The 51,934-nt window shown below is 48.5% G+C and overlaps 3 protein-coding genes across 8 annotated transcripts; 1 reads left to right on the plus strand and 2 right to left on the minus strand.

Moving 5' to 3' along the window:
- The first annotated feature begins 1,686 nt into the window (after positions 1-1,686).
- DNAJB2 (DnaJ heat shock protein family (Hsp40) member B2) lies at positions 1,687-9,027 on the plus strand. Of its 4 annotated transcripts, XM_074364343.1 has the most exons (10): positions 1,687-2,263; positions 2,929-3,038; positions 4,102-4,155; positions 4,339-4,461; positions 5,222-5,314; positions 5,555-5,657; positions 5,851-5,921; positions 6,738-6,944; positions 7,829-7,857; positions 8,066-9,027. In XM_074364343.1, the coding sequence occupies exons 1-9, from the start codon at positions 2,199-2,201 to the stop codon at positions 7,849-7,851; spliced, it is 849 nt and encodes a 282-aa protein (XP_074220444.1). In that variant the 5' UTR covers positions 1,687-2,198; the 3' UTR covers positions 7,852-7,857; positions 8,066-9,027. The 4 variants fall into 4 exon arrangements, with proteins under 4 accessions (XP_074220444.1, XP_074220443.1, XP_074220442.1 ...); XM_074364342.1 differs by having other exon boundaries at positions 7,829-9,027; XM_045512082.2 differs by lacking the exon at positions 7,829-7,857 and having other exon boundaries at positions 1,689-2,263.
- A 1,661-nt stretch (positions 9,028-10,688) lies between these two features.
- PTPRN (protein tyrosine phosphatase receptor type N) lies at positions 10,689-29,027 on the minus strand. 2 transcript variants are annotated; one of them, XM_045512086.2, is made up of 23 exons: positions 28,795-29,027; positions 27,287-27,337; positions 26,936-27,049; positions 23,970-24,066; positions 22,825-23,086; positions 22,384-22,738; positions 21,823-21,957; positions 21,190-21,224; positions 20,235-20,509; positions 19,932-20,018; positions 19,531-19,610; positions 19,297-19,361; positions 18,438-18,656; positions 17,798-17,998; positions 17,550-17,697; positions 17,333-17,406; positions 17,028-17,105; positions 16,797-16,916; positions 15,619-15,785; positions 12,531-12,584; positions 11,811-11,875; positions 11,525-11,598; positions 10,689-11,328 (listed from the first exon to the last, which is right to left on the minus strand). In XM_045512086.2, exons 1-23 carry the CDS (start codon positions 28,907-28,909, stop codon positions 11,257-11,259), a joined length of 2,943 nt encoding a protein of 980 aa, XP_045368042.1. In that variant the 5' UTR covers positions 28,910-29,027; the 3' UTR covers positions 10,689-11,256. The 2 variants fall into 2 exon arrangements, with proteins under 2 accessions (XP_045368042.1, XP_010947123.1); XM_010948821.3 differs by having other exon boundaries at positions 21,823-21,954; positions 28,795-29,025.
- A 7,234-nt stretch (positions 29,028-36,261) lies between these two features.
- Positions 36,262-41,946, minus strand: RESP18 (regulated endocrine specific protein 18). Of its 2 annotated transcripts, XM_074363235.1 has the most exons (7): positions 41,867-41,946; positions 41,512-41,647; positions 39,676-39,780; positions 38,483-38,615; positions 38,216-38,255; positions 38,007-38,096; positions 36,262-36,411 (listed from the first exon to the last, which is right to left on the minus strand). In XM_074363235.1, exons 2-7 carry the CDS (start codon positions 41,615-41,617, stop codon positions 36,361-36,363), a joined length of 525 nt encoding a protein of 174 aa, XP_074219336.1. In that variant the 5' UTR covers positions 41,618-41,647; positions 41,867-41,946; the 3' UTR covers positions 36,262-36,360. The 2 variants fall into 2 exon arrangements, with proteins under 2 accessions (XP_074219336.1, XP_010947124.1); XM_010948822.3 differs by lacking the exon at positions 41,867-41,946 and having other exon boundaries at positions 41,512-41,743.
- Between the last annotated feature and the right edge of the window lie 9,988 nt (positions 41,947-51,934).

The following is a 51,934-nucleotide window of genomic DNA, read 5'->3' on the forward strand; positions in this document are numbered from 1 at the left end:
AGCATACAGAATCAATATGAGGGCTGTCAAGCAAGGCTCCACAAACAGGTAGATACCAAGAGAAGCTGGGCAACCAGCACCACAGCCAAGGTCAGGGCCTAAAAAACCCCTGTCCCCTCCACCCACTGCAGTGGGGCCTCTTCCCACCCAGGCACTGAGGCTGACATTTCCTCCTCCAGACAGTAGAGGCCGCTGCTGGCTCTGCTGCCACCACTGCAGAAATGAATTCTCAACTGCCCCAGCTTCTCTCTGACTTGCTCCAGATTCAAAATCCCAGTTGGAGCTTTCAGCTGGCAGAATGTCCGGCTTTTGCCTGCCCCCCCTTAGAGCTAGGAAGTCTGGGAAAGTGAGGGTTGGGTTTTGTGGCAGGTAATGGCCTGCCTCCCATCAAAGCCTACGCAATGGGAATTTGCCAGATGTAGGTAGGTAAGAGGCTCCTAGACTGCAAGCAGCTAGGAAAACTGGACAAACTCATACCACGCTCTTGCCTCATGTCTGTCTCAAGCCTTTCCTTTTGGTGAAGCATTTCTGGGTCACCCAGCCTGAAACACTCTGCTGTATTTTCATAATCGTTATTGCTTGGGGAAGTCATGATGCCAGAGAGGATTTGTACTAAGACCTACTATGTAGCACACCTCATTTGATTTTCAAACAGCCTTAGGCATTACCTGTATTTAGGGAGGAAAAACTGAGTCCTCAGAGGTTTTCCTGTCACACAGTAGTACCAGGTTGCAAACCCAGGTCTGTCTGTTTCCAAAGCCTTGGGGTTTCCCAGTGTGCTATACTGATGGGCTGGTATCTTACCAAGTTGCAGCTCTGTGAAGGCAGGGATTGGGCCATAGTCTTCTTTTTACATCCTGGCAGCATCTACAATATAGAAGATGCTCAGCTAATGCTTATGGATTGGCCCAGATATCAAGCAGGAAACAGTTCTGGAAAGTTCTCTAAATTTCCCATGAGGCCTGAACCCAGGGATCACTTTGAGGTGGAAGAGGTTAACTCAGAATCAGTTTAGAAAGAAAAACGTCAAATCTGGGGAATTTCCTATTCCTTTTTGGTTTTGTTTTGTTTTTCCTTTTTCCCTTTAACCCCAAATCCCCAAAATGTGTCAAAACTGTTAACAACATGTTGCCATCTGTTCATTATTTAATCATACAATAGATATTTTTGAAACCCACTACTGTCTTAATATTCTAGTGAAAAAAAAGACATAATCTCTGTCCTACAGAATTTACATCCTAGTGGTGGAGGTGAATGTCAATCAAATAATCAAACAAATAAATGGTAATTTGTTGCTCTGACAAGTGTGAGGAAGGATGCCTCGAGATGCTATGAGAGGCTGGTCGGACCTACTTAGGAAAGTCTGGGCAGCTTCTTTTGAGGACCTGGAGCTGGAGCAGGGATCTGAAGAAGAGAGGAGGGTTTGGACCCAGAGGGGAGTCTGTGAGTCCGTGAGGTTGTGATTGTCTTCGGGTGAGTAACCATCGGTCATGGAGCCTGTCTATAGGAAAGCCACAGAGGAGCCAGGGATCGGGTGGCTTGTTTGTCGGCGAGTGCATCACGCTTGGATGGAGCCTGCTGCTGTCTCCCAGGTCCCATCTGGGGATGACGTTGTGCTGGTGCAAGCCCAAAATAGCCGGCTCCGCCCCCATCTCCCGGCAGCCCCTGCAGCAGCACCCCCCACCCCCCACCCCCAGGTGACAGGCTGAGCCGGCCTCCTCTGGGTCTCTAGTAGTTTCCGTGTCGCTGACGCATGCTTGCGCGCACAGCTGGGCCGGCCGCGTCCTACGCAGCAGCCGCGAGCCGGGCAGCCGGTGCCAGACGGTTCCCGGCGGGGGGCAGGGGCGGGGCGCTGCAGGAGGCCAGGGACTCCAGGCGGAGGAGGTGCGGGCAGGGGCCCCCGAACAGACTGGGGAGCCCTGGACCGGGCCGCTGGAGTTTAAGGGCTGCAATAGGGCGCTCCGGCCCTGCGCCCCGAGATAGCCCGAGGCACTGGCCTGCACGGGCCGATAAGGCTGCCTGAGGGAGCCTAGTCACCGGCAGCCAGCAGAGCCCAGCGGGCTCCGCTGCCCCGTGGGAGAGACCCCCTCCGCCCCGGGGGGCTCCAGCCCCAGGGAGGAGCTCGCAGCTCTTTCGGCCTGACTCTTCCTTCTCTACTGCAGCCCTAAGGAGACCCACCTGAAGACTAACGAGTTGCCATGGCATCCTACTACGAGATCCTAGACGTGCCGCGAAGTGCGACTGCTGATGACATCAAAAAGGCGTAAGTGCCTCCGCTGTGCATCAGAAAGCCACTCACCCTCCCTCACTCCCCTCCAACCACCTTGGGGCCCTTCAGAGACAATGCCAAGGGAACTAGGTCATTAGAAAGATTGGGGACCTCCCTCAGAAGAGTGACCCCTGTAGGGAGAAAGGAGACCCCTGGATAAGTAGGAGAAAGTCTATAGCTTGAAGTTCTGCTGGGAGCTGCACTGTCAGTTCTTTTCCGGTGTACCCTCCTATCCCCTCCCCTCTCCTTCACTCCTACTCCAACCCCCAGCCTCTAGGTGTAGGCTTTCTCAGGATGCAGTGCAAAGATTCTCAAGCACTGTGACCAGGAGGGACCAGTGCCTTAGTATCCTCCATGGCCACATGTACCCCCATCTTTTGCAGCCCCAGCCCCCGTGAGCCCTAGGGAGGGGTTAAGTCTGGGGCTTTCTCACCCTCACCTTATAATCTAAGCATGTATTCCCAGCACTTGCTGCAGAGGGGAGAGATAGGGACTCTATTAAAACATTGCTGCAGAGGCAGCCCTAGCAGCTGGGATGGATGGAGATCTGAGTGGTTAAAGAGGTATGTTGGGCTAACAGAAAATAGGTTGTTCTGTTCTCTGGTAGGAAGTGCCTGTGTTTGTCCCCTGACCTTTTCCTCTGAACCCACTTCCTGCAGGTATCGGAGGAAGGCTCTACAGTGGCACCCAGACAAGAATCCAGATAATAAAGAGTTTGCTGAGAAGAAGTTCAAAGAGGTGGCCGAGGCATATGAAGTGCTGTCTGACAGTAAGGGACAGAGTCAGGGTCAGGGCAGGCCATCTGTCACCCCTACTTCATGACCCATCACACTCCTTCCCAAAGCCATGCTGCCACCACCTCAGTCTCCTCCTTTTCTAACCTGACATTTAAGTGCCCCCCTCTCACAGTGACTCTGGGATTGTTTTTTCCTTTTGCTTCAATTCAGAGGAGCACCTACTGTGTGCTGAGTACCTTTTTATTCTGATCCCTGATCCCCTGTCTCAATGTCTGCTCCCCTGGGTCTGGTAGTTGCAGCATGGGTCCTGACATGGGGAAGGAAGCAGGGAAGGTAACCAAGGTGTGCCAAGTCTCTTCAGTGTCAGACATTGGTGGGTGTAACCTTCATGAATCCTTACAGCCATTCTGCCAGGAAGGATTTATCACCCCCATTTTTCAGGCAAGGAGACTAAGGCTGAGTGAGGTGAAGTAATTTGCTCAGGGAATATGACTTCAGGTTTTTCGTTCATTCATCCAAAAAATATTCACTCAGTGTTATGGTGCTGAGCCGTCGTTGGGTACTGAGGAACAATGGAGGACAAACAGGCACTGTCCTGGTCCTGGTAGGTTTATTGCTGTCTGATCAGGGAAGACTCACGTTAACCAAGTAATGCATAGACAAGAGTATTCCAAAGGAACGAATGTAGCAGGGTGACATGATAAGGATAGTGAATAACCATTTTTTGTTAGGTAGTCATGGAAATTCTCTCTGTGACATTTAAGGTAGGCTCTGCTTAATAATAACATAGTATGAATTAACTAATATTTATTAAATGCTTACTATGTATTGGACACAGTGCTAAGCCGTTTAGGTGGATTATCTCATTTAATCCTTGCAACTGTGAGATGGATGCTGTTACTGTGTCCATTTTACAGATGAGAAGAAGCCACTATGGGAAGGACTGAGCTGCTGCTAAAACCTATAGCTTGTGTCCTCTGTGCACACTGCTACCCCCCAAGTGTCAATCTCTGGATAGTCCTCTGAGGGTCCTAGCCTGGCAGGGGAGGCTGTCATCCGAGAAGGAGGGAGAAATGACCTGGTCTCTCTTTCCAGAGCATAAGCGGGAGATCTACGACCGCTATGGCCGGGAAGGGCTGACTGGGGCAGGTAGGTGGAGCAGCGGGGCCCAGGGATGGAAGTGGGTCAGGGAGGAGGGGGAGGGCAGAGTCTTGCAATGGATGCGCACTCTCGCTCTTGAGTCTCCTGGACTCTCTGTGCCTTAGGTGGGATCCCCTGGCTCAGGACGAGGTACACACTGTAAGCACCCTCCTTATCCTGCCTCTCTTCCAGGAACTGGCCCATCTCGGGCCGAAGCTGGCGGTGGTGCGCCTGGCTTCACCTTCACCTTCCGCAGCCCTGAGGAGGTCTTCCGGGAGTTCTTTGGGAGTGTAGACCCTTTTGCGGAGCTCTTTGGTGAGTGGACTCAGGAGGCCTGTGACAAGCTTGACTTTTCTCCCTCCAGGCCCACTCTCCCTCAGCTGGGATGCCCTTAGGTGGGAGGCCGAGAAGGAAGCCGAATTTCAGGGACAGAGGATTTTGTGGGGGTGGATCCAGTGAGCGCTGGGACAGAACCTTCCACATGCCAGAACCCGCGTGACCCTGTCGTGACACTTTGGAGACTCGCCTTATTAAATGATAACAACAATAATTCATTGTTAGACCTCCATAGTGACAGCCAGGGAAGCAAGATGCAGAGCATCATGGGACAGCAATAATGCCATTACAAACAATGGATACCACTTTTTAGAATGATTAGTATGAACCCTGTAGGGTAGATAATTTTATCCCTATTTACAGATGAGAAAATTGAAACATGTTCAAATAACTTGCTTAGCGTCACAGAGCAAATGGCTGAGCCGGGACTCATAGCCGTGTTTGGCTGACATCACACCAGGCTTATCTGCCTAACTGAAGGAGCTACTTGTCCTCCCTCCCTCTTGCCGTTCCCCTTTCCTTCCTTTATTCTTTATGGTGGACAGAACTGAACAGGGAACTTTTTCATATATGATACTACAAAGGAATTTAGTTTGTCACTCAGTCCAAGCAAAAAAGAAAAAAATCAGAAATGGACCCAGTTGCTTAGCATCTTCTATTTCGAGACTTAAAAGCAGGGATCCGACATTCTAGGGTTGGCTTTTCACCAGGTGATGGTTCATCTGCTTACTCCTTGCAGATGACCTGGGCCCCTTCTCAGAGCTTCAGAACCGGGGTGCCCGACACTCAGGCCCTTTTTTCGCCTTCTCTTCCTCCTTCCCTGGGCACTCTGGTAAGTGCTGTCCCTTCCCGTATTTACAAGCATTCGGAGACGTGGAGCCCTTTGCCTCAGCTTGTTGCATTCCCAAGCCTTCCCTCCTGTGTACCAGAAGCCCTGCCTCCGAGCAGCTCTGTGAGGAGACCCCACAGAGGTTCCTGGCCCACTGTGACTCCCACCTGGCCTGCTGGGTACAGCCTCCATCTAACGTCCTCTCCCCCTCCCCCTCCACCTCCTCCTTTGTCCCGATGCCAGATTTCTCCTCCTCGTCTTTCTCCTTCAGTCCTGGGGCTGGTGCTTTTCGCTCTGTTTCTACATCTACCACCTTTGTCCAAGGACACCGCATCACAACACGCAGGTGAGAGCTCCTGGGGCCATACTAGGTGGAGGTGTGTGGGGGTGAAGGTATAGGGGGCACTGAGTACGACTAGAGAGGCAGGTCTTCGAGAGCAGAGCCCAGTCCATCGTGTCTAGTGCAGTGTCCCAGAGCCTGGACAGGCACCCACAAGACTGAGGCATGCCCACTGAATGAACCATGCTGTCTCCCACAGAATCATGGAGAACGGGCAGGAGCGGGTGGAAGTGGAAGAGGACGGGCAGCTGAAGTCTGTCACAATCAATGGTGAGGAGTGGCTCTGCCACCCAGTCCCTGGCAGGAAGCCCCTGCCCCAGACCCCAAAATCCCTTCCCCAAACTGTTCCTCTCTGAACTCCCCTGGGGCAGGGAGGGCATGATGGCCACAGGCCAGGCTGGCAGGGTCGGAGGTGGGGATCCCGGGGAAGGGGGCTGGGACAGAGGGTTGCAGAGTCTCAGAGGGCCAGCTAATCACCATCGTCACGAGTAGGGTGCCCAGAGTTCTAAGAGCACTTGACTGTTTTGAAAGCACTTGCACATTCCACAGTCCCTGTATTCTTAAAACAGCTAGGGGCTGGCAGGGAGGGGAGCGAAGCAGGGCAGTTGGTATTTGCCCTTTTTCTTGTTTGAAGAGACAGCCTCAGTACAGCTAAATGGCCCTAACGCCTAAGTAGCCCCAGGCGCAGGGCTTTGTCCTACTTAGTAAAGGGTAAAGCCAGGAATGAAACTCGGGACATGAGATCCCTGGAGCTGAACTCATCTTCCCTCAACACCATGCGGTATAGGACAATCACCATGGCTACCATTTCATGACTGCCAACTCTGGGAGGTGTGTGTTAAGGGATTTTCATGGGCTATCTTATTTAATGATTCGAAGACTTTGAGAATGTAGGCACTTTCATCATTCCCATTTTACAGATGAGGAAAGGGATCCTTAGGGAGGTTAAGTAACTTGCCCAAAGCACTTGCAAGCTAGTTCCAAAGGAGGGGCTGTAAGGTGTCAGAGTCGCTGCTACGTAAGGCAGCCTGGCAGGATTCCCAGGGCCTGGGTCAGAGGGCCGCATAACAACCGTGACTCCTGCAGGTATCCCAGACGACCTGGCACTGGGCTTGGAGCTGAGCCGTCGGGAGCAGCAACAGTCTGTCGCATCCAGGTCTGGGGCCACGCAGGTCCGGCAGACCCCTGCCTCACGTTCCCCCGACAGCGACCTCTCTGAGGATGATGAGGACCTGCAGCTTGCCATGGCTTACAGCCTATCAGAGATGGAGGCAGCTGGGAAGAAACCAGCAGGTGGGCGGGGGGCACAGCGACGACGGCAGGGGCAGCCTAAGGCCCAGAACCAAGATCCGGGCACAGTGGGGACCCCTGAGGGTGCAAGGGGTGACACAGCCAAACCCAGCCCATCTCCAGAGGAGAAGGCCTCTCACTGCCTCATCCTCTGATCACCAGGCCCAATCCACCCTGATTCAGGGTGACCAGGGGTCCTGCTCACTATCAGGCGAGCAGAGAGGGGCGTGACCTGAGTTACAGGCGCCTCCCCGCACCTCTGCCTCCACGCTCCCTCCCAGGTCCACACACCTCCAGTGTGGACTTGGGATTTGCTGTGCTCAGCCCATGGCTGATAGGTCCCTGGTGAAGCCCAGGGTGGAGGGTGGGGGGGTCACAGGGCAGCCAGAGGGCCTGAGGAGTCAGGATGCGCTTACTCTTATTAGAAGGGGAGTTTCTAAGGGGCATTAGTGGCTTGGGTCAGGCTTTTTGTGCCTTGGTCTTCTGCCATCTATGTTGCTGATGATATTAAGGAAGGAGGACTTGGCCTGAGGTTCTCTGAGCCAGAGTTGGCAGCTACAACTCCCCTTGTCCGGCTGCAGACACCCCCACCCTGGTTTCTGCGCAGTGTTGAGCTCTGACGTGTCTGTCGCTTCCCTCCTGGTGCTGCTTCTCCCTTGCACTCTTCTCTCTGCAATTCCCCGCGGGCCACATCGCTTGCTTTCACTGCCGTCTGGCTGGGACTCCCTTCTTCCTTCCCCCAGAGGCCTCTTTGTGGCAAGGAAGATGCTGTGGCCGGTAGGGCCATAAGGTCTTCCGGGGAGGCTAGCTGGGTGGGGCGGGAGCCTCTCAGCCATCCAGATTCGGAACCGGAGCCCACTCCTCCTCCCTTCCTCTTGCTGCCTCAGCCTGCCCCAGGCCTTGGGACTAGCCAGAGGTGAGGCTGGCTAACCCTGAAGAGGGGGGATAAGGCCAGGGTGCCCCAGGAGGGAGGCCCAGGAGGGGACCATACCCTGTCCTCCTGCACCATGCATCAGGGCTCAGGGAGAGGCCACAGGGCTAGCCCAGGTCTGCATGCTCAGCTCCATCCTCCACGGCTTGCTGCTGACCCTTTCTCCTGTCACCCGCCCCTGCTCTCTCCCCAGATGTGTTCTGAGCTGGATGTCCTGGACCCAGAGTCGCTGCACAGTTCCAACAGGACAGCGCCCAACCCTGTGTACTGGGAGGGGACCCTCCATTCCTCTCCCTCACCCGTGCTGAGCGTAGAGCCGGGCCTGGGTGGTGGGTGGGGAGCCGGGTGGGAGGTAGTCTTAGCCTGTAAACGCTTCCCTGGGTGTTTGGTGCTGTCGCTTAGGGACTACAAGTCCCAGAATGCAACGCACCCTGCCTCCTATCTGATAGATCCTGCTTGGGGGAAGTGGTATGTGGTTACAGAGCTGTGCATCTTGGGACATGTAGTTCCTGCCCTGGTCAGCCTCTCACTCACTGTGAGATGGGGAGATCTTGTCATTTGATTTGTCCCTGGCAGGGGTGGCAAGAATGTGGATGAAGGGGTAATGGTCCGAGCTTTGCTTCCCTGACACCTCTTGCTAGTGCCGGGGTTAGAGTGTACAAATCAAGGCCCTGCAGCATCTGGGAGAGGCTCTTTTCCTGTGGGCAGTCTTGTGGTCCAAGATTGAGCCAGGCAGATCAACTAAGCCGGGTGTGGTCTCAGAAGGCTAGTGGGTATGGGCTGGCAGAGATCTTGGAAGGGAAGGCTTCCCTAGCCCTCCAGTGTTTGTGTGTCTGTGTCTGTGTGTGTGTGTGTGTGTGTACGCACGCGCACGTGTGGCTGGAACTAGCGTGTGATGGGTGCTCCAGGCATGTTGCTGCTTGTATGGCTTCTTTGGCCTCTGACCCTGCTGCCTATTCTTTCTCTCCAACACCACAGAAGCTGCCTCTCCTCCTCCCTGCGTGGGGAGCCTGGTGGCCAGGGAGGGGAGTGGTGGAGCCAGGGTGTTGCCAGCCTCAGTGTCGTTGAGTCCCAGAGACCTCTCAAAGCCAGCTGGGCTGAGCTCAGACCAAGAGGGAAACACTGGAAGTCAATAAAGCTGAATTTTGAAAGCTGGGCGGTGTGCCATGTTCCTGTGTTCTTCCTTTCCAGGATGGTCCAGGAGGGACCCCAAGGGACCAGTGGGTGACACACCTCCCTTTACTGCCCAGACATCCAAAGGTTGCAAGCCTTCCCAGCTGACAGCAGACCAAGCGGTCCTCCCTCAGTATGTCCCTCAAAATGCTCATGTTCTTTTGCCCTCACCTCCTGGGCCCCACAGCTGGCTTTCTTCAGGCGGCTGTTGTTCCCCTTATGCAGGGACCCACCACCCAGTACTCTGCAGCACAGCTTGGACCAGGCTGAGTTACGACTTGACTGAAAGCATCGGGACAACAAAAAGCTGGGAACACATAGTGAAAACCTATAAAAACCTCCCAAGGCCTGAAGACTCAGCCCTTTCACAAGTTTCCTTCGCTTAAGGCAGTGGCCAGTGTCAGAGGCCTGCCTCTCCCACATGGAGTCATACCTGTCTGCCCTACACAGGGTCCAGGCTCCAAACTCATCAAGGCCCAGGGAGAGGCAGCCAGGTACCTCCCCGTCTTCTCTCTCCAGACCCCCGCAGAGATGGCCTCCCAGCCATGGACAGGCATGTTTCCATGGTCGAGCAGGGCAGGTGGCTCCCTGCCGACTCTCTCTTGCAGTCTGGCACTGGCCTTCAGAACCGCCAAAGAACCTAATATTGTATTTTTCTCAAAGCAGCATGCCCTGAAGGAGGAATTTCCAGCCTCTATCTTGAGAGAATCTGCTGGAAGTTTGTAAAATGGCTGTTCGGACCACTTCTGGCCTCTGAGATGACAGCATTGGTGCTGAGCATCTGCAGAGCACAGGTGAGGCTTGGAGGCCTGAAGCCTGCTCACTGGTCTTTTGGCTCCCCGCACAGGACAGGTGGTACTTGCCCATTTTTCATGTGAGGGGACTGAGCCTTGGCAAGGTTAAGTGGTCCTAACCCCCAAGTAGCTCCAGGCCTAAGACTCCTTCTGCCTCATTTCTCCATCTACCACCTTTGTCCAAGGATACCTCCTGCCTCGAAGATGAGAGCTCCTTTAGGGCCATACAGGGTGGAGAGTTCTAGGGGATGGGAGAGAAAGGAAGACAGTGCCCCTTGCCCCCAGGTGAATGACTGTAGTGACATCTCACAGGCTTGGTCTGTGAGTCTTTATCAGAGTTTAGCTACTTTTGCTTACGATGTGGCAGGCACTTTGCCTGCATCACCTCCTTCAGTCCTAACCTCAGTCCTGCACCACGTTCCTGAGGCCCAAGGACACAAAGCAGCTGCGAAAGAACTGACAGGCAGGGTGGTCAAGAGGTTAAGCATACCTGAGTTCGAATCCTAACTCCAACACTTACTAGTCGTACTGGTGGTATCTCAGGCAAGTTCTGTGCTGCAGTCTGTAAAATGGGGTTAATAACTAACTGGTAGCATCGTCATGAAAATTAAACAAGTTCATGTCTGTAGAACACCCTGGAGACTGCCAGACACACAGGGAGCACAGCATAAAAAGCTACTGCCTAATTGTTATTAGCTACCATTCTAACCTTGGAGAGCCTGAGTCCGCAGCCTGGCTCTCCGATCACCCTCTCTGCATCTCCTGAGAAATGCAGCAGGGCCCGGCTCCGGACCGAGCCCAGGGCTGGAGTCTGGAAGCAGAGCAGACAGAACTGCATAGGAGTCTGAGTTGCAGCTGCACACACGACACACTAACTTTATTCACATTGATACAAAAGTAGATTTTTCTAGAAATGTTCTCTTGTGCCAGAGGGGGAGAGTTGAGTGGCATGTGGTGGAAGGGTGGGGTGGGGAGGAAGGGACAGGAAGGGTAGGGGCCAGAGTGTGGGTTGGGGAGGCAGGACAGCGGGGGCTGGGAAAGCAGGAAGAGCGGGGCATAGAGCCCCCCTGCCCTGTTCCATCCACACTGGAGGATGGGGGCTGTCCACAGACATATTCGGAGCATCCAGAGTGGTGGGAAATGGGGGCCAGGGAACTCAGGCAGGAGGAGGCTCTGGGTGGAATTGCTGCCCATGACTTTCCTCTCCTCCTGGCCGGCTGCCAGCTCCCCCATGCCAGAAGCTGGGCAAGTCTGCCCCTTCCTGCTTCCCCTTCCTTACACACTCCTCTTGGAAGAACTGGACATGCCCAAGAGGGACCGAGGTGAGGGGTAGGGAGAGGAGTGAGTACATAGACAGATGCTCACACAGGCAAAGAGGGGGCAGAGGCTGGCTGCCCGGCGAGGAGCTCCAGGGGTCTCACTGGGGCAGGGCCTTGAGGATGGCATTCACCTCCTCCGCCACAGCTGTCAGAGCAAATTCAAACTGGTCCTGGGGAGGGGCAGGGGGAAGAGGGTCACGGGGAGGCCTGGCCTCTGCTCCTGCCCCAGGGAGGCTTTTGGGAGGCCACTTGCAGGAGGGGGGAGCCCTGCTGGGGGAGGTATGGAGGCAGGCAGGAGAGGCAGGCTGCTGCTGGGTTCCCTGGGGAAGTGTGGTGGCTGGGGTGGGGACAGGGAGGAACAGTCACCTTAGAACGGACAAGGCCAGGCCGTTGGTCGCGGACGTGCTCCAGGGTGGCAGCGATGTCAATCTCCTTTACTCCTGGGGTTTGGGGTGGGGCACAGGGCTGCTCAAAGGGTGTCCAGAGGAGGGTAGAACCCAGAAAGCCTTGGGGATCCTGGGGTGGGAGGCTTGGAGGATTGGACAACACCTGGCGGTGTGACAACCTGCCCTCCATGAACTCTTGTGACCCCGAGGGCTGGGGAGACTTTAATCGGGGGCTGGGCTCCAGGCACAGTGGGGTAGTTCCTCACCTTTCGCCATGCGGTTCAGTACCATGTCAATGAGGATGTAGGTGCCAGTCCTCCCCGCACCATCACTGAAACAGACGGGGACAGGCTGAGCTTGGGACCCAGCAGAAAGGAGGGGGGGTGGAGGAGACATGGAGGCTTGGGGTTGGGGGGACACTGGCAGAGCCTTTAGGGTTAGCCTAGGGGTGGGGCATGAGTGAGCCGAGGATGAAAGAACCATCATAGCTCCTGGGTCCTGGGAATTGGGCCTCAAGTGGGGAGCCTGTGACCCATGGGGTGTCTCTTGGGCAGTAGCCAACCGTAAAGGAGAGCCCTGGGTCCACCCAGAGGGGGAGGCAGCAGGAGAGAATAGGAATAGCTTTTTCCAACCTCTGGCCAGGCTTTTATTCAGCAAACTTTTTATGTAAATGGCAAGATGGGAAATATTTTCACATATAGTCTCTGTCACACGTTGCTTTTTCTTCAACTATTTAAAAATGTAAACATCATTCTTAGCTCATGGACCATTAAAAAAACAAAAACCACATGGTGTGCTGAATTTGGCCCATGGGCTGTAGTTTGCTGGCATCAAGGGGACGGGCAGGCAGTGTGCATGGGAGATGCGCACAGGCAGTAGGACCAGAAAGCGGGCGGGTAGCAGAAATGCCCCACCTCAGGACCCCCTGGCCTGAGCTGTCCTGTCACCTCCATCCCCACCCCAGCCCCCAGCCCCTCTGCACGCACCTGCAGTGCACAATGATGGGGCAGGAGCGGCCCCGGTAGCACTTGTTCACTTTCCTGCAACAAGAAATGGGTATGAGGCCAGGGATCACCAGGAGAGGGAAAGGGGAACTGAAACGCACACCTGTGGGCCTTTCTTTCTTCCTTTTCTCCCCACATGCCCAGGGCAGAGGAAGGAAGAGGGCTGGAGAGAGGAGTCAGGGCTGGAGGCAAAGAACCAGAGATGGTAGGGGTGGCATTGGGCTGGCCTTGTCACTTATGAGCTATGTGCCCAAACTGTGCACCTGGAACAAATGATTTAACCTCTTTGAGCCTCAGTTTTCCTACCTGTAAAATGGGGATGATAAGAATAGTAATCTCCTTCTTAGGGTTCTTACTGTGATTCCATGAGATAATCCATTTAAAGAACTTGTGAAAGATCTGGCATACAGTAGATGCTCATTAACAGTAGTACTATTAAGAACACATAATAATATTAACAGCCACCTCTGCCAAAAGTCCAGGGAGGATAGGCTTTCTGGTGACTTCAAGGGTGTCAGTCTTGCCACATCCATGCTCTGCCCCTACAGCTCCTCAAGCCATTCCTCTTGCCACTCAGGCTCCTGACCAGCAGTGAGGTCAGGCAGCCCCAGCACAACTTTCCTCCGGCCAAGGAAGGACAACCCCTCAGCTTTGAATAGTATACTGCTGCTGTCTCCCTGGGTAAGTCTTACCTCAGCACAGGTGCTCTGTGGCTGGGTCATACTCAGACTTGGGTTCCACCTGGACCTCAGACTTTGCTGCCCTGACCACAGATCAGCAAGGAGCATGGGGTTTCTCCCCCTCTCAGTGACCCAGTCTAATCTGCCCTTTGTGCCTTATGATGTTCCTGCTTTGAGAGGCACTTGCAGAATCCTGATACCCTGCAATGGGCAAGGATGAGGGAGGACCATCTTAGGGGTTATTAGAGTGTTTCAGGGGAAACTTGTAACTTGGTGGTCCTCCGGTCTGGTTCCCCCAGACCTGCAGGGGCCAGGTGACTCTGAATGGTTTTACAGACCACATGATTTTTCTAGCACATTGGCTAGTATATCAGGGCTGGAGTTGAATAGAAGTCACACGGTAGTTCCCAATCATTTAATAATAATAATAATGATAAACAGTATTTAGAATTAATAGAGCCCTTGCTATGTGCTTAAACTAGATTTTATAGACTTTATCCTATTGGCTTTTGTAACAACCCCCTAAAGTCTCTGGGTCATCATCCTCATTTCACAGGTAAGGAAACAGATGGAAGTCAAGGAACTTGCTCGGAGTCACTTTTTAGGACATAAAATGTTATTTTGCCTTCTCTTAAGTAGACCTTCACCAAACTGTATTTATTAAGCAGCAATTAATTTTTCTGGGTGTCTAATGTCAACTGAGTTTACATAATTTCAGCCTAAAGCAAAGAAATATAACTTGTTAGCTTACCTGTGCAGCCTGAAAACAGGTCCATGCACTACTTCTATAAGGTTTTTTTTAATGTGGAGAACAAAAAATAGCTATGATACCCCTGGTGTTACTTTTGAGAAGCCTGTGCCTCAGGCCCCAGGGACCCCTGTTTGATACCATTGTCCTGAGGCTCAGAAACTATCCCCAGGTCCCCCCCAGCTCTGCTTCTCTGCTCTCTCCCCAGCGCCTAGAGACCTCAGGCCAGCTTGGCAAGGAGCAGAGAAGCAGCAGAAGGCCACAGTGTGGGGGAGGCCCCGGCTTGTGGCAGCAGGCTTCTCAGCCACCTGTCTGGGGAGGGGGAAGGCAGAGATGCCAGAGGCCTGATGCCAGAGGCCTGGCCTGGTCCTGTTTCAGTGTTAGGATAAGGTACGTCCCTTAGTTAACTTCCTGTCTCAGCCCCCACCTAGTTCCACTGAGTCCCCAAGAAACCAGAGATCCTCCCACACTCCCTTTGATAGTATTTGTCCCTTCCCTGAGTCCCCCCAGCTCCCAGCAATCCCAGCAGCCTTGAGGGTGGTCCCTGGGCCCACACGTCCTCATTGTCCCGTCCATGCAGCGGCCACACCTGCCAATGATCACTTTTGTGACTATGCAACTGGAGTGAGAATACTAGCTGCAGATCACAAAAATGACACTGGCAGCTGTGAGAGAGAGAGAGAGAGAGAGGAAGGAGGGGACAGAGAAGGGAGACAGAGGGAGGGGGAGACAGAGACATGCAGAGAGACAGAGTGGGAGACAGAGACAAGGAGAAGCAGAAGGAAACAGGCAGAGATGGGAGGGAGGTGGAGAAAAAGGAAGCAGGAGCTGGAACAGGGAGAGGTGCAGAGAAGGGGAGATGTGGATGGAGGGGAAGAGTGAGATGAGTGATAGAGAAAGAGGTGAGGGGGAGAGGGAGGGTGGGGCAGAGAGAAGAGGGCAGGGAGGGAAAAAGAAGGAAAGACAGAAGGAGAGAAATAAAAAAAAGAGGCAAAGAGAGAGGGCTAAAGAAGGGGAGATGACAGGAGGGAGTGAGAGATGGTGAGGGGACAGCAGACACAGAGACTGCTGGAGGCCTGGGAGCACAAGACAGGAGGAAACAGACAGGAGGGGCCAAGTAGCAGGAGAGAAGGAGTGAGGGAGGGAGCTAGAAGTCAAGTGAGCCCTTCTTGGAGGGAAGGAGGTTATGAAGAAAGCTGGACCTGGAGAGGCAGGGAGAAAAAGAGGGCAAGAGAGAGGAAGGAGACAGCAGGCCAGCAGAGACAGAGCAGAAATGGAGCTGGACCACATTGGCAGAGGGATGGGCACAGCAAGACAGAGCGTCAGTCCTGGTTTGGGTGGGCAGCGGTATCTGGAAGGTTCCGCTAGGAGGTCAGAGCCAATCCTGGTTTGGGGGCATCTGGAAGGGGCACCGGATGATCAGAGGCCAAGGCTCCAGGACAGGCTAAAGGGCCCGCCTCACATGACCCGGGGCCCCAGGAGGAGATGATGGGCTGAGGGATCGTGGCACAGCCCAGCTCCCGGCCCGCTACTCCTGTGCTGCTCTCTCCCTGGCTCCTCGAGCCTCCTTTGGGGCCGCCCACCCCCCAGGCGGCGCCAGGCCGTTGCCCTCCAGCTCTTTGCAGGCGCCCGGGGTGCTCACCTGCGGAAGTCCAGGAGGGGCCGGGTGGAGGCCGGGGTGCCCTCTGCCGGCCAGCTGAGGAAGTGGAACTGCGTGAGCGTGCGCGTCTCCTGGGTCTGCACGTTCTTCAGGTAGAAGCTCCGCACCAGGAAGTCCTCGCACCAGATGTGCTCTGACACCAAGTTTACCTGCGAAACAAGGGGCACGGGCCTGAGCGCGGCCGGGCCTCCGCGTCTGCGTGCACGCTCCTCCGCCTCTCCAAATCCTCCCAGCCTCCCGGGCCAAATTCTCAGTCCTCCAGGAGGCTTACCCAGCAGCCTGCCCCACTCTCCCAGCTGTCCCCAAGAACCCTAGCTGTCTGTGTCGACTGCTCAGGACAATTGGTGGCTTTTCCATCTAGATACAGCTATTGTAAGCCTTTTTCTTGCTTGCTTGCTTGCTTGCTTCTTGAAGTTGGAGTTTCTCCTTCCTCTTCTGCACAGAGTCTAGCAAAGTGTCTGTGCTACACATACCATAAACTTTGGTAAAATTCTGTAATTTATTTGATTCCTTTAACCACAAGCAAGACCAATTTTTAAAACTTCAAAAAAAAAAAAAAAAAAAGACTGTTGAGTGCTCATCTGATGGTGAAAAACAGCCATCCAGTGCTCATCTGGTGATGAGAAGCTTCTGTTGTGCTCTTGTCTCTTGTTTTACAGTGGGGGTCACCTCCCATTTGTCAGGAATGTTGTTCCTTCCCCTGCTTTGCGTCTGCGCAGTTCTCCCCTACCTATCTTCTCTCCTAATGAAACAGTTTGTTTCTTTTACCTAAGCAACATATGTGACTGATGGCATTTCTTTCTTTGCTTTGGCCTCCAGGAAACTCAGGTCTCAGTTAGGCTCAATAAAAGTAGGACTCAGTCTTGGTCTTTGAGTATCCTTATCTTCCCAGTCTCATCTACTGTACTCTTGACTCTTGGCTTCTTACCTCAGTTTCGATGGTTTTACAGTTTCACAAATGAATCTTTCATCATAGATTAGGTCCCTACAAATGCTTTTTGGCCCGACTGGGCACACACACATATATATGCATGCATGTATGTGAATATACATGTGGGCTCACATGCATGTTTATATACACATATATTCACACATGTATGAGTGGTGCACCATCCACCTTTCCCACTCCCATTGTCTCCTGGCTGTGGGGTCTTGCTGACCTCATACACATGGTAGAGAGAGGAGCCTTCATCTGGCCAATAGCGGTCACACTGCTTGACACCATCCTCCACCAGCGGAGTCAGCATGACGATGACAGTGCAGCCACTCTCCCACACCATCTAGGGACAGAGACCCAGGTAAGCTCCATTTTAACCTTCCCAGGACCTGGCTGTTCCTGGCTATCTAGAAGAGACCCTGGTCCCTGGAGAAGGCCTCCTCCAAAAGCCCACCTGCCAGAAGTCTGCGATGGTATGTGACAGCGGGCCCTGTGTGGCTATGTAGGCTGGCATCCGTGGGTCGTGCTCAATCTAGGGGCAGGAAAGACACATCATGAGCCAGAATGGGAAATGCTGCTATGGGGAGGCTTGGTCAAAGGGAGTGGGCCAGGGTCTGGCGTAGCCTGAGAACCCCTGTTTTCATGCTAGGATATCAGACCCACAGTTCCAGGGCCTCAGGTAGGGTGGTCGTCACCACCAGGAAATGGAGTCTATGGGGGCAGGATGAAAATGGGGAAGAGGCTGGGGGGGGCACTCACAATGGGGCTAGCATTGATGTAGTCACTCCGAGAAGGGCTGCTTTCCGCCTTCAGCTTGATGCGCGCGTGGTCATCTGCACAGACCCCATATCCCATCCCAGAGGCCCCTCCAGTCATTGGAGTCCTGGCACCTCTGCTGCTCAGCCTGAGCCAGGAGCCCAGCCCCTCCCTCAAGCCCTCCAGGGCTGGGCCAGGTGGGCCAGAAGGACTCACTCACAGGGCAGGAAGTCAGGGTGGCGGTTCTTTTTGATGTTGCCCTCCCCCTGGGCGGTAGCACAGGTGTTGGGCTCCGCCTGGTAGGCACACAGGGCCTGCCACTCCTTGGCCAAGCGGTCCCGGTTGCGCAGGTGGTCCTCCATGTATGCCTGCAGGGGCACCGCAGCCTGGCTCTGGCCCCTACTGCCAGCCCGGCCCCTCCCACCATCCTGTTCTCTCACCCCCTCTGGACCCACAGCCTGTCCTGACCAGAATCATGTGTCCTGTGGAGATGTCCATGTTTGCCTGGGCAGGCTCCTCACACCAGGACGGTGTGCTGCTGTGGGAGCTGGGGCTGGCCTGGGCCGCGTCGCTGAACTGCGAGGACACGCTGCTCACCCGAGAAGGCTCCGGTGGACCCTCTGCTCGGCTGAACAAGGACTTTGTGGCCATATGCTGGCGGCACAGGTCCTGCAGAGGAAGAATCAGGCAGGGTCCAAGGTCCCCTGAAGACTTTTCAACAAGAGTCCTGGGCTTAATTCAACAGAGTCCCTAGGCTTGTCCTTGATTGATTTTGAATGAAACATATCTCCTCTGAGGTAGGGTCTTCTGCCCTGGCTCTCATCTTTTTGGGGGCTGTTCTGCTTGGGTGGTGCCTACATCGACCTCAGATATTACAGAGTAGAATCCTAGACCCCAGAATTGTAGCACTGGGAAGAACTATCTGCTTCCAACTCCATCTATTCCAAATGCCCCCACAACCCTCACCATGGCTTCTCCAGCCTCTACCTGGACATTCCCAGGGATGGGTGCTCATTCCTTTCCAACTCCCAAACCTCATCCCATGTGAGACCCAGATTCCCAAGCCCCTTCCATTCCCTCTTACCAACAAGCTTCTGGGGCTTCATACCTGGTACTCAAAAGTTGTGTCACCATGGGCCCCCTCGGGTCCCAGAGCGGCCAGGCGCTCCTTGTCCTGCCGTCGCGCATGCTGCCGCATACACAGGGCCACTGCCAGAGCCACAAGCAGCCCGGCCACACCCGCCAGGGCCACCAGAGTAAGCAGCACAGAGCGCATGGGAGAGGTGCTGTGGGCCGGTCGAGGAAGGACAGCAGCCGCCTCCTCCCTCTGTGGGAACAAGGCTTGAATCAAGGGGGGGGAGGTAGTGGCAGGGAGAGACTTAGGAGCTGCTCTTTACCCCTGTTCCATATCACACTCCCTGCTAGGACATCTCCTGGGGCAAAGCTGGGAGGGCATGGCCATGGTCGTACAGGCAGAGGGACTCAGATAGACCCAAGACCCTGCTTCTCAGTCCTCACTGGACCACCTCAACCACACTGCACTGCCAGAGACTTAGTGGGTGACCCTCCCTAGGAGTTTTTGTATTTAAAAAATGGATGTAGAGAAGTACAAAGAGACCCAAAGGATCAAATAGTAGAATGTGAAGCATCAGTGTTGGATGCAGAATAGAAACATATTTTGAGTTTAATGCCCTTCCTGTGTTAGGTTTTCCCTTGGAATTTGAGGCTTGGCTCTAGAACATCTGCGGAGCCCCCATGGCCATCTTGGGCAGTTCTTCCAAGCAAGGGCTGGTTCTGCAGGAACCCCTGAGGCCATCTGCTGGTCAGAAAGAAAACTGCATGGGGGAGGGCAGCTTTGGCAAAGCCAGATGTATTTCAGCTCCTGTTCTCCTGTTAAGTTTGCCTTCATCTCTTATAGGCAATGTCAGCCCTCTGGGGCTCTGACTGATTCTCCAGTTAGCACATACCTGTCCCACTCCTGTCTGCAAGATCTGGAGCCCTGTCTGTGCTTCCAGTTCAGACTTCACCAGCCCTGCAAGGAAGACAGAGATAAGATTCTCCCCAGCCACATGTGGTCTCCACCACATGTCATGCTACACCAGGTGGCAGGCAGGGCCCATGTGGGCTGGGAATGTTTCAAGGGGAGCATCAGACACAGGTCTGGGTATGTCCTACTAGGGCTGGGGCCAGGAAGTATTTACCAGCTTGCTGGGTCACATCAGCCAAAGACAGGTTCTGTTCATTGTGCCGGATGCGGAAGGTAAGGGCTGGTCCCACAACACTGCCGAACAGGAGGTATGTTACCACCTGACCCACCACAGACCCCAAATCTAGAGGGTCTGCTCTGGCCCTCTCCCCATTAGAGACCAGGGCTGAAACCAATCAGAGATGCCATACAGGGATGCTTGAGGCTGGAGAGCTACTGGATTGAGCCAACAGCAGGGGTAGGTGTGGTTGTACCTTCAATGAAGCTGGAAACATCTTTGACCCAACCTTGATTCCTTACCCAGAGCTTGTCTTCCCTCCTACCCTGAGCCCCTCCAGCCATCTCCCTCTTCAAGCCGCCTTCTAGACCCCTGCTGCCCCAGCCCACCAGCCCCACCTGATGTTGATAAAGCTCCCCGAGGACATGTGCACATGCTCAGCCAGGATCTCCAGCAGCTTTACTCCTGCAGCCAGACTCAGGGGCCTGGAGGTGGGGAGCAGGGAGAGGAAGAAAAGTGATGACCCTCTTGGCCACTTTCTTGAAACAACCTCCAGGAGTGCAGAGCCACCTCCAAGGATGCAGAGCAGCCCACCCCACCTCCTGTTGGTTCACATCTGGACTTCTGCCCTCTGCTTCCAGCCAGAAAGGCCAGCCCAACCCCCAAAGGACTGGGAGGTTGCCCCAGGCTGGAGCCCTTACTTCTGGTCAGTGACAATGTAGCCGTATTCCTCTGCTGATGGCTGAGTGGAGGGCTGCCCTGCTGCTGTGGGCTGGCTCTGGCCCAGTGGACTTTTCTTCTCCAGTAGGACATGTGTGGCAGGCGGGTCTGCAGCTTTTGGAGTCCCAGAGGATCCAGAGCTCAGTTCCTGCTGGGCTTTATTGGAGGTGGGGCCGGCAGTGGGGGATCCAGGCAGGGAAGGGGTGGAGGGTGGAGGCTCCAGTGCGTCTACACCCTGCACCTGCTCCTCCATTGTCTGTTTAGAAGAGAGGATAGAGGTGTGGTCTCTGGACAGTGGAGGGGCTTAGGGGAGGGGGGTCCACACCCTGGACTGTTGTCTCCCACCATGGTGCTTAGGACTTGTTCCTCTTACTATCCCTAGGCCCAGGTCAGTGTTGGGTACAGAGAGGGCATCCAGGAAAGTGAGCCCAGTGGATGAATGAATGAATGAATGAATGAGTGATTATTCATGATCAGTAATCATCCACAGGATGGGGATGGAGTGAGGAGAAATTCCAGAGCAGGGAATGTGGGGGGTGAGGATAGAAGATGAACAGGCAAGCTATGGTTTGCAGACTTTTGTTGAGCCACAAAATCTTAGAATTCCAACACGTGAAACAGAGCGCCTCAAGCAGCAGGGCATCAGGAGCCTGCCTGCTTGCAACTCCCCCTTCCCCTAGGGATCCTCAGAGCATGGTCTAAAATGACTGTCGTAAAAAAAGCAGTCAATCAAGAATTCTGGCTTCTCATTCCCGCTCTGCCTTCAACTTGAGGTGAGACCTTAGACAACACCTTGCAGCTTCTGGGCCATGGTTCCCTCCAAAATGGGGGCTTGGAGCATACAGATTCTGGGTCCTGATCATGAGGTTTAGCTTTCAGCCAAGGGGGTTTGCTGCTGTGGGGCACATATGGGTCAAGGAGGTGCCGCAAACTCACTTTCTTGATGTCAGCTCCAACGTTTACAACCCCTCCTGCAGAGACAGGAAAAACAAGACTCTGGGCAAAGGGCCAAGGCCAAGGTCCACATAGTGCAGGTGGGAGAAAAGGCCTGTTACATCATTTGTGGCCTTTTTCCTCACAGTCAGTGACCAAGACCCTGTCGTTGGTCTCATCCTAAGCACAGCCTCATGCCTGTGTGCTTCTGCCTTCTAATTCATTGTTTTATCAATTCCTCCCTCTGTTATTGGCCACACTTCTCAAAGCTATTCTTTGTTCAGTCCTCCCTCTTCCCATCAATTATTGGCTTCTCCTTTGCATTGGCCATGCCCCTCCTTAGCTCCTCATTATCTCCCACCCAGCCTTCTCCCTGCTCCTGATCTTGGCTCATACCCACTGTTGGCTTCTTTTTCTATTACTTCCATCTTCCAGTCCTTTACTGCTCTAATTCCTCAGCTCACCACCCCAAACTCTGCTCCCTGCCCTTGGGACAAGGATGACCCTGTGCCTCAAAAGAACTCCCTCCCCTGACCTTGGCCCTTCCCCTCTAGGCTGCTTCCTTTGTTCTAGAGAAGTGAGGTTAGAGGCTTCCATGGGGTTGGTCGTTGCTGGTCACTCTGCCTGGACACTCACCCAGATTTCGTCCTGCACTCTTAGGCAGCAGCTGCAGCAGGGTCGAGAGGGTGGAGAGCTGCTCAGGGGTCAGCTGACGCAGCTCCACCCCGTAGCCCGCCAGCACAGCCGCCAGTCTCTGCAGAGTCACATCTGCTGGGAACCAGACACAGAGCTTAGGCCTGGTATGGAGATGAACTTGGGGGGGTGCATTTGGGAGTGAGGGGGCCAGCACATGTGAGAGTTTCTTCTCAAACACCAGGACACTGATGCCCTCCCCTTCCCATCTTTGTCTATACTTAGGAGGAAAGAACTTCCTGGTGCCAAGACCAAGCTTCAGGCTCAGGAAGGACTTCTTGATTCCCCAGCTGAAGAAGAGTCATGTCAGCTTCACCCCTCACCGTATCCCCACTGCCTACCTAGTGCCTGGCATAGTTCAGGTTGTCAGCAGACATTAGTTAAATGCACGAATGACTTTAAGGACAAATTAACAAATGCATGGATAGTCAGGAAGGACCCCCACTTCGCACCCCGCAGGAAGCAGCCCCAGAGGCAGGGAGTGGATGCTGAGCACTCTGTTACCTGGCTGCTCTGCTCGGGAAGGAGGCTTCTCCCTGTGGCCCTCTAGTCCTTCCTCCTCATAGCCCTCTGAGGAGTCCTCTGCCCGGCTGCTGCCCCCTTGCTCTGGCAGCCTTGGTGCCCTGGCCCTGCTGGGCACTTGTGGCTCCTGGGCCAGGTATAGTAGCCTTGACTCCTGGAAAAGCTGAGCAGGTGGAGGCCCTGGAGGGTCCCCATAGGAGAGGCCAGGGTGAGCCCCGAACATGCCTTTGGAGGCAGTTCTGCTGAAGAGGGCAGAGGGTTCAGCCTTGGACAGGGGGCCAACACTGACCATCCCTGAGGAGCTCTCTGAGCCCCGGGAGCCGTCGCGGGAGCCAAACTGTGGGAAACCAGAGACTGGGATAAGAGCGGATGTCAGGGACAGAGGACACGGGGGTTGAGGTGGGGCCAGTGTCTCGGGCTCACCTGATGGAATAGGTAGGGCTGCAGCAGGGCAGGTTCATAACTCAGGGCAGGGTGTGGGGGCTGTGGGGGCAGCAGCAGATGCTCCAAGAGAGGGGGCAGCAGCTCAGCCTGCAGAGGGGACAGGGAGGAGCCCGCCCCAGCTCCGCCCCCACCTACTGGAGGTCGAGGAAGCCGGTGCTGGGGAGCAGGAGCGGAGCCAGTGGGGACGCCCTGTAAAAGCAGCTCCCCAGTGGGACCAGGTCTCCTGGGCACCAAGCCAGATCTGGGGAGGAAAGCAAAGTGTGTGTGTGTGTGTTTGTGTATGTGTGTGTGTTGGTTGTGTGGGGCAGAGCCTACGAGACAGAGAGAAGGGGCCAGGCAGGCTTAGCTTAGGGTGAGCCTGACTTTGTAAGAGATGAGGTAGCCTCAGGAAAGGAGGGAGTAGCATGGGGAAGGCCAGAGGGCCAAGCCTGGGGCAGAGGTCATTGCCTCCCTGGTAAGCATGCCTGGGTCCCTGAAACACAGTGGCAGAATTGATGAAGCGTGAGGCTATGGGACAGAGAAAGGGAGAACAGTAGCAGGGAAAGGCAGCCAGGAACCTCTCTAGACCAACTCTGGCTGCAGCTTGCCTCACTGTCCCGGTGTGCATGTCCCCGCACCTGGGTCTCCAAGTACACGTTCAAACATTCAGTACTGTGCCCCCTCACTCTGCTCCCCCGGCCCCACTGTGCCTTCTTTATTTGGTATTATCATTTGAGCCCCAAGCCCTCATTTACTTTCCTCTGCTTTACAGGGTCTGAATGATGCCTTCAGAGACCCTAACCACAAAAAAGATGATGGTACCTCCTACCATATACAATTCCACATAGTAATCAAACTGAACATTAAACAACTTAGGTCCAGCAAAATTCTAATTTGTTTCATGATGACTACTTTGATGCTTCTTTTAAAATTCCAAATGTCCAAATATTTCAAAACATCTTTTAATGTCCCTGTTTAGCTGGGTCCCCGGGGATGAACTCAGCTTATGTTGGGCATGTGAACATGTCAGATGACCACTCCAGAACCTCTTTTACCCATGCCCCAGCCTGCTTCGTGCCCACTTCCCTCTGTCCATAAGACCCAGCAGCCTTGTCATGCTAGAGCTGATGAGAAAGGATGCCTACCTGTCCCTTGGATGGGGCTCTGGGGGGCGAAGCCTGGGAATGCGCTCCATCTCCTGGGAGATCACATACTGGGTGAGGTCATCGTGCCAGGACAGTCCTGCCAGGGAGCAGGATAGGGTGAGATGGTTGGCTTGGGACAGTCTGAGAGCCCAGTAACAGGGAACAGTGCAGATAAAAACTACACCCCCTACCTTGCAGTGTACTGAATTTGGCAGAGCAGAAGAGCAGTGGAGGGAGTTTGGAGACTCAGTGGGTGATCTGAGCTGTCCTTTTCCCACCCTCAGGTATAGATTTGGGAGTGAGACTTGGTTTAAATTCTCTGCCACTTACTAATTGTGTGACCTTGGCTGAACCTGTCTGAGCCTCAGTTCTTTCATCTGAAAAATGGGGGTTTATAACCTGCTAAGATTGTTGTGATAAATAACACAACATTAAATAGTTACAATAGTACCTGATACATAGTGCGCTTTCCATAACTGCTATTATTATCATCATCATAATTATTATTCATCTTCTTCTTTTTTTTGGCCCTGAACCTTTGTTTTCTTTATATGTAAAATAAGAATAATACATACTTTATGGATCTGTAGTAAAGATTAAATGCAATCAGGGAAATCAAAGTGCTTGGAAAACTCCAGGGCACTATACACCTGTTTTAAACATTCGTCATCACCATCTTATGCTGAGGCAGATCTGTTTGGCTGCTTCCCTCAATGCAACTCTGCTCTCAGGAAAGGTCAGTCACCTATTCTAAAGGAATAATCTCCCACTCTCCACACCCACTCCCCCATTCCTTTTCCCCTGCTTCTGGGTTAATAATCTGTACTGTTCTTAATTCACACCCTGGGGTCTACTAGCATCCATACCAGCCTTTTTGCCTATTAGCATTAGATGAAATCTCTGTGTTCCTATATAAGGCCAGTTCCTCCACTTGAGTACTAGATTTCATCCGTACCACCTACTCAGGAAAATCTTCCCCCTAATCCTCCCCTTTTTCCTACATCATCATTTTCTCCTGTTCTCTACTGAATTATTCCCATTAGCACACAAACATGATGCAATGTCTTCCATCTTATAAAAATTCTGCTTGATCCTACATTCCCCTCCATCTGTCACCCTGTCTTTGCTTTTCTTTGCAGCAAGACTCTTTGAAAGTGTTACCTATACTGGCTATATCCAATTCCTCTCCTCCCATTCTCCTTTAATCCACCCTATCCAGGATTTTATTTCCAACTATTCTACTAAAACTGCTTTCATCAAGATCACCAGGGGCTTCTGTATATCTAGATTCAGTGGTCAATTCTCAGATGTCATCTGATTTAACCTACCACCATCATTTGATCACTCTTTCCTCCTTGATACACTTTCTCTTGGCTTCCAGGACACCAGACAGTCTTGTTTTTCCTCCTACCTCGCTGGCTCCTCCTTCTCAGTGTCCCTTGATAGTTCTACTCCTTCTCCTCATCCTCTTAATATTAGAATTCTCTAGGGGTCTTCTTCATAAACACTCAATCCTTTGATTATTTCATCCATCTCAAGGTTTTAATTACCATCTATATATCAAAGAATTCCAAATTTATATCTCCACTCCAGACCTTTCTCTTTCTAAACCCAAGATTATGTACTCAACTTCCCACTCTATTTGAATGGCTATCTTAAACTCAGAACATTCAAAACTGAACACCCCTTACCCCCAGTTGATCCTTCAACATAGTTAATGACATGTCCATCAACTCAGTTGTTCAGGCGATAAAACCTGAGTGTCATCCTTGACTCCTCCCTTTCTTTCATAGCTGTATCCAATATTTCATGAAATCATGCTCACTACCTTAAAAATATAGGCAGAATCCTGTCATTTCTCATTACCTCCCTGCAACCACCCTCATCCACACCTATTCTTCACTTATATGAGTTATTGTGGTAGCTTTTAATGTTTAGTGCTCTGTTTCTACCCTTGACTCCATACACTCTGTTCTTAACACAGCAGCAAGAGTAATCCTTTTAAAGTAGAAGTGAGATCATGCACCCTTATGCTCAAACCTTGTGATGGTTTCCTCTTTTACTCAGAGTAATGCCAATGTCCATGCATTCTCTTATAAAATCCTAGAGGAAAATCATTCTCCTTCACCTACCTGACTGCATCTTCTACTCTGCTTCTCCATCACTCCTCTACAGCCACACTGTAAAGGTGTTCTCCATGGTGTTCCTCAAAGTCATGTTCCTACTTTAGGGAGCATGTTCTAGCTCTCTGGACACCTTAAACACTCTTCCCCTAGATAACCTTCTGGAAAACACCCTCACCTCCTTGATGTCTTTATTTAAATTTCATAGTCCCAATAAGTTCCATCTTGACCACTCAATTTAATCCTGCAGCTTCCTACCTCACTATTTCTGATTCCTTTATCTTACTGTAGTATTTGTTTTTTTCATGATACTTATTACCTTTTAATACACTATATATTTTCTAATTTATATAATGTATTCCCTCCCTTCACCCCCGAATGTAAACCCCAATAGGCAGACATCTTTGTCTGTTTTACTCCTTGATACATCCCAAGCACCTAAAACTATGTTGGCCACACAGAAGTACCCAATAAATACTGGTTGAATGAGTGAATTGGATGCATGGGCTGTTCTGGCTGAGGACTCCAGAACTCATGGTTCTGGAGCACTCAGTCAGTTCTAGAGATTAGGCTGGTCCTAAAGAGATGGATGCTGGTCTGTTACAGTGGCTTCTTCTAAAAACCTCCTTTGGATTCCTCCAGAGAGTCTACATGGGAAAAGCCTATCTCTACCGCTCCACCCCCACTCCTGTCTCCTCCAGCAAGGCCTGGGAAGGTGAGGCACTAGAGTGGGTGTAATAGGAATGCTCCATGAGAGAAATCTTTGAGTCAGGTGGCCCCTCACTTCCCCACCCTTATCTAATGAAGTTTCAGTTTCTCTCCTCCAGTGCACCTAGACCTCACCTTGGGACATGAGCTGTCGGAGCACACCTTGTAAGCGTTGAAGAACTGGGGAGGTGACTTGCAGAAGGGGCCGGGCTTGCCCCACTCCCACTTGGCACTGTCCAAACAAGCCATCTAAGAGCAAAAAAGTCGTGTCACAAGGGGCTTCCAAGAGGCCTTCCAAAGCCCATGTTGCAAATAGACAGCACTCTGTCTAACTCCTCTCTTGGCTTCAGAGAGCTCTGCTCCTCCAGGCCAGTCCCTTTTCTCCTCAAACCCAATTCCCCTTCTCCCTTCCAGGCCTCCCACTCCCCACTTCTTTCTTATTGTGTACCCCCCCCCCATCTTGTACATCCTGTGTCTGGGCCTTACCCTGAATACAGACTTCCAGGTGAGAGCAGAGTCTGCGGTCAAACAGACAGCCTGTGGAGGACAGGTGAGCATAGGCTCAGACACACACACACACAGAATGGTCAGATGGATGAACAGGCTAGGAAAGGGGGAAGCAGAGGGGATTCATTCTTTCATTCTAAGGAAGACTTTAAGCTGGGAGAAGAGGTGAGAAGAGGCCTAGAATTCTTAAGAGAAGAAAGCACAGGACCTGGCTTTGGATTTTAAAGATCTGCAAGTCTGGATTCTTCCCCTAAAAGCTTCAGTTGCTTAACTAAGTAACGAGGAGAAGAAGCCCTCCAGGTGCATGGGGGTAGTGAAAGTGGAGAATCATATATTCTACTCTCATAGAATTACTGCGGGAGAGCTTTTGGCCAAATTCTGAGAAAAAAAGGGACTTTCCTTCCCAAATCACCAAAAGCATCTTATGATGGCCCGGGACTCGGAAGAGATGGAAACCTTAGCACACTTCCCCTTCTAGGGGAAAGGGGTAAGGGTGGGGTAAGGCAGTGCTCCCCACACTGTCCCTGCGGTCCGTGGCCCCAGTGCCGCTGGCGCTGTTCGCGGTACTGAAGCTCTGAGCTTGGTGCCGCTGAGGGCTTGCCTGGAAGCAGTTATGGGGGGAGGGAAGGGTGACAGGGTGAGGAGTCGCCAAGGGACCTGACCTCTGCGCCATTCCAGTCTTCATCTTCCACCTTACCAACTCGCAGCGCCACAGGAAGTACCTTGTATTGGCCTCCAAGCCGGGTGGGGAAGGAGAGCGCCAGACGGCGAGGCTGCGCCCCTTCCCCCACACGCCCCCCGCTCCCACCCTCCCCCTGCCCGTGAGTCAGCGCTGACTGTCTCTGTCCGCTAAGATGTGAGTCAGCACCAGGCCTGGCTGTGGGGAGGGGGACGGGAGAGGACCCTTCCCTCTTCACTCTCTTCTGCCCCCTCCCCCAGCTGTACCCCTCTTATCGGAGATCAGATTATAGCTATCGGCCTCTCTAGGCTTGAAGAGAAACCCTGGATCCTCCCTCGGCCTGATCTTCTCCTGAAAGCTGGGACCCCAAAGCTCACGGCCCCGACTTCTACTGCCCGGAGATCAGGGTTCCCTCTCCCTCCCTCCACCCCTCCATCCTTCAGCGCCAATCGCCACTTTTTGGCGCCTTGGAGCGACTGGCTTCTCCCGTGGTATTGTATCCTGTCTCTATAGGTCCCTCTGTCCATATGCACCCCCATTCCTTCTCCCAAAACCGCAATCTTCCCCTGAGCCCGCTTCTCTTAGGTCCCGCCCCCGTGTTCCCAGCCCCACCTCCAGGCCTACGCCCCTTTCCTCTAAGACGCCCTCTCGTCTTCCTCATCTCACAGTGCCTCCCCTACCCTACTCCACACATACATTCTACCTAAGATTCCTACCTTCCTGGCACTTCCCCTCCACATCCCCCACTGAGTTTTGCTCCCGGCACCATCCTCCCCTCCCCTCCCCCTCACCCCCGTTCCTTTCTGACCGTGGGCACTAATGGCGTTGCAGCCTCCCGGGCGGCTGCCCAGCAGCAGCAGGCAGAGGAGCACCCGGAGACCCCCAGATCCCCCGGGACCTCCAGGCCGCCGCGGGCGCCGCATCTTTCCAGGCTCCGGGCTCTCGCTCCGCTGCCAGAGCCGCAGCGACGTCGGCCGGAGCCTGCCAAAGGGGCCGAGGCGGGGCCTGCCACTCCCCACCCACCGAGGCGGGGTCTACACGCCCCTCTCGCAGCAGCTCCGCCAACCCCGGGTGTGTGGTGACGACACCTCCACCCCCAGCACTTGCGCTGATTTGCGTCATACGTGGCGTAAGAGCACTGTCTTAGCCGCGGTCCTACCCACCCCAGCCTCCTACACCAAACAGTAGGCGCCTCACTAGAATTCCCACTTGACCTTACCTTGACGTATGCTACTCCCCAAGGACTACTACCTCCATCACTCAGGCGCACGGTTGGCGAAAAGGGTGACAGTTGGGTGGGGGCCAGGAAAGAAATGAGCCGGATAGTAAAAATTTTAAGAGAAGAGCTTAAAAATGAATAGAATATGTACTATTTCGCATCTCAATGGTATCGATGTCCTGTAAAGAGCCGCAATGGTTACGTGTTTGTGTGTTCGGATTACAGTTCCAGCAATGCCACCTTCCAAGTGTATAACTTTGGGCAAGTTGCTTAACCTCTCTGAGCCCAAATTTCCTGATGTGTAAAATGAAGGTGCCAATACTACCTACCTCACAAGGTGGTTGTGAAGATTACGGGAGTCAAACTCATGAAGCTCACTTAGAACAACCATTGCATTGGCATATACTAAACAGTTGATACTTACTCGCCTATGTGATTAGCCTCGACTCTCCTTTCCTTCGCCTTCTTCCACCTCGAGTCTATCAACAACCTCATGGTTTCTACCTACAAAATATTATCTCCCATCAGTCCACTTCTCTCCACACTCGCTATCCTATGCAAACCACTGTGCTCTTACATGATGACTATTGCAGTAATCAACCAACTAGCCTTTTGCTTCCATTTTTGTCACCCAATAAACTCGGGAATGAAATTTCTAAAGTTCAAAACTTACCACTTTACTCTTGCTTTTCAGTAAAAAATTTCCAAAATCCAAAAAAAAAAAAAAAAAGAAAAGAAAAAGAAAATAGTAGTGCCTAGTAAATCCTCATACACTCATCATTTAGACTTAACAGTTATTGTTTTGCCATATTTGCATCTTTTTAGTATTTAAAAGTAAATAATAGACATTATATTTTCCTTCTAAATATTTCAATATGCATCTCCAAGAGACAAGGATATTTCCCACATAACCAAAATGCCATTGACACCTAACAAAATTTACAGTAATTCCTGAATATCGTTTAATGTTCAGTCCTATTCAGAGATCTCAAATTTTTTCCCAAACTGCCCCTTTTCCAGCTGTTTTTTTTTTCAAAATAGGAGTCAATCAAAGATCACCATTGCATTTAGTTATGTTTCTTAATTCTCTTTAAATTAGCCTAAAGAGTGCTCATCCCCCCCTAAACTCCCACCTCCATTTTTGACATCTTCTTGCAGAAGAGACCAGGTCAGTTTTTGTTTACAACTCTCCACCTTCTGAATTTGTCTGACTATTTGCTTATGATATGTTTCCCTGTATTTCCCCTGTATATAGCCTGTATTTCCACCGTATATATCCTGTATATCCCCTGTATTTCCTGAAAAAAAAAATGGAAGTTTTATTTAAAGTCTTGATTGGATCAGGTAAAAAAAAATTTAAAGCAAAAATTTTACAGGTGATACCGTATACCTCCAATTGCATGGTTTCAGGAAGTGCATGATGTCTGGCTATCCCACTATTTAGTGATGCTGAAATTGATCACTGGTTTAAGGCAGAGACAGCCAGGGGTCTATCATAATGTGATGTTTTCCTCTTGTGACCGTAAGTATGTAATCCATGGAAGATATTTTAGCATTCTGAGAATATCTAGTTCCCCAATAACTTTTCACATATTAGTACGCCATTCATTGATGATCCTTGACTAAAATGGTGATTTTTCTAATTCTATCATTCCTTTAACATTTGTTAGCTGATATTATTTCATAAAGAAGAGCACTCTCTCACCAACTGGGCTTAGTTACTTTGAAATACAATTCCAACTGGAAAGGTAGCATACATTCTTCGTTTTTTCTCTTTAACTATTAACTTACAGATTAATGAGTCAGTGTAATAGTTACCTCCAAGAATGGCAAGTAAGTTTTTTTTTTAAATTTTTTATGACTTTCTGAGCATTGCTATGAAAGTATGATTATTATATATTCAATGTGTATCGGGCAATCACAGTAATTATTCTTTTGATATTCAGATTATCCTGAAGTAACTGAAAGCTCCTTTAAACTGGCTCTTGTTTCTTTTTGAAATACCCTATTAATTACCAAAAGCTCCCTTGCTTTCTATCATTTCAATATGTACCAGGTTAATCTTTTTTATTCCTTGCCTTAGTCATGGAAGCAGCCATTCCTCCAAAGAGACTTGGTAGCTTTTAGTAAGAACTGCTTTTAGAGACCGTAATAAGGGTTTTAGGGGTGATAATGGCTATAGAGGTGATTGATGGTGCCTCCAGGTCCTTTCAGTGCACAGAGCTAGGACATTAAGATACACACACTCTCATGCTGATATTTCCAGTTAAAATTTAGCTGTAACTTTTACTGAACTCTTAATTTTATACTTGTATCTCTTTACTACACTGAAAAATTTGGTTTCTAATAACATTAACACCACTTACATGTTTAATCCTACAATATGCATACAATAATTTACAAATAATAATTCAAATATTATTCTACTATATACTGTTCTACTAATAAAATAAATGTGAATACGTTTAAGACTTTGCATAGTTTATTTTGTCCTTATAACCCCTAAGGGTTATACCATATACCATATATATACCATGTACCCCTAAGGGTATACCATCAAAATACTGTGTCTAAAGTCATTTGAAATAATTCTTTTGTTTGTGTAGTCATTTTTACCAATTCAATATATAATTTGGTTTGTTAATTTTTAATATTAGAATTTGCTTTTTATTTTTATATACTTTCATTTCTTGAATATGTAAAATGTTGTTCAAAATTCAAACCTATATAATAAGGCGTACTCAGGAAAGTCTTCTCTGCACCTTCCACAATTCTCCCTGCCATCTTTATCACTTCACCCTATTTATTTCCTTTTTTAAAACTTTGTAAATTGTGTAATATGAAAAGCAGAAAATACATAAAACAAAAATGAATAGCTCAATAAATTATCACCAAATGAACACCCATGTAACCCAGGTCCAGAAATTGAACATTTCTAACATCCTGGAAGCATTATTGTGTCCCCCAGTCATAACCTCTTCCCAAAGGTAACCATTATCCATTCTCTACTTGACAATGTTTCCTTGCTTTTCTTTATGATTTTATAACCTAAGGATGCATGCATAGGTTATAATACTGTAAAGAAAAACTAATAAACATGGATTTTAGATTATCCCCAGTCTTGGGTTATCGTGAATGGTGTGATTGTATATATATACACACACACACATATATATGTATATGTATACGTATATATACACACACACGTATATAAATATATACATATATACTCTTGTACATGTTTCCTGTTGCACATGGGTGCCAGGGGAAGCAGACAGCTTGTACCTTCTCACAGGGAAGAAGCTGGGGAAATAGGTAGTCTCTCTTCATTCTCCTCATTCCCTCCCTCTGATCTGCTTCTAAGTATTACCTTTGTCCTAAACCAACCAGAATCCAGAGGAATAGGGAGCTCATTGAAGTAGTCCACACAGGTCAGCCTCTTGGGACAGAAAACTTGGTAAAAATTGGTGGAGAGTAGAATCTAGGGGCAAACTTAAGTTATTGCTCATCTGATCCCCTTCTCCCTCCTTTTTATTTTTTATTTTTTGAGAGATTATCTGTCAGTATAATTGTTATTCCTTTGTAGATAACTTGCCTTTATCCACAGTTTCACTAGGCTGTGACTAGGGAAGAATTTCTTTTTATTTATTCTCTTTGATATTCAGAGGGCTTCTTGACTACGTGGGCTCATGCCTTTCATCAGTTTTGAAACATTCTCAGACATTATCTCTTTAAATATTGACTCTGTCCCATTTACTTGCTCCTTTCTTTCTGGGATTCCAAGTAAATTTGTGTTAAACTTTCTTGTGGTACCTTCTATGATTCTACCTTATCTTTTGACCTATATTCCAGTTTACTAACTTTTTATTAATCTGTGTACAGTCTATTGTCTTGAACTTGGCCTGAAACAGATGGCCAATCTGAGTAAATAAGAAGAGTTTAACAAAGTAACTATTTATAAAGGTGTGGACAGGTAAAGGAATATAGACTTTGTCAAGTCACAGCTGTTAGGGAGGGAGCCAGAGGAATACTCATCTTGGCCTCTCTCCCTTTTTGGCCTCTAAACTCTTGCAAATACCTACTATTGTCTAAATTTAACTGGAAGTCAGTGAGCAAAGGTCTCTGGTTTATGCAATCCAAAGACATCAACTTGGAGACATAGAGCAGGATGAAGAATGATGCAGCATAAATATGGGTGGGAAAATGGGGACCATCTACCTTAATTCTAGCTTCCACTCTTGTGTTTTGTTTGAATGAAAACTTTGTACCCTTATGACAAGTGATGCACACATCCCTTAATTCAGACATACTCTCATATGAAATCTAAAGCATTGTCAATATCAGTGCTCCTGATATAAAGTAGCAGGGAAAAGAAATGAGAGGGGGAAAAAAGTAACTTTCATGTCAAGTTACTTTAAACACAGCTGCTACAATCCCTAGTGAATCTGCTTCTCTGATTGAACCCTGACTGATAAGAATTTGGTACTGATAGTGATTCCAAAGAAACAGAATCTTAAGGATGTGTTCTCTGATGGTTTTCTGATCTATTAGATTTAAAAGCATTAATGACTGTTTCCAGTGGTAAAGGGGATACTAGCAGTCCATGACATGCAGTGGCAAGATAGTTCCTCACATTACTGCCTGTAGATACCTATAATCAAGTGCCTATAGAAGGCAAGAATTTAGATGACCAAAAGTTTATTGCTGTAGAATATTTTAGGGAAATAAGGAGTGTTGTGGTGTGGGTTGGTTGCTTCTACATGTTCTGGAGACTTGAGGACAAAAAAATTATTAGCTCGGCTTAAATTTCTAGCTCAAATTTCTTATAAGGAACCTGAAAGTTTCTATCTATATCTGCCCTGAAAGAAATCAGCTCTCTGTGACCTCAGCTCTCTGATGCACTCAAGAAAAGTTATGATTCTGCAGTTGAACCAGCTATTTTCTTGTTGTTAGAATGGGAGTGTTTATCTTTTGGGCTTCCTACATCCCAGGCAGATGCGGAACTCTTTCATTTTGAAGGATAATTTTGCCAGTTATAGAATTCTAGAATGACAGTTATTTTCTTTCAACACATTTAAAATGTTATTTCTCTATCTTCTGGCTTCTTTTGTTGCTGTTGTGGAGTTAACTATGAGGCTAAATGTTGCTCCCTTGAAAATAATCTTCTCCACACATTCATAACTGCTTATAAGATTTTTCTCTTTGGCTTTGTTTTCCTGAAATGTCATTTTTCTGTTAGTTTTAGTTTTAGTTTTTTTTTTTTTTTTTTAATATTTTGCTTGAGACTTGGTAATCTTGAATCTGTTCATTGATATCTTTCAACAGTTTTGGAAATTTTCCGGCTACAGTCTCTTTAAATACTGCTTATGCCCTATTCTCTCTCTTCTTTCTAGGATGCCAATTCAATAAATGATGAATCTACTCACTATATCCTTTTGGTTTCTTACCCTTTTCCCTTTATTTTCCATCCTTTGCCTCTTTGTGTTTTTTGGAGGGAAGGGCTAAGTTTCTTCTGACCTGTCTTCTGGTACACCAATTCTGTTTCAGCTGTCTCTAATCTGCTATTAAACCTATTCAATTAAATTTTTGGTTCTCACATTTTTAAGTTGTAGAATTTCTATTAATTCTTTTTCTTTTCAAAGAACCAATTTTGAGTTTTATTAATTTCTATCTTTTCCTATTTTCAATTTTATTGATTTCTGCTCTAATTTTTATTGTTTATTTTCTTCTGCTTGCTTTAATCTTAAATTGCTCTCCTTTCTCTAGTTTCCTAAAGTGTGAACTTAGTTTATTGATTTTAGGTCATTCTTATTTTCTAATGTATGCATTCATTGCTATAAATTTCCTTCTAAGCACTGCTTTCACTGCATGCCACAAATTGTATTTTCATTTTTGTTTACTTCAAAATATTTTAAAATTTCTCTTGCAATTTCTTCTTTGGCCCATGGGTTATTTAGAAAGGTGTTGTTTTCCATATATTTGGGGATTTTTCCAGCTATCTTTCTGTTATTGATTTCTAGTTTAACTTCATTATGGTCTATGAAGAATCACACAGAATGTGTGATTTCTCTTCTTTTAAATTTGTTGGGGTGTGTTTTATGATTGTCTATCTTGATGAATGTTCCATGTGAGCTTGAGAAGAATTTGTATTCCGCTGTTGTTGGACGGTATATTCTAACCATCAATTAGATCAGATTGAATGATTGTTCTGTTAAGGTCATCTATATCCTTTCTGATCTTCTGTCTGCTTGATCTATCAATTACTGACAGAGGAGTGCTGAAGTCTCCAATTACAAAGGTGAATTTTTCTATTTCTCCTGTCAGTTCTATCAGTTTTTGCCTCATGCATTTTGACATAGTTGATAAGTAGAGAGGGCAAGAACAGCAGCATGACAAAGAATCTTGCCATCAAGAACTAGTCACTTAATTTCTCTGGGTTGTTTAAATGGATGAGGTGTGTGGCCAAGTCCCAATTTCTTAGAGAAACAAAATCTAGATATTTGCCCATTTTCATGTACCTGTGAATGTCCAATGAGTATGAGAGTGTCTTGGGAAGTATAAAGCTCTGCGGATAGGACATTCTGGTATTTGGTTGATCACGAGTGATCAGATTACCCACTCCTTTTAAAAATTTCAAGCTACCAGGAGCAAACTAGCAAGAGTCAGCAAAACATTTAATGTGTGTACACTTTGATCACAGCACTTTTACGTTGATTCTTGGAAGCACAAAGAATGGGAGAGCCTTGGCAGGGGCTGTAATGCTGGAGGTGGAGACCCTCATAGAACAGCACCATCCAAGCAAGTCTGACATGGAAGGATGGGTGGGCAACTGGATCATAGAGCATCACCAGATGTGGGCAGAGAAGGCTAGGTGTGGTCCCACCCTCACTTTCCCTACTTCAGGAAGGAAAACAGGACAGAAAGCAGCCTTTGAGCAGCACCAAGGCACTTTGTTCTTCTCACCCCACCCCCTGTTCAGGTCCTGCCTCTCTCACTTAGAGGACTCTAGCCAGGTCCAAACCCCGCCCATCCTGCCTCGGGGCAAGTCACAGAGAGTTTGCATGAAAGTCACTTTAATGTTGGAGATTCATCCTGGAACTACCTCCCTGGAGGGCAATGGGGAGGGCACTGGGGCAAAGAGGCTTGCACGAGGTCTCAGTCAGCGACAAGGTTGTGGCCTACAGCAGAGGGTGACTCAAAGAAGCCCTAAAACAAGAAACAAAGGATTGGAATCAGTATGTGGGAAGGTGGCCCCTCCCTCACCTACACTTTCCAAACTGCTTCAGTAGCAGCCTGATTTAAGTAAGCCCACAGTAACTCAGTCCATCGATTGAGTGCTTGTCCCCTTGCTCCCACATGGAATTCATAGGGTTCTCATCCTGTGATTTTCCCTTGGGCTCAGGCTGGAGAAGAATGGCAGTATCTTTTTTGTTTTCTTGAAAGCACCACACCAACAAGTCTCTCAAAAGTGGTCTTTACTTAGCTCTGCGTGCTCAGACCCAGCAGCCGATCCAGGCTTAGGAAGCCCAGCTGCCATCTTATGGGAGTGAGAACAGGTTTCCTAGGAGAGCATAAGGGGCTGGAAGCTCCCAGAGATGCAGGATGCCTCTGGATGGAGTGCACGGCCAGCTGGAGGTGCCGACTCCACTGCCACCATTCCAGTCCAAGCCACCTCAGTCTCCCTTGTACCAGGATGATCAGCTCCTTATAGGCCTCTTAGTTTTCACTCTTACTTTTCTCACAATCCATCCCCCAATATCACTAGAGTGGTCTTTTCAAATCATATCACATTATGATATCCCTTGCCTCAAAATTTCCCAGTCGACTTGCCACCACACTTGGAATAAAATCCAAACCTTCCACCACGATCTATGAGTCCTTGTGTGGTCAACCCCAGTCCTACATTCTCTTACCTAAATCTCTACCCCTGAATTTTCCATCTGTCCCTCAGACATACTATGGTATCTTTGTCTCAGGGCATTTGTCAGTATGGTGCTCTCTGCCTTGGATGCCCTTCCTTCATATTGTCCTCTGGCTGGCACCTTCTTGTAATTTAGGCCTTAGTCCAAAAAAAGACTTGTCCATGTTGAAGAGTCTGGTATGTGGGACAGCCCAACCCCTACTGCAGTCCCTGAGAGGAAGGGCAGAGGCTTTGCAGGGGAAAGGGCTGAGAATCAGGAGACCTGGGTCCAGTCTTTGCTCTGCCATGAACCTGCTATGAAGCCTTGAGTAAGCTGCTTGACCAGCCTGGGCCCCAATGTCTTATCTATAAAGATAGATGGGAGGGCTATATGAGTGTTTTCAGTTGAATTCTGAAGTGTTCAAGCATCCCAAAGAGATAATGCAGAACCTTGGGATGCTCACTCAGGCCACAGAGTAGAGCAAGGCGGGGAGGTGCTGAATGCAAAGGCCTCTGGGCTACCTCTTCCATTCATCCAAAGGAACTTCACTATCACTTGCTATATACAGAAGAGTGCATGGAGAAAAGAGGAACCTTTTACTTAATTGTGAAAACCCTTCAATTTTGTATGCCTATTTTAAACTCAATTCTTTTTCATGATACTATAGATCATTTCACCCTTAGAGGCTCTCAGCACCTGCATCATGCCTCTCAACCTCTTATTTGGACACCCAAAGGTGGTCTGAGAGACAGGAAAATCAGGATACCATTCAATTGGGAAAGATATTTTCTTCAGCTTTTTTGTTCACATCCCAATACCCACTCCCTCCTTCACACCTGCCTCCCTCATTTAAAGAAGTCTTTGGTGATTCTAGCCTCCCAAGAAAAAGTGAGCCCTCACCTTGACAGGGTTGGCCACCTCTTGTTTCAAGGCCTTTGAAACCACTCTGGAGGTAAAGCACTGATCTTTGTTCACCTTGGCCATTGGGCTCTGTGAAGAAGGAAGCCAGGAATCAAGAAGGAGACAGAAAAAGGTGGTAGAGCCCCTGAGGAAAAGAGACGGGACCCAAAGTCAGGGATTCACATCTTGAGAAGACACATGGGTCTCACCTTGGGGAATAAGAGTCGAAGTTTCTCCTCTTGCTTGCCCCTAAAAGACATGGGGATGATAAATGGGACCTAGGCTTGTTAGCACCCACCTCCTCTCCCTTTGCAGACATTACTAATGGCTCATGGAATTGTTTCCTGCAGATCACAGACAGGACCTCTGAATCATTCTCATAGTGCTCCTGGCAGCTCTTACCTGCATTAATGCCAGCTCCCTCCTTGCTCTGTCTGTCAGCCAGACAGCATGGACTGACCATAGGCCTCACATACCTCATCCCAGTGGTTTTGGTGGGAAAGGCTGCCTGCCCAACCCTCACACATGGATCCTGGGGATGGAGTTTGCTAATGTGTCCCATCTTCTGGATCATCACATTCTGGGTCATGTCATCCTTCCAGAACAAACCTGCAGGGTGAAAGGATGTGGTGAATTAACACCGGGGATGTTCTAACTGGCCCACTCCAGGGACCAGAGTGAGATCAACACTCCCCCTCTCCCTCAGGTAGATAAAAGATCACAATTTGTGGAGAGAATTAAATGAGATGACATATAAAAGTTGCATAGCACAGTTCCTGGCATGTAGTAAATGCTCAGTTAGGATTAAGACTATACTCTTTTTGCTGATTCATTTGATGCTATTGTGAGGATTAAATGAGATTAGGGATATAAAAATTGCTGAGAAAACTAAGACAGTGATTTCCAAACTTTAGGGTGCATCAGAATCTCCCACAAAGCTTGTTAAAACACAGATTGTTGTTCCTCACTCCTAGAGTTTCTGATTCAAGAGGTCTGAGATGACGCTCAAGAACTAGCATTTCTAACAAGTCTCCTGGTGATGCTGCTACTGGTCCAGGGATGCACTTTGAGAACCACTGCTCTAAGGCATTATAAACATGATAGACATTCGTAGTGGTAGTAGTACAAAGAACTCAAGCTGCATTTCCTATCTGACTCTTCTCTCATTCATGCAACTCTGCTATAAGGAAGGGTTGGCCATCTGTCTTCAAGAGGCTCCTCACTCCCTTCATTCCTTCCTTCTATTTGTCATATAATCTGCTCTGCTTCCTACTCAGAAGCTGAAGTGTGTGTGTGTGTGTGTGTGTGTGTGTGTGTGTGTGTGTGTGTGTGTGTGTTCTGGCTGAGAATTTAAGGATTCCTGTCTCTGTAAAAACTCAGATAGCGCCTGTGGTTGGGGCTAGTCTCAAGGAGTTGGATGCTGACATCTTCCAAGGGCTTCTTCTAGAAGCCTCTACTGGGCTCTTCCAGGATGTTCAAGGGCAAACAGCCTGTCCTTCCAGCTCCACACTTACTCTGGTCTCACCCGGTCCTCCAGGAGGTAAGCATGACAGAAAAGTTTCAAGTAGAGATATCTGGGGAAGAAAACCTGTTCTCAGATAAAAAGCCCCTCATTATTACCTATCCTTGTATCTGACCAGGTCCCAGACTCTCTTCACCTTTTACTCACCTTGAGGCACAATCTGCTGGAAGAAAACTTGCAAGTGTTGGAAGACTGGGGTAGTAAATCCTTGGAGGGACCAGAGCTGCCCCACTCCCACTTGGCTCTGACCATCTAAGAGCAAAATAGTGGTGTGAGAAAGGAGCCTGGCCAGAAGACTTACAAACCCCAGTTGAAGGAAAGCAGCTTCCTCCCACTAACATCCCTGGGTTCACTGGTCTCTGTCCCCCTCACCAGACCCCCTCCTCATTTCAAGTCCTCCTTCTTTTCATATTTCCCTACCCATCACCACTTTCCCTGTTCTTCAGCCCCTGCATCTCATTCACCTTTGGTACCAACTTCCAGTAAGAACCAAGCTTACAGGCAAAGAACATCCTGTGGAGGTTAAGATAAGCAGAGACTCAGAAAGCTACACACATGAAATGGATAATCAGGTGAACAGGCAGGGCATGGAAAACAGGCAAATTGCATTCAGGGAAGTCTTTGAAGCCTGGAGGGGATTACAGAGGAGGCCTGGAATCCTTAAAGGAAAAAAAGTATGGTATGTATAGGGTTTGAGTGTCTGGATCCTTGTCCTGAAAGCCACAGTTTGGCCGACTCTGCATAAGGGAAGGACAGGGGATGGAGATAATCCCTAATGCTATACACACTTTCCTTATTCCAGCTAGATGGGTAGGACTGGAGTCTGTTTGTTTTCCCTATAGTGGAATTACCACAAGTCATTATGGACTGGGAATTCTCCCCAGTCAAATGGATCCTAATATCAATTTCCTGGCTTTAGGAAGGACCAGAACCTCCAGCACCCTGTTGAGAAGGAAAAGAACTTCTGGAAGGAGAGATTGTTCTCTGAGGCAGCACTCCCAGAACGGATAGGAAAAGCAGTGACCTGGACACCCTGGGTCAGACCCACAGGGCTCCTGGCGCTGTCCGCGGTGCTGAGTGATGGCCAAAGCCTGACATGGGGGCGACTCTGAGCGGTAAAGAGAGCCGGGCATTCCCACAAGGCTTGATCGTCCTTACTACCAACCCCCACCCGCTCCCCACGCCTTGCTTCCTGTTGCTTGACATCAGGCCTCCTTCCACAGTTCTTCGGGAGTCCTCTGCATTGGCATCTAAACCCCACAGATACGGGGAGGAAAGTTGGCGTTAGGCTCTGAGTTTGCGCCGTCTGCCCCACGCGCCAGGCTCTGGAAACCCGGAGTCTGCGCAGTCGGTCTCTGGCAGCTCAGACATGAGTCAGCGATGGTCTACCTGGCTGGCTCAGAGTGAAGGGGATGGAAAAAGGATGGACTGTTTCTCTCTCCATCCTCTTCTACCTCGGCCTAGCCTTCCACTTCTTAGCAGAAATTGGATCGCAGACACCAGGCTCTGGGGGGCTTATAAAGGAGCCTTGGCTCATCCCTCGGCCCAGCCTTCTCTTCGGAGCCAGGACCCCGATAACCCGCGGTCCCTGCCCCTGCCCCTGCAGTCTAGAGATTCTAGTCCCCTGCCTACCCCTCAGCCATAGGCATCTTTTCCCTGGCCCCTTGGCTCGTCTTGCTTTTCTTGCGGCCTCACAGGCCAGTTTTACTTCCCCCTATGCATGTTTCCCCGTCCTCCTCCTCCCAAATCCCCAGTCTTCCCCTGAGTGGGCTTCCCTGAGTCCTCTGAGTCCCAGAGCCCCTATGCCGAGCCCCACTCCAAGCCTGCGCCTCTTTGGGCGAGATGCTCTCTACATTCATCTATTTTCACCCCGAAACACATTACTTTCCTCTTAGATTCCAAACCTTGAGCTCCCCCTTCCCCGCCCACTTCGCTCAGAATCGCTCTCTAGCCTTGACCGCACCCCCCAGGTTTCCTCCTGACCGTGGCCACCAATGTCGCTGCAGCCCCCTGGGCGGCTGTTCAGAAGCAGGAAACAGAGGAGCAGCCAGAGCCCCCGGGAGCCCCCAGGCCACAGCAGGCACTGCATCCTCCTGGGTTTGGCGCGCTGGCTCCCCACCTAAGTCGCAGAGAAGGTAGGGACAGCTGCCTGAGGGACTGAGCGGGGCTGTGGCTTCCCACCCGCTAGCGAAACAGGATCTGCACAACCCTCCCTTGGCAGCTGGGCCAATCACTGGCGGGCCCTGCCCCTGCGGACTCCTATCCAGCCCCTACTTCCCCTACTGCCCCCACAACCGTCCCACCACACCCCATCCCCAGGAACCCACTCCTTTTTTACATAAATCGGATGCCAAGGACTACTGCCTCTACTCCCAGTCCCAAGGTTGGAGAAATGGATTGCATGTGAAACGCAGGTGCGATTTGTACCTAACTCATAGGTTTGCTGTGAGGATTAAAAATTAACAGCAACTGGGTAGCCGGCACTCAATGAATCTAGTCTATTTTTATTATCTTGATGCTAACTTTGCCCTCACCCATCTAAAACCCTTCAGCAATCATGGGTTTGACCTGCTAAGAATAAACACATCCATTTACTTCTCCACATCCACTGCCATAGCCTGGGATCAAACCACTGTACTCTTTTTAATAGAGCTATTGTAATAACTAACTAGCTAACTAACTGATCCCTTGCTTCCACTGTAATTTAGTTACAGGCTTCCTAAACTCTAGACTGACATTTCAATCTTTTTTTATTAAGCTTAAAATTTTATTATGAACATTTTCAAATATAAAAAGAGAGAAGACTCAAATGAACATTAATATATTTACTACTTAGATTTAACAATTAATAAGATTTTGTCACAACTGCTTCTTTTTCTTGCTGAAGTATTTGAAAGTAATTTACAGACATCATGACATTTCACACCTAAAAAATTCAATATACATCTTTTAGAATGAATGAGTTTTCTGCATAATCACAATAGCATTATGATATCTGTTTTAGGCTGAATAATGGCTCCCAGAGATGTCCACATTCAAATCTCTAGAACCTGTGAATATGTTACTTTACATGGTAAAAGGGATTTTCCAGGTGTGATTAACCTTAGAATGTGGTTCACTTCAGATGGGGAGTTTCTTGGATTTTCTGGGTATGCCCAATATAATCACAAAGTCTTTAGAAAAGAGAAGTAGAGGGGTCACAATCAGTAGTCAGAGTTATAATATTGGAAGCAAGAGGTTGGAGTGGTACGAGAAAGAGGCCTCAAGCCAGGGAATGCAAACAACCTCTAAAAGCTGAAAAAGACAAGGAAATATATTCTCCCTTTAAGCCCCCAGAAGGAGCACAGCCCTGCTGACATTTTGATATTGATTTTAGACTTATGACTTTCAGAACTGTAAGATAACAAATTTCTGTTGTTCAAGCCACTAGATTTGAGGTGATTTGTTACAGCAGCAATTGAAAATGAACACAATGTTTAAAAATATTTACTATTCCATAATTGACATAATTCTCTAGTACTTCTGGTTACAACTTCTTTAACAGATTAATGCTTTATGGATATTTTCCCCAATTCTGAGCATTTCATTTTAATTTTCTTAATAGAGTTTTTGAAGAGCAAAGTATTTTAATTTTGAGGAAGTCCAATTTATTGATTTTATTTTTTATCACTAATGCTTTCTGTGTTCTTAGAAATGTTTGCCCACCCCAAATTCACAAAGATTTTTCTCCTATGCTTTCTTCCAAATGTTTGATTATTCTGACCTCATAAAATCAGTCAGAAAGCATTCCTCTTTTGTTATGTTCTGAAAGAGTTTCTGTATGATTGATATTACTTGTTTGAGTGTATGGGCCTGGAGATTCTTCCCCCCCCCCCCCAATTAATGGAGGCACTGGGGATTGAATCCAAGACCTCACGCATGCCAAGCATGGGCTCTACCACTGAGCTATACGTCTCACCACTTTGGGCCTGGAGTTTCTTTGTGAGAAAGTTTTATTACAATTTCAATTTCTTTAGCTATTCAGTTGTCCTATTTCTTTTCATGACTGTTTTGGAAACTTGAATTTTTCAAGAAATTTGTCTCTAACATTTAAGTTATCACATTTGTTAACGTAAAGATATTCATAATATTTCTCTGTTATCATTTTAATGGCTGTAGAAATTTGAAGTGATTTCACTTTTTAAATCCGTGATTTTGATACTTCATATTTTTCCTCTCTTTTTCTTCATCAGCGTAGCTAGCGATTTACAAATGCTATTGATCTTTTTAAAGAACTGTCTTTTGGTTGTATTGGTTTTTCTCCATTGTTTACCCATTTTTTTGATGTCCATTCTTTACTATTATCTCCTTCTATTTTCTTTGAGTTTCGCTTATCTTTTTCTAGCTTCTTGAGTTAGTAGCTTAGATCACTGACTTAATTTTTTTCTTTACAATAAACGCAATTAAATCTATATTTTCCCTCTAAGCATTACTTTTTTGTGTTTTAATTATTAGAGCCCACATTTTCTGCCATCAGACAAGCCCACAAGAAGGATTTTGACCAAAACCCACTTTAAAAATTCAGAAGCAATTTGTCTTAGACCTGCCCCTCTAAATGGCAGTGCAGTGGGTGGAGGATAGCGATGCTTCAATCAGCTACAAAGTTTTGCTTGGAGAAGGAAACAGTTCAAAGAAGCCCTAAAATGGAAGGAAATGTGGAATTTGTAATTTGTGTGTATATGTGCTGGAGTACTCCCCCTCTACAATGTAAACTCCCCTTTCCCCTCTAATAGCAGTTTTGATTTGGGCAAGTCCTGAGGCACAATGACTCAGCAACTGCCCCACAGCTGGCCTCCCCTTGGCTCTCTGGCCCTGATCTTCTCTCCAGCTCCTGATTTTCTCTTAGATTTATAGCTAGTCAAGAACCCTAACCTGAAGAAGAATGGCAGCTTCTTGTCTGCAGACTTTATGCCATGGTAACCAGTTCTTATTGTGGTGATCAGTCACTCAGTGCTGATGTGTCACCCTAGCAACCATTCTGGGCAAATGAAGCACAGTTGCCATGGTGACAGAAGTCAGAAGCTGTTTCCTTGGAGAGCATTCCCCTTGAGGCTCAGGCTCCTCTGGGTAAAGTCCATGGCCAGCTGGAGGTGCTCGGCTCTGTGTGGTTGCCCAGTTCAAACTACTGCAGTATTCCCTGGACCAGAATAATACTTCCTAACAGATCTGTCTGTTCCACTCTTGCCCTCTATCAATACATTCTCCATCAGTACTAAGCTGGTCTTTAAAATTTTTGCATCATTATTCTACTCATTTCCTTAAAAGCCCTAATGATCTTCTTCTGTCCTTTGTGTAAGATCTAGACTCTTTACTATTACCTGCAAGACTCTATGTGGTCAGTTCTGGGATTACTTTTTTTTAAATATATTTTTTATTGAAGTATAGTCAGTTTACAATGTTGTCTCAATATCTGGTGTACAGCACAATACTTCAGTCATATAGGAACATACATATATTCATTTTCATATTCTTTTTCACCATAAGTTACTACAAGATATTGAATATGGTTCCCTGTGCTATACAGTATAAACTTGTTGTTTGAGCTTACTTCTCCAATCACATTTCCTCCTACTAGCTGTTCTGTTTGTTCTTCTAATGTGCTATTTAGAAATGGAAAATACAATAACAAAAATAAAAATTCACTAGATAAGTTCAACAACAGAATAAGAATGACAAAGGAAAGTGTTAGTTAACTTAAAGATGGATCAATAGACATGATACAATCAGAACAACAGAGACAAAATATTGGGGGGGAAAAGCTAGCAGAGCATCATAGACCTGTGGGAGAATACACAAAGTCTAACATTCATGTTGCTGGAGTCCCTGAAGGAGAGGAGGAAAAAGGTAGTATATTAAAAAAAAAAAAAACCTTGAAGAAATCATGGCTGAAAACTTCCCAAATTTGTCAAAATCATGAATTTATAGAGTCAATAAGTTCAGTGAATGCCAAACAGGATAAACCTGAAAAAAATCCATGTCCTGATACATCATAGTCAGACATCTAAAAACTAAAAACAAAGAAAAAAATCTTGAAAAAATCCAGAGAGGAAAAATAGCACATCACTTAAAGGAGAAGTATAATCCAAATGACAGCGGATTTTTCATTATAAACCATGGGGCCCAGAAGGAAGTGTAATAACATATTTTGAGCGGTGAAGGAAGGAGCTGTTAACCCAGGATTTTATATCCAGTAAAATACACTTCAGGAATGAAAGTGAAATTAAGATGAAGAAAAATTAATTGCCAGCAAACCTGCTCTACAAGAATTGCTGAAGGAAGTTCTTCGGATAAAGGGAAACAGTATCTGAAGGAAACTTGAAATGTCAGGATGAAGGAGGAACAATAGAAATGGGAAATATCTGGGTGAGTATTGTATACTATTTGTTTCCTCTAGAATCATTTAAAACATGTATGATGGTTGGAAGCAAAAATTATAACATTGTCTGATAAAGGCTTCAGTGTATAAAGATGTAACTGATTCTGACTGACAACGACAACAGAATTGTGGGAGAGTAATGGGAACTATATGCTGGTGAGATGTCTACCATTCCACTTGAAATGGTGAAACAGTGATTATAAGTAGACTGTGAAAACTTATGTATACTCTGATCCTCAGAGCAACCACTTAAAAAACTATAGAAAGATAGTAAAAACCACAATTGATACATTAAACTAGAACACTTAAAACTGTTTCAATAATCCAAAATAAGGAAGGAAAGGGCAAGCACACAATTGTGGAGGTTGAGAAGTCCCGTATTCTGCCACCTGCAAACACAGAACCAGGAGAGCTGGTGGTGTAATTCAGTCTGGGTCCAAAGGCCCAAGAACCAGAGGTACTGATGTCCAGAGGCAGGGAAAGATGGCTATCTCAGCTGAAGCAGAGAGAGCAAATTGCCTTTCTTCCACTTTTTTATTCTATTCAGGCCCTCTACGGATTGAATAATGCCCCATCTGCATTGGTGATCTTCTTTACTCAATCTGCTGTTTCAAATGTTAATCTCTTCCAGAGACATCATCACAGATACACTCAGAAATTATGCTCTACCAGCTATGTGGGCATCCCTTAACCCAGACAAACTGACATAGAAAGTTATCCTTCACAGTAAGAAACTGGGAGTATACCCTGCTGGAGACACCTGAGCGTCTGTAGAAATTGTCTCAGATTGACTCCAACAAGAACAGGATATGCTGGGACATTTACTACTAAACTAAGACCTTACCTGTTTGAGGGCTGCCTCTGAGGGTGTTAAATCCCAGATAATTCAAGACTGTCTTGAGCATAAGTAGGCAAGTTTCCAGGCATTCCAGAGAATCCACTGGATGAGAAGTCCCATGGCTTGAGGTGGGAAGATGTCAGCACATGCAGACACTGTCCAGCTGCTTATAAGCTCAGAGACTGGGTAGGAGACACAAAGCAGGGCTCCTATGGGGTCAATTACACATGTGTTCAGTAAGTATCTATTGCATAAATGTGTTATATCTATGATTTACTTCCCTGGCTAGTCTTCAATTGCCTTGAGGCAGGAACCATGTATCCCAGTGGCCAGGCAAAGTAAACACATGATGGGAAAAAGTAAGATGGGTGGTAGGGGTCAACCTCACTAATAAGAACTAGAGATAGTAAATATGATGAGTATTATATTTAGCTATGTCCTTAGATGCAAGGTTATGGGGAAGAGGACATGTACTGGCAGCATGATGAAGTCTGTATTACCAGAGGAGTGTCTCTTAATTTCTCTGGGCTCTATAAGTGGGTGGATGCTATGGTCTGAATGTTTATATCCCCCCAAAATTTATATGTTGAAATCCTACCCCCCAAGGTGATAGTATTTGGAGGTGGGGACTTTGGGAGTGATTAGGTCATGAGGATGAAGCCCCCATGAATGAAATTAGTGCCCTTATAAAAGGCGCCCCAGAGAGATCTCTCACCCTTCCACCACGTGAAGTTACAGCAAGATGGTGCCATCTCTGGGCCAAGAAGCGGGCCCTCACCAGACGCCTAATCTGCCAGGGCTTTAATCTTGGTCTTCCCAGCCTCTAGAATTATGAGAAATTAATTTCCGTTGTTTACAAGCCACCACGTTTATGGTATTTTGTTATAGCAGCCCAAACAGGTTAAGACAGTGGTCTTGATACTTTTCCATGTGCTCCTATTCGCAAGGATCAAATGAACTGAGTGTGAAGGTGCTTTGAGAAATGTAAATCCTGGGACACGCGACAGCTGGAGTTCGGCTGTGTTGAGCAATGGTGACTAATTTCCTGCCTCCCAGGGCAAACTGGCCACAGATATCAACCTGTTAAATGTGCATAGCCTTTAGCTGCATTATTCTCTGTGTGGTTTCTTGGGGCCAGGACTGGCATGACTGCTCTGTAGGGGACCCCAATGCTCAGAGGGTACCGTGAACCTCAGAAGGCAGAGCAACATACCAGGCCTTTCAGACTTGGGCTCTGGAGGGAACATTTTCCTTCCACAAATGGAAGGAAGACCAAGGAGACACATCTGAAGGCTGTGAGTGGGGATGGCTGCTGCTCTGGCTGCAATTCCACCTTGCCTTTAACCTGCCTTAGAAATGGTCTGTGGGAGGAGGAAGGGATCTGAAACCAGGCCTGCAGGGCAACCAGGGGCTGTGCTCTCTGTCCTCCATACCCCAAGCTCCCCTGTGTTCGGATCCCACTTCTCTCACCTCTGAGACTCTGGTCAGGTCCAAACCCCACCCATCCTACTTCTAGACAAGTCTGTAGAAAGAGTTTGCTTGGAAATTGGCTTTAATAACCCATATTTGGATCAGCCTGAAATTGCCCTTCTGGAAAGCACCAGGGAAGGTGTGGAGGATGGGAGGCTTCCCCTGAGGCCTTAATCAGCTGCAAGGTTGTGACTCAGAGTAGGGAACAGCTCAAGAACATCCTAAAATGGGAAGAAACTAGCAATTTTCAGTGAATGCAATGAGGTAGGTATTGCTACTCCCTCACCCACCCCACCTCAACCAAATTCAGAAGGAATCTCAATAGCAGTCTTGATCTGAATAGGCCCTGAGACTAGTGGCTCAGGAACTGTCGGACTGCAGGCCCTCCCCTGGCCCCCGTCTCTAGTCTCATCTCCTACCACAGATTTTCTGTTAGACACAGGGCTGGTTCGTCCCCTGAGCCTGGAGGAGACTGGCAGCTCCTTGTTTACATACTTGATAGAACCATGGTAACCAGTCCTCATCACAGGGTCAGTCACAGGACCGATAATGTGGTCCAGCAACCAATACGAGCTAAGGAAGCTCTGCTGCCATGGTGACAGGGATGGGACTAGTGTCTCTGAAAGGGGTGAAGGGCTGGAGTGCCTCTGAGGAGCAGGCTGCCTCCAGACAGAGCCCAGGTGGAGCTTCTCAGCAACGCTGCCCCGATCTTAGTCTGAGGTACCAACAGATCCCGTCTGGATAACTCAGTAGCCCCCAAAAGGTCTACTTGCTTCTCTTCTTGTCCATTTCATAATCTATTTTTCCATCAGCATCAGTGTAACTTTGGAAAATATTTATCATATTTTCCTGTTCTTTCCTTTAAAATCCCCTGATGATTTCCCACTGCACTTTGAATCAAACCCAGAGGCTGTCTGTAGATTATAAACCTTGAGCTCACAGCGAAAAAAAAATGTGACAATGAATATATGTATGTTCATGTATAACTGAAAAATTGTGCTCTACACTGGACTTTGACACAGCATTGTACAATGACTATAACTCAATAAAAAAAATGTTTAAAAAAAAAACCTCGAGTAGTCCTGGGCCTCATCTCCAAGCTCCTCTCCTGCTGCAGGCCATACTGTCCATTGCCCTGAAAGTTCTACCATCACACCTAAGGGCGACTGTATTTGCTTCTCCCCGCCTTCCGGACTCTTCCTCCAGCTCTCCCCCTGGCTGTTTCCTTGTGTTCTTTAGGTTAAAGTTCAAGTAGTCACTTCCTGAGGCAATCCTTGTATAAAAAAGTCTGAGGTATGAAGCAGCCCAACTTCTACCGGGGTTCCTGGGAGGAAGGGTGTGGGCAGTGCAGAGGGACGGCTGGGAGTCAGTACACCTGGTCTAGTCCTGCTCCACTCCTGCCCATTCAGTTTCTCATCTGTAAAGATGGGTAGATACCTATTAGATGGGAGCTTTTCTCTCCTGGCGCCAAAGAACTTAAGGGTCCCAAGGAGATGCCTGAAAGCTTTACTCAGGTGAATTCCTCGACACCAAGAGAAGAGCAAGGGGGAGGCTGAATGTAAGGGGCTCTGGCTACTCCTCTCCCACTTCATTTTAGGACAAAATCTTTATGTACATATGTATAATACATACGGATGGGTGGGTGAGGGGAGGATTAGGGTCATGTCAGGCTCAAGATTTTCTTAGAAAAACAGGGCTTGTGTATATATTTTTTAAGTTAGACAAGTTCTGAAGTAGATTTCTGCAGGTCCTTCGAGCTCTGTGCCTGTGCTTGATCTTACAGAACACCAGGCCACTGGAGACCCGCAGCTGCTGTATCTCACATTTCTGAAATCTGTGTAAAGTTGTTTGTGGGGGCGCCCTCCAGTGGGCAAAAGGAAGAATCTCCCTTAGAATCCAGCAACCACTGGCAGCCAAGGCATTTTTCATAGAGTTGTCTTTAATCCTTACATCAATCCCTGAGGGTCACCATGACTACCATCCGCATTTCACAGCTGTGGAAGAAGGGACTTGAAGAGCTTGGATAATGTGTCCAAGGTCACAGCTGGGCAGCGGCAGAGCCAGGATTGGGCTGGCTTTGTCTGCACTGAAAGCGCTGTTCTTTCCTATCCTCCAGGCCCTCTCTTCCTGAAGGTTCTCCATCAGGCTCAGTGGAGTCCTGTCATGCCTTATCAGCCAACACCTGTCCCTTCCTTCACCTTGCCTCCGTCTTTAAACAGACTCTTGGCTGGCTCAGCCTTCCTGGTCAAGGCCAGCCCCCCTCACCGAAACACACACAGCAAGGCCTTGCTGGGGCTGGTCGCCTCTCGGCTCAGGGCCTCTGAAACCACTTCAGAGTTCAAGCGTTGCTCCCTGTTCACCTTGGTCACTGGGCTCTGAGGGGAGGGAAGCCAGGAGTCAAGGGTGAAGAGAAAATGGTGAAAGGGCCCAGGGAAGAAGAGAAGAGGGCCAAAATCCATGAAGGACCCTCACCCTAGGGAAAAACAGTGGCAATTTCTCTTGGAGCTTGCCCCTAGAAGACAAAGATTAAGTTGGGGATCGCAAATAGAAGGTGTGCTTCCCAGTCCCCTCCCTTTGCAGACATCACTAATGGATCATGGGGTTGCTTCTGGCTGAAATCAGACAGGCCCTGTCTTCATTCTATTCATAGGACTTCTGACAGCTCCTACCTACAGCCCTAAAACTCATTTCCTTCCCAATTGCTCTGTCTACCAGACATGTGCAGTGTGGACAGGGCACAGGCCTCACACACCTTGGCCTGGTGGTTTCGGTGGGAAAGGCCGCCTGCCCATCCCTTGAGCAGGTCTCTGGGCCATGGAGGCTGGGCGTGTGCTCCAACTTCTGAGTCTTCACATCTCTAGTGACATCATGGTGAAAGGATGGAATGAGCTAATACTCAGGCCAGTCTGACAGACCCACCCCAGAAACCAGAGTGTGATTTGAATTTCCACTTTCCCTAAAGTGCACAGTGACCACAAGGTGCTGGAGGAATCCAGAGTCTGGCTAGGGTGCAGGAGTTTGCCTTCTGCCCAGCTCAGTATTTGAGTCCCTGTTCTTACTAGCTCTGTGGCCCAGGGAAATTTAATTAAACTTGCCAAGCTTCAGTTTTCTCATCTATGAAATGACTAACTTCATAGAGTTGTTGAGAGAATGACAGGAGCTAATGCATGTAAGTTTCTTAGCACAGTGCTTGGCATGTATTACGTGATCAAGTGGGAATTTAATAATGATGCTGTTATGAGAATCAAATGAGGCTGAAGATGTAAAGAGTGCTTTGCAAACACTAAGGCATGACTTGCACATTAAAACCTATGGTGATTAATAGTAGTAATTCGAACTCAAAGCCAACCTCCCTTCTGAGCCCTGCAACCATGAAACTGCTTCCAGGAAGTGTGAGACACTTTCTCCTAAGGAATCACCTCCCTCTCTCCACCCCCAGCTTTCATGTCTTCTATTCACCATACACTCGGAGTTGCCCACTCCAATTCAGGACCTACAGTACAGTGTTGAATAGAAATAGAATAGCAGGCATTTTTAACTTACTCTCAATCTCAAAGGAATTCTAACTTAGTTTAGGTTTCCCCAGAAGCAGACCCTAGACAAGAATCTGAGGTCAAGGAGTTTATTTGGGAGGTGAAGGAGAACACTGGTAGGGATGCGGGGAAGTGAGACAAGGAAGGGAG

The sequence above is a fragment of the Camelus bactrianus genome, chromosome 5, assembly GCF_048773025.1.
Source record: "Camelus bactrianus isolate YW-2024 breed Bactrian camel chromosome 5, ASM4877302v1, whole genome shotgun sequence".
Taxonomy (NCBI): Eukaryota; Metazoa; Chordata; class Mammalia; order Artiodactyla; family Camelidae; genus Camelus; species Camelus bactrianus.

Coding starts and splice junctions, on each gene's coding strand:
- DNAJB2 (XM_074364341.1), top strand. CDS start 2,199: ATGGCATCCTACTACGAGATCCTAGACGTGCCGCGAAGTGCGACTGCT. Junction 2,264..2,928: donor GCTGATGACATCAAAAAGGC/GTAAGTGCCTCC, acceptor CACTTCCTGCAG/GTATCGGAGGAAGGCTCTAC. Junction 4,462..5,221: donor CCCTTTTGCGGAGCTCTTTG/GTGAGTGGACTC, acceptor TACTCCTTGCAG/ATGACCTGGGCCCCTTCTCA.
- PTPRN (XM_045512086.2), bottom strand. CDS start 28,909: ATGCGGCGCCCGCGGCGGCCTGGAGGTCCCGGGGGATCTGGGGGTCTC. Junction 27,050..27,286: donor CCTGGAAGTCTGTATTCAGG/GTAAGGCCCAGA, acceptor TTTTGCTCTTAG/ATGGCTTGTTTGGACAGTGC. Junction 18,657..19,296: donor TGCAGACAGGAGTGGGACAG/GTATGTGCTAAC, acceptor TTGTTCCCACAG/AGGGAGGAGGCGGCTGCTGT.
- RESP18 (XM_074363235.1), bottom strand. CDS start 41,617: ATGCAGTGCCTGCTGTGGCCTGGGGGCTCCCGGGGGCTCTGGCTGCTC. Junction 38,616..39,675: donor CCAGCAGATTGTGCCTCAAG/GTGAGTAAAAGG, acceptor TTCACCCTGCAG/GTTTGTTCTGGAAGGATGAC. Junction 38,256..38,482: donor ACCAAAACCACTGGGATGAG/GTATGTGAGGCC, acceptor CATGTCTTTTAG/GGGCAAGCAAGAGGAGAAAC.